This window comes from Oncorhynchus mykiss, chromosome 9 (assembly GCF_057628025.1).
Source record: "Oncorhynchus mykiss isolate SJ-2025 chromosome 9, ASM5762802v1, whole genome shotgun sequence".
Taxonomy (NCBI): Eukaryota; Metazoa; Chordata; class Actinopteri; order Salmoniformes; family Salmonidae; genus Oncorhynchus; species Oncorhynchus mykiss.
The window spans coordinates 59,087,453-59,159,541 of record NC_143030.1 but is presented as its reverse complement, the minus strand read 5'-3'; the positions used below and the strand labels follow the sequence as shown (position 1 = coordinate 59,159,541).

At 43.4% G+C, this 72,089-nt stretch overlaps 1 protein-coding gene across 2 annotated transcripts; it reads left to right on the top strand.

Annotated features, from left to right (window-relative positions):
* The first annotated feature begins 36,834 nt into the window (after window positions 1-36,834).
* LOC110531203 (nephrocystin-4) lies at window positions 36,835-56,967 on the top strand. Of its 2 annotated transcripts, XM_036989284.2 has the most exons (4): window positions 36,835-38,228; window positions 38,537-38,613; window positions 41,912-42,056; window positions 43,844-56,967. In XM_036989284.2, exons 1-4 carry the CDS (start codon window positions 38,132-38,134, stop codon window positions 43,849-43,851), a joined length of 327 nt encoding a protein of 108 aa, XP_036845179.2. In that variant the 5' UTR covers window positions 36,835-38,131; the 3' UTR covers window positions 43,852-56,967. The 2 variants fall into 2 exon arrangements, 1 of the variants encoding a protein (XP_036845179.2); XR_016483525.1 differs by lacking the exons at window positions 36,835-38,228; window positions 38,537-38,613 and adding an exon at window positions 40,877-41,232.
* Window positions 56,968-72,089: the final 15,122 nt, after the last annotated feature.

Here is a 72,089-nt window from a genome sequence, read left to right as displayed (position 1 = left end):
GACATTGCATTATCTGTGGATGTGTTGGGCAGTATGCGAATTGGCGTTTGTTCAAGGTGTCTGGGATGATTGTGAATGTGTGCCATGACCAGCCTCTCAAAGCATTTCATGGCTACAGATGTGAGTGCTATGGGGCGATAGTCATTTAGACAGGTTACCTTGGCATACTTGGGCACATGGTGGTCTGCTTAAAACCTCTTACAGCTACCTCCCTACTTTTTTCAATTTCTGCCTGAAGACATACCCCAAAAATATACATTTATAAAATAACACTTTCAATATTTCGAAGACCCTCAGTCCTCTACACAATATTGTGCTGCTGATGCCAGGTGCCATAGCAGTCTCTTTCTGCTGTAAAGCAGAGGGTCACCAAGCATGTGGTGCAGGTGATGGGGGACTTAATTTAGCAAAGAACACAGCGACGCCTCCATGCTGTGCCCTTTTGGCCCTGAGGCGCATCCATGCCTGCAGAAATACATTTGGGCAGATGAACACCACTTGTGGCAGGAGCAGAAGGGACAGAGGTAGAGGGGCCAGAACATGGTGGAGTGGTGCTGTAGCCAGCAAGCTCCTTGACGAGCAGCTCTCTGAAGGCTAGCTGTGAGATGGGGGGCTTTCCACAGCTCTTAGCCATTTCCTTGTGTAGGATGAATGCATTCACTACAGCAATATCGATGAAATGATTGAAGAAGGTCTTGTATCATTTCATCGTCTTAGGCTATTACAATGTTCTCCATATCAGCGCATCTAACAGGTCCACACCTCCCATGCTCTTGTTGTAGTCCTTTATTGCAGTTGGAATGGGGACATTTTTTGTGGTCCATGCCGCAGTAGCGCTGAGACAACAGGTGTCTGGCTGGATGAACCAGCTTCCGTGGGGGATGGACACCTTGGCACTGGGGGCTCCCATTCGGAGTCAGTGTCACTTTGAAAGAAAATGTTCAGTTAGAATAGTTTCACATATGAGCCCTGTATCAACAGGTATAATACACAGCTATATATATATATATATATATATATATATATATATATATATATATATATGAGAGAGTACAGGGAACATAAGGTTGAATATATTATTATAGACCTGCTAAATCTACTGTCTCCATTTCACTTTGGCCATTGTTGTGGGCCTTCCCTCCCCTCAACAGCCTCAAATAGGCTATTTCATGTGTGGGTGGGGTGGGCTGGAGCGGCAGACACACGCATCTCGGCCATGCTCCCTCTAATCCACAATATGTAAATAGACACACACAAACATAGGCTATGGGTCATACACATCCATATAGGCTATGGCTCATACACATACATACAAACCAACATACCCCCACCCACAATGTATAGCCAACGTGTACTTTACACATTTCATTACATTTTTAGATATTGCTACTAAAATTTTAATAAATCACAAATTAGATTTTATATTATTAATTTCAAACAACGGCATTAGCATGAGAAGAACTTACCAGTCCAAAATGTTGTCCTCTCCGTTCCAAAAATATTCCTTCATTTGGGAATCAAAGGTACGCTAGCTAAATGAATCGTACTCCAACAATCTCTGTCTCACTTTCCCGATCAATTTCTTCTAAGATTGTGTGTACATCTGTATATCTAGACTTAGATTTAGCTTTCCCTGACTTAGTCACCATACTGATTGATATATAAACAGCTGAAGATGCGCTTTACCAAAATAGTGCTTTGCGTAACATGTGTGGCTCCTTCCAGTATGAATCTTCAATGGCTAATGACCCTCTTTACGCCTGAGTTTACTACATGGGTTGGTCTTCCAATACATATTGCCGTTTACCTCAGCTCATTGGCTATCGACCAAGCTAGATTTCAAGAAGATCAGTGGTCATTTGGTTAAAATACAGTCAATCAACGAAACAGCGGTCATATCATTGGTGCACAATGATGTCATTACTTGTTGTCTTCAAATCGGTTTCTTTCAGTCAATACGTCCTGCGAAATGACCCATCACGTTTGGTTGTGTTACAAACAACCAGTTGATTGCAATGAAACCAAACATGACTGGAAAAGTCACGTTTAGTGTGTGTATTTACATCGAATGTGTCGTCGAAAGTTGAATGAGACGGAATTCACGATACAAGCGGTTCACAAAATGTTTCATGTTAGGCTATAAAAATGGATTTTATCAAACAAAAGACCATTCATTGTGTAACAATGAGCATTGGGATTGCAAACAGAGGAAGATCGTCAAAGGTAAACAATTTATTTTATTGCCATTTGTGATTTTGTTATGCCTGTGCTGGTTGAAATAGTTATTATTTATGGGGCTCTGTCCTCAGATAATCGCATCGTATTCTTTCGCAGTAAATCCTTTTTTAAATCTGACAACGCAGTTGGATTAGCAAGATTCTAGGCATTCGAAACATGTGAGACACTTGTATTTTCATGAATGTTTAATATGACTATTTACGTAGCGATCACCGTATGTTGTCGAATTTAATCCCGCTAACGGGTTCGGTGCGCAGAGAGGTTAAAACATGTAGGTATTACAGACTGGGTTAGGGAGAGGTTAAAAATGTCAGTGTAGACACTTGCCAGCTGGTCAGCGCATGCTCTGAGTACTAGTCCTGGTAATCTGTCATTGGTTACGGGCAGCAAGATCACACAGTCGTCCGGAACAACTGGTGCTCTCATGTATGGTTCAGGGTTGCTTGTATTGAAGTGAGCATAGAAGGCATTTCGCTCATCTGGTAGGTTTGCATTCATGGGCAGCTTGCAGCTGGGTTTCCATTTGTAATTTGTAATAGTTTGCAAGCCATGCCATATCCGATGAGCATCAGCGCCTGCGTAGTAGGATTCCATCATAGCCCTGTATTAACACTTTGCCTGTTTGATGGCTCGTCAGAGGTCATAGCGGAATTTATTTTTAGCGTCCCAATTCGTGTCACGATCCTTGAAAGCTCTAGCCTTTATCACACTGTGGATGTTGCCTGTAATCCATGGCTTCTGGTTAGGGTATGTACGTACGGTCACTGTGGGGATGATGTCATCAATGCACTTATTAATGAAGCCGATGATTGATCTGGTATACTCCTAAATGCCATCGGATGAATCCCGGAACACATTCCAGTCTGTGCTATCGAAACAGTCCTGTACTGTAGTTATGCATCCGCTTCAACGGACCACGTCCGTATTGAGCTTGTCACTGGTACTTCCTGTTTGAGTGTTTGCTTGTAAGCAGGAATCAGGAGGATAGAGTTATTTTCCAAATGGAGGGCGATGGAGAGCTTTGTATGCGTTTCTATGTGTGGAGTAAAGGTGATCTAGAGTTTTATCACCTCTAGTTGCACAGGTGGCATGCTGGAATAAATAATGTAAAACGGATTTCAGTTTCCCTGTATTAAAATCACTGGCTATTAGGAATGCCTTCCCTGGATGAGAATATTCTTGTTTGCTTATGGCTCAATACAGCTCGTTGAGTGCAGAATTAGTGCCAGCATTTGTTTGTGGTGGAAGACTCAGGCGAGCAGAACTCTCTTTCACCTTCAACACATGGTGTGCTGAGTTTTAGGAAGGGCACGCTGATAATGTGTACCAGGAAAATATTAGAAAGGGGAGAGCACACATACTGTAAGTCCAGACTTGAATGGGATCACACAGTAGTAAGGCTTGATTGGATTTCACATACTCTACATTACACTGTATGCTTAGTTGACATTGGGTCAGATGCACTCGACTTACACTGGTTTTGGGATGTGACATCCACGCGTCAAGTAGTTATCCAATTGGAGTGTTTTACCTCCGCCCCACGGTGTCATGGCAGCTGTTGCTACTTTTGCCGTTCCTCATCGGAATAAATAATACGCACTCATAAACAGTATATATCACCGTCGGGCTCAAAAAGCCAGATTTTCCAACAGAGAAAATGGTGGTACTAATTCGACTCGCTTCGTCCCTGCTTATCTCCTAAAGCAGGGTAAGAACGCAGTGAAAAATTGGAAACGTCTGGCATGTAAATTCCAATCAAGACTTAGATATCCATCAGGCCCGGCTCTGTCTCACAGCAGCCTACAGTTGGAATCAATTAACAGAAGAGGATGCCCATGAATCAGCCCAGTGCACACCGAGCACCTCCCTCTCTCTCTAGCTCCTTCTCTCTGATTCTCTTCCTCTCTCCCCATCTCTAAAGCTTAAAGCTCTCTCTCTCTTTAACTCTCTCACTCACTCTCGTCTTCTTCCTTTATCATAGCTCACTCCATCTCTCTCTCTAACTCTCTCTCTACCTCCTTCCCGCTGTTGGCTTTCAAAAAGACTTAATGAATCTCTCTTATTTGTTCCTCTGTGAGAGATGGTCATTAGCGTGTTTGAAGAAGAGCTGCTGGATTGTACCTAGTGCCAAGACAGATGGACGTGGTAGAGAGTGTTCTGTTTTGTAAGGGGCTCTAGTGGACTTCACTCTCTCTGCACAGTACCCTCTATGATGCGTGATTCTCTAAGTGGAAGAGAGAGAATAGAGAGACTAAAAAAGAGAGGCGCTGGAGAGAAAGCGAGGAAAAAAAGACAGAAGGAAAGAGAGACAAAGAAAGATAGAGGTGGCAAGAGCGAGAAGACCAAAAAGTTGAGAGAAGGGGGGGGGGGGGGGGGGGTGTCCGAAACAGTTATGGCTTTGCTTTTTAATATTTTTTTTAAATTTTAAATTCTTATTGCTTTGTTGGGGATGTGTTATCAGCAGCTGTATTGTTACATCATATGATGATTGGTAGTACCTGTGTTGTATGTAAGCCTGGTCCCAGATCCGTTTGCTATTGCTAACTCCATTGCTGTCATTGTCAAGCCAAACATGGCATGAAATTCCATAAGGAGTTAGCTAGAGAGCAGAAACAGCCTGACACCCATGTGTGTTGTGTGTCATCTGGATTTTGGTTAATCAAAATGTCTACATTGCTGTATGCTTCTGAAAGGCACTGTGTTCTAATTTTATGGCTTTCATTCATGCATGCAATTAATCATGTCTTTCCTACAGCTCGCTGGGAAGTCATCAGAATTGGCCTTTATTGGAAACAGGGTGACTGGCAGACTCATTCTTCAATGAAAATATATAAAATATAAAATTGTATTGCTTTTAATTATCGCGAGCATGGATTGTCATGTTATTAATTAAATAGTAATTATATATGCAATCAGGTCTACTCAATCATTCACAAAACTATTATTAGTTTACTGAAAGACCAAAGTTCTGATGGTATGTGGTCAAATTGGGAGAAAAGAGTTGCTAGGTCCATCTCCAGACCTTTTCAACACTCCTCATCTGCAGCAGACGGATAAGCCCTGGCAGGACTGCAGCATGAGAGAGTGAGAGAGGCCTCCTGAACTCCTCCCAAAACCAACATGTAGGAAATGTCTCTTCCCCCAAATATTTGTAAGGTTAAGGGCACAGATAAAAATGTTTCAGAGTAATGTAATTACGCTGGTACCACAAGTCTACCCTCTAAGGTTAAACATACCAAAACCACCCCTTACCCCCTTTAATATGAATGGAATGTTACCTGCCTGGAACCCCCGAATCTAGAGAATTTGAATAAGTAAACTTATACTTTTTTAATAAGTGAGAAATGGAATAGGGAAAGGGATACCTAGTCAGTTGAACAACTGAATGCATTCAACCAAAATGTGTCTTCTGCATTTAACGCAACCCCTCTGAATAAGAAAGGTGCAAGGTGCTGCCTTAATCGACGTCCACGTCATCGGCACCCGTTAACTGCCTTCTTCAAGGGCAGAATGCCAGATTTTTCCACCTGGCTGGCTCAGGGACCGTTTGACTTTCTAGACAATGCACTTAACTGCTAGGCTACTTGCTGCCCCAGAATAAGTAAACACAGACCTGCTGAAGGCCTAAAAAGAAGCACTTCTCTGTATAGAAACAGAGATACCCATATTGAGTGTACCCATAAGGGTGCATCAAATTGTTGTATCTGAGTGGCTTTGCCCTTTCAAGTGATTACATTTCTATACTTACACAGTGCCTATGGAGCAAAGAGTAGCGAGGGCCATTGTGATTGATCTCATCGTTGGACACACAACAATGAGATCAATTAATCCAGTAGAATTGAGCCCTCTGGCACTCTCTTTACAATTAGTCTCCTCTCCACAGACGGCTTATAGCAGCAGCAAAACACGAGACAGGCCTGGGCCTCCTCGAACTGCTCAATGTTACAGAACGTTCAGGTAGACATGTATTTGTGTAGAACAGATGATTCTCACGGCCGTCCTCCTCTTCATCTGAAGAGGAGAGGCGAGATGGATCTGAGGACCAATACGCGGCGTGATAAGTGTCCATGGTCAATCTTTAATAAAGAAAGCAAGTAGTGAACACTGAACACTATACAAAACCAGTAAACAAAATAACAACCGTGAAGCTAATCATATGGACTGTGCTGAAACAAGCCATCAACATAGACAATCACCCACAAACAAACAGTGCAACCCAGGCTACCTAAGTATGATTCTCAATCAGAGACAACTAATGACACCTGCCTCTGATTGAGAACCATACTAGGCCGAAAACATAGAAATGCCCCAAAACATAGAAAAACAAACAGACTGCCCACCCAACTCACGCCCTGACCATACTAAATAAATACAAAACAACGGAAATAGAGGTCAGAACGTGACAGTACCCCCCCCCCCCCCCCCCCAAAGGTGCGGACTCCGGCCACAAAACCTTGACCTATAGGGGAGGGTCTGGGTGGTCTTCTGTCCGCGGTGGCGGCTCTGGCGCGGGACGCGGACTCCACTTCATCATTGTCTTAGTCCGCCTTATTGTCCGCCTCCGTGGCTTTCTCACCATGGCCACCCTACTCAATGACCCCACGGGACAGAGGGGCTGCTTGGGACAGAGGGGCAGCTCGGGACAGAGGTGGGGCAGCTGCTCGGGACAGAGGGACAGCTCGGGACAGAGGGACAGCTGCTCGGGACAGAGGTGCGGCAGCGGCTCTGGGCAGAGGGGCTCCGGCGCCGGACAGGCGGGAGGCTCCGGCAGAGGCGCCGGACAGGCGGGAGGCTCCGGCAGAGGCGCCGGACAGGCGGGAGGCTCCGGCAGAGGCGCCGGACAGGCGGGAGGCTCCGGCAGCGGCGCCGGACAGGCGGGAGGCTCCGGCAGCGGCGCCGGACAGGCGGGAGGCTCCGGCAGCGGCGCCGGACAGGCGGGAGGCTCCGGCAGCGGCGCCGGACAGGCGGGAGACTCCGGCAGCGGCGCCGGACAGGCGGGAGACTCCGGCAGCGGCGCCGGACAGGCGGGAGACTCCGGCAGGGAGGAGACAGAGAGACAGCCTGGTGCGTGGGGCTGCCACAGGAACCACCAGGCTGGGGAGACCTTCAGGAGGCTTGGGGTTAGGAAGAGGCACCTGAAGGACCGGGCTGTGGGGGAGCACTGGAGCTCTGGTGCGCAACCTTGGCCCCACTTCCCCAGGCTGGATAACCACTCTAGCCCGGACCCTCCAGAGTGCAGGCACAGGTTGAACCGGGCTGTGGGTAAGCACGGGAGATCTAGTGCTTACTACACGCACCTCTCCCTTAGGCTCCATTCCCACATTCGCCCGGCAAGAGCGGAGCGCAGGCAGAGGACGCACTGCACCCTCCCAGCGCCCCGGAGACACAGCACGCAGAGCCGGCGCAGGATACCCTGGACCAAAACTGCGTACCGGCGACCAGACCCGCTGAGCAGGTACCATAATCCCGCACTCGCATGACACTCTCGGGGGGCTGTCCTATAGCGCACCGGGCTATAACCACCGTGCGCTTAACCGCATAACACGGTGCCTGCCCAGTATCGCGCTGCTTATAATAAGCACGAGGAGTGAGCGCAGGTCTGCTACCTGGCTTAGCTCCACCCCTCGTGTGCCCCCCCCAAAAATGTTTTTGGGGCTGTCTCTCATACCTGTCGCACTGCCGTGCTGCCTCCTCATATCGCCGCCGCTCAGCTTTTGCTGCCTCCAGCTCTGCTTTGGGGCGGCGATATTCCCCAGCCTGTGCCCAGGGTCCCTCTCCGTTCAGTATCTCCTCCCATGTCCAGGAGTCCTGTGATACCGGCCGCTGTTGTTGCTGCTGCTGCTGTCGTCGCTGTTTTCTACCACGCCGCTTGGTCCTTGGTAGGTGGGTGATTCTGTCACGGCCGTCCTCCTCTTCATCTGAAGAGGAGAGGCGAGATGGATCTGAGGACCAATACGCGGCGTGGTAAGTGTCCATGGTCAATCTTTAATAAAGAAAGTAGTGAACACTGAACACTATACAAAACCAGTAAACAAAATAACAACCGTGAAGCTAATCATATGGACTGTGCTGAAACAAGCCATCAACATAGACAATCACCCACAAACAAACAGTGCAACCCAAGCTACCTAAGTATGATTCTCAATCAGAGACAACTAATGACACCTGCCTCTGATTGAGAACCATACTAGGCCGAAAACATAGAAATGCCCCAAAACATAGAAAAACAAACAGACTGCCCACCCAACTCACGCCCTGACCATACTAAATAAATACAAAACAATGGAAATAGAGGTCAGAACGTGACAGTCATGTAGAATAGGAAATCATCTTTTTCATATTTCAATGTTCAGGTTTCACATTGCTGAATACACCCCTGCTTCCATTTCACAGGGAGGATGGTTCATCTAGATCCAACACCAGGGTGATTCAATTGCGTGGAATTAAATATGACTCAGAAGGGTGAAAAGAGCTGTTGTCGATGTCACTTCAAATTACTATAACACTGGTCATAATCAGATTGTCCTAATTATAATTATAGTACATTAATATATATGATTAAGCTATTTACCGTCGTAGTTAACCGCCGGGTCGTTTGTTGTGACTGTCGTTACTCGTCATATCATGTAGCCTTAACCTACATCTCAGGCCCTAGTGAGGGACCATTATCAATCATAGAAGAATTGGCTGGCGGGAACATACTGAAAGAGAGTAACGAAAGATTCACAGAAAGGCCATCCGGATAGCCTTTGTTATCGATCCCAGATGTTTACTTAATACATAGGCCATTCCATTCAATCTGAATGTCTTCACTATATAATATTGTAGATGTCACGCTCGTCGAAATGATTGGACCAAGGCGCAGCGTGCATAGAGTTCAACATATTTTAATTAATAGAAACTCACCAACCGAAACGTGAATCTACTGGTGTGCACACAGGCAACTATCCATAGACAAGATCCCACAAAGCACAATGAGGAAATGGCTGCCTAAATATGATCCCCAATCAGAGAGAACGATAAACAGCTGTCTCTGATTAGGAACCAGGCCAACATAAATCATTAATCACCTAGATGACCCACCCTAGTCACTATCACGCCCCAACCAACATAGAGAATATACAGCTCTCTATGGTCAGGGCATGACAGTACCCCCCCCCCCCCCCCCCAAAGGTGAGGACTCCGACCGCAAAACCTGACTCAATAGGAGAGGGTCCGGGTGGGCATCTACCGTCGGGGGGCAGTTCCGATGCCGGACTGTAGATTGTCGCAGGTGGCTCTGGACTGAGAACCCCTGCTGAAGGCTCCGGACCACCGACCGTCGCTGGAGGACCCGGACCGCCGACCGTCTCAGGAGGTTCCGGACTGCCGACCGTCTCAGGAGGTTCCGGACTGTAGACCGTCTCAGGAGGTTCCGGACTGTAGACCGTCTCAGGAGGTTCCGGACTGTAGACCGTCTCAGGAGGTTCCGGACTGTAGACCGTCGCCGGAAGCTCTGGACTGGGAACCGTTGCTGGAAGCTCTGGATCGGGAACCGTTGCCGGAAGCTCTGGACTGGGAACTGTCACCGGAAGCTCTGGACTGTGGAGGCTCACTGGAGGCCTGATGCGTGGGACCGGTACACGTGTCACCGGGCTGATGACATGCACCTCAGGGCAAGTGCAGGGAAGAGGCACAGGACTTACTGGACTGTGGAGGCGCACTGGAGGCCTGATGTGTGGGACCAGTACAAGTGGCACCGGGCTGGTGACATGCACCTCAGGGCGAGTGCGAGGAACAGGAACAGGACACACCTGACTGGGAAAGCGCACAGGACACACTGGGTTGTGAAGGTGCACTGGAGACCTGGTGTGTATAGCCGGCATCAATTGTTCCGGAACTTTAACACACTTCTCAGGACGAGTACAGGGAGCTGACTCAGGTGGTACCAAACTGACAACACGTTTCTTTATTCCAAATCCGTGCACCCTCCACCAACTCAACAACTCTCCCCTCCAAATTCTCCTTCTTCTCCCGGACTGGCTCTGGTTCACTCCTCAGGTCCGCCGACTGCTCCATGTGCCCCACCTCCCCAACATTGTCGCTGTCCCTCCTTCACTGCTTCCACATGCCTCCATGGCAGGCAATTCTCTCCTGCTATTATGTCTTCCCAAAACCAGGATGTTCTCTCCCTAATCTCCTCCACAGACCAGGATGCCATTATCTCCCGGGCACGCTGCTTGATCAGTTGTTGGTGGGATCTTCTGTCACGCTCGTCGAAATGATTGGACCAAGGCGCAGCGTGCATAGAGTTCAACATATTTTAATTAATAGAAACTCACCAACCAAAACAAACAAGCACACAGGCAACTATCCGTAGACAAGATCCCACAAAGCACAATGAGGAAATGGCTGCCTAAATATGATCCCCAATCAGAGACAACGATAAACAGCTGTCTCTGAATCATACCAGGCCAACATAAATCATTAATCACCTAGTTGACCCACCCTAGTCACTATCACACCCCAACCAACATAGATAATAAACAGCTCTCTATGGTCAGGGCGTGACAGTAGATTAGTGAAAATCCACTTCAACTGGGGATGAGTAAGTCTAGAATAAGTGTAGAAGGAATTTGACCATAATCTTCAATCTGACTCCATTATCATGTGGATGCTATAGGCCCATAGGCAAATCCAATGGGTCTAGTCAAGGTAGCAAGCCTCGCATCACCACTCGGAATACTATAAATTGCACGTGTCTAGATTTACCTTTGTGCAATTATTAAGAGGCTGAAAGACAAAGAGCTAATGTCTCGAGATCCATGTCCCGGCATTAAATGATTGATTTAACCTTAGCTCAGAACTGCACAGTTAAGAGGCCAAGCATATATGCTATGTGAATAACATTTACCATCAAACCATTCACCAAATATTAATTCAAGAAATATTACTCTGAAATATTAGGACTACCATTTGTATACATTTAAAATAATCTGATTTATTAGAATGAGAATACAACTATCAAATACATGGTCTTCACAGTAAAGTCTTAATAGCATAGAACATACCTCTATGACATACAAACATACATCAGGAGATCTGTTTACCAATGACTCCATGAACAAAGTTTCCAAACAGCTTTTTTTCTTTCAAGTGGCCCAAATAATTAAAACAAAAGGCATAAAACTTCACGTGCATTCTCTAAACTAATCACCACACCTCAAAACTGTATGATAGGAGCATAGCGGCGGGAAGTAGGGCTGCTGAGGGTGCTGCAGCACCCCTTCAAAAGAATTTCAAAAAAGTAGTAACTGGGCCATTACTAGTCCTGTAGTATGGACATTGTTTTTTTGCTGCTGCGCAGTACCCCTACCCCCAGGCATCTTCTTGCACCCCTGTCACTCCTCCTTGAACAGATCAAACTTACAGTATAAAAAAAAAACATTTCATAATTCATAGCTCTTTATTAACTCTAGAATCAACCCAAACATGACAATTTAATTCACACATTAACATTACTTATATCGATTATCGTTTTCATCAGTCTCACAGCCTTTATTAATTGGAGCTGATAAGGCACGAGAGGAGGAAGAGAGAAGTGCCACTCTAGAAGGCCGGTGAGGGATCGAACTGTGAGCAGGTGACACGGGAACACGGAGGGAAGAGATGAGAGACAGCATCCAACCAAAAAGCTGATTCGCACTATAGTAGACTAATAGATGCCATAACTATGTTATTTATCATCAAATATGCTTATGTAGTTCCTAACTAGCTATTTAAGCTAGTTAGATAACGTTAGCTAGCTAGGCTAATTTAGACTGCAGTGCATGAGCTTTCTCATCCTACAGTTACAAATAACAACAACTCCATTCAGAATATTAAGTAGCAGCCTGCCTGTTGGCTCTTGGTCGTTGCAGCCTATCTTTCTCCTTTAACTTTTAATTTCGTCATTTTAATTCCATCTTCCATTGATTAGATATCTCCTAATTTTTGCCACACACGGAGGCTCTACGACTGTAGCCTATCGCCGATTTGATGACTTATGATTGGCCAATAACAAAAAGCTACACACCGCCACACTCCACTCATGAAAGCAAGAGCAGCAGCTTGAATTATTCAATGTCTCTCTCTCTATCTACTGAAGCAGTCGCGTTCGGATCTGTACAAGCCCTTATGGACAAATTTGTTAAAATTGCACATACGAGACCCTTGACAATATTAGAATTCTGGATCCGGACCCGCTTGGGTCCCAGATCAGTTCTTGAGTATTCCGTGGGGCTCTCTCCTGTGAGATGAAATCAAATCAGATCAAATTGTATTTGTCACATACACATGGTTAGCAGATATTAATGCGAGTATAGCGAAATGCTTGTGCTTCTAGTTCAGACAATGCAGTAATAACCAACAAGTAATCTAACCTAACAATACCACAACTACTACCTTACACACACACAAGTGTAAAGGGATAAAGAATATGTACATAAAGATATATGAATGAGTGATGGTACAGAACGGCATAGGCAAGATGCAGGAGATGGTACAGAGTACAGTATATACATATACATATGAAATGAGTAATGTAGGGTATATAAACATAAAGTGGCATAGTTTAAAGTGGCTAGTGATACATGTATTACATAAAGATGGCAAGATGCAGTAGATGATATAGAGTACAGTATATACATATACATATGAGATGAGTAATGTAGGGTATGTAAACATTATAATAAGTGGCATTGTTTAAAGTGGCTAGTGAGACATGTATTACATAAAGATGGCAAGATGCAGTGGATGATATAGAGTACAGTATATACATATACATATGAGATGAGTAATGTAGGGTATGTAAACATTATATTAAGTGGCATTGTTTAAAGTGGCTAGTGATAAAAAAAAACTTATATCAATTATCATTATTAAAGTGGCTGGAGTTGAGTCAGTATGTTGGCAGCAGCCACTCAATGTTAGTTGAGGCTGTTTAACAGTCTGATGGCCTTGAAATAGAAGCTGTTTTTCAGTCTCTCGGTCCCTGCTTTGATGTACTGACCTTGTCTTCTGGATGATAGCAGGGTGGTTGTTGTCCTTGATGATCTTTATGGCCTTCCTGTGACATCGGGTGGTGTAGGTGTCCTGAAGGGCAGGTATTTTGCCCCCGGTGATGCATTGAGCAGACCTCGCTACCCTCTGGAGAGCCTTACGGTTGTGGGTGGAGCAGTTCCCGTACCAGGCAGTGATACAGCCCGACAGGATGCTCTCGATTGTGCATCTGTAGAAGTTTGTGAGTGCTTTTGGTGACAAGCCAAATTTCTTCAGCCTCCTGAGGTTGAAGAGGCGCTGCTGCGCCTTCTTCACAACGCTGTCTGTGTGGGTGGACCAATTCAGTTTGTCCGTGATGTGTACGCCGAGGAACTTACTACCCTCTCCACTACTGTCACGTTGATGTGGATAGGGGGGTTCTCCCTCTGCTGTTTCCTGACGTCCACAATCATCTCCTTTGTTTTGTTGAAGTTGAGTGTGAGGTTATTTTCCTGACACCACACTCCGAGGGCCCTCACCTCCTCCCTGTAGGCCGTCTCGTCGTTGTCAAGTCTACCACTGTAGTGTCGTCCGCAAACTTGATGATTGAGTTGGAGGCGTGGATGGCCACGCAGTCGTGGGTGAACAGGGAGTACAGGAGAGGGCTCAGAACGCACCCTTGTGGGGCCCCAGTGTTGAGGATCAGCAGGGTGGAAATGTTGTTACCTACCCTCACCACCTGGGGGTGGCCCGTCAGGAAGTCCAGTACCCAGTTGCACAGGGCGGGGTCGAGACCCAGGGTCTTGAGCTTGATGATGAGTTTGGAGGGTACTATGGTGTTAAATGCTGAGCTGTAGTCGATGAACAGCATTCTCACATAGGTATTCCTCTTGTCCAGATGGGTTAGGGCAGTGTCCAGTGTGGTTGCGATTGCGGCGTCTGTGGACCTACTGGGGCGGTAAGCAAATTGGAGTGGGTCTAGGGTGTCAGGTAGGGTGGAGGTGATATGGTCCTTGTTTCTCAAAGCACTTCATGATGACGGAAGTGAGTGCTACGGGGCGGTAGTCGTTTAGCTCAGTTACCTTAGCTTTCTTGGGAACAGGAACAATGGTGGCCCTCTTGAAGCATGTGGGAACAGCAGACTGGGATAAGGATTGATTGAATATGTCCGTAAACACACCAGCCAGCTGGTCTGCGCATGCTCTGAGGACGCGGCTGGGGATGCCATCTAGGCCTGCAGCCTTGCGAGGGTTAACACGTTTAAACGTTTTACTCACGTCGGCTGCAGTGCCGTCAGAAAGTATTCACAGCCATTGACTACTTCTTCCACATTTTGTTGTGTTAAAGCCTGGATTTAAAATGCATAAAATGAAGAGTTGTTGTTACTGGCCTACACACAATATCCCAAAGTGGAATTGACAAATTAATTAAAAAGGAAAAGCTGAAATGTTTTGAGTCTATAAGTATTCAACCCATTTTTTATGGCAGCCTAAACAAGTTCAGGATAAAAAATGTGCTTAAAAAGTCACATAATAAGTTGCGTCCATAATAGTTTAACATTATTTTTTAATGACTACCTCATATCTACCCCACACATGCAATAATCTGTAAGGTCCCTCAGTCGAGCAGTGACTCTCAAACACAGATTCAATCACAAAGACCAGAATACTAGTAAAAAGAAAAAAGCCTGTATAGAATAAAATATATTCCAAAACATGGATGCTGTTTTTTATTTTACCTTTATTTAACTAGGCAAGTCAGTTAAGAACAAGTTCTAATTTCAATGACGGCCTAGGAACAGTGGGTTAACTGCCTTGTTCAGGGGCAGAATGACAGATTTGTACCTTGTCGGTTCAGGGAGTTGAACTTTCAGTTGCTAGTCCAACACTCTAACCACTAGGCTACACTGCCGTCCCAGCTTGCAACAAGGTAAAGTAATACTGCAAAATAAAATGTGACGCAACGTTTGGGACAAATCCAATATATATAACCCATCACTGAGTACAAAGGATATATTTTTTTATATACCCATTTTTCTCCCCAGTGGGATCCAATTGGTAGTTAGAGTCTTGTTCCATTGCTGCAACTCCCGTACGGACTCGGGAGAGGCGAAGGTTGAGAGCCGTGCGTTCTCTGAAACACAACCCAGCCATGCCGCACTGCTTCTTGACACAACGCCCGCTTAACCCGGAAGCCAGCTGTACCAATGTATTGGAAGAAACACTGTACATCTGGCGACTGTGTCAGCGTGCATTGCGACCGGCCCGCCACAGGAGTGGGACAGGAACATCCCTGCCAGCCAACCCTCTCCTAACCCGGACGACGCTGGGCCAATTGTGCACCGCCCCATGGGTCTGGTCTCCCTGTTGCAGCCGGCTGGAGCCTGGACTCGAATCAGGATCTCTAGTGGCACAGCTATCACTGCGAAGCAATACCCTCGACCACTGAGCTACTCGGGAGACCTACAATATTTTCAAGCATAGTTTGTTATGATGGCTGCATCATGTTATGGGTATGCTTGTCATTGTTGAGGACTGGGGAGTTTTTCAGGATAAAACATTTACTGAATGGAGCTAAGCACAGGCAAAATCCTAGAGGAAAACTTTCTTATCTGCTTTCCACCAGACACTGGGAGATTAACTCAACTTTCAGCGGAACAATAACCTAAAACTAAAGGCCAAATCTACACTGGAGTTGCTTACCAAGAAGACAGTGAATGTTCCTAAGTGGCCGAGTTACAGTTTTACTTAAATAGACTTGAAAATGGTTGTCTAACAGTGATCAACAACCGATTTGATAGAGCTTGGAGAATTTTGAAAAGAATAATGGGTCAATTTTGCACAATCCAGTGGTGGAAAACTCTTCTACAAAGTACTGACTCAGGGGGTGTGAATACTTACGAAAATTTGATATTTCTGTATTTTATTTTCAATTAATGTACCAAAATAAACATGTTTTCACTTTATCATTATGGGGTATTGTGTGTTGATATGTCAGTTTTGAATTCAGGAATTCCACAACAAAATGTGGAGTAAGTCATATATGGCAATCCATCCAGACAATGTATTGAGCCTTCACGCTGGGCTTCGGCGTCAGCAAGTCTCTAGATGCATCTTCATCACTGGCCTTCATTATCGTTCACATTTGTTTCAGTCTCTATCTTTTAACTACAGTGGAATTATAACTCAGACAACATGTGACACTTAAATGTATCATTTGGTCGGATTCCGTCATGGCGGAGGTGACACAACAAGATGGATGGCAGAAGATTTGCGTTGGGGAAGGGAGAGACACCTCGGCCATTAATCTATGCAACTGCGTCTGTCGTTGTCTGTTTGCATGGCAACCCTATCTCATCGGGTAGGGTTGCTATTATCAGCTGTTGATGAAAGAGTTGGAGCTCTGAAGGATGCAGAGTAGCAGAAAGTGGTTTCAATTCCCACTAAAATCTCAGAGCCCACAGAGATGTCACACTGTGAAAAAGCAGCTTAATTGCCAATCTCACACTTTCTGAAGTACGCTACGACCGCTCTACTCTGCAACGCATAATTTCCGAGCTTCACAGTAAAAGGGTGTCTGTGAAATTTCGACATTAGAAAGTAAACTTTCCCTGAAGCGGATGTTGCCAAACATGAGTGAAATGCTCCAAATTGTAGCAAAGAAGACTGAGAGCAACAATTTAATTCATTCTAACGGTTTGTTTTAATTAGAGCCTCAATCATCTGCTTGCTGTGATTCTATCTGGAATCTGCCAGACCGCATAACCGCATATTATAAAACAATCTCTCTTTGAGGCCTTTGTTTTTTGGAAATACGATCTCTGCTATTGGCAGCGAATGCAAAGACCGGCAGACCGCTGCTTGGAATTGGCACTCACTCTACTCCTCACAGTGAGCAATTGCTTCTACCACTCTCCCATTACCATGTGTGAATCATTGTCGATGCCGCCATACACTACTACTGTAGTTGGGCACTAAATAAATGAATGTGTGCTCTCTGCCTGAGAAAACCTGGTATTGGTCAACGTTCACAGTTGAGCATGAGCGTACCCTCTAGGGGGGGAAGGGTGCAGTTACCTGGAGTTTACCTAGAGGTTACAGTCCATTGCAGATTACAAAGAAAGACCCAGCCGTGATCTTCCAGATGAACTCAATGCATTTCTGGGATGCTTTGACAATAACAACACTACACCTCAAGGTCTTTAATCAGGTCAACACTAGCAGCTTCCACTGCATTCAACATAGCCTAGATTTACGTTTTTATTACTTCAAAACATAACTTTTTGGGGCTTCTCATACGCTTACAATGTTTTGACGCTTGCTTGAAAAGTTGCTAAGATTACATTAGGTTATGATCTTTGCAAAATAACTATTTTGGATACAGCAGTTGTTAACGAGAATGCTAATGCTCATAGACATAGGCTGTAGCAAAAGGTAACCAAAGAGCCATTTTACTGGTTGAAGTGTTTTTTAAGTTTAATGCAGTTGATTTGCGATATTGACACACACATTATATTAAACAGGACATTCATACGAGCCTTAAAATCCAATTATAATCCAAAAGTAGTCTGAAAAGCACTCTTAAGCAACATGTAAATTGAGGCTTTTTTGCTGATGTTCAATAAGAACTCCCCTATGTTCTGCCACCAAATTGAGTGCATCAGCCTTGTGCAGAAATGTTTTCAAACACAGAAATGGGTCCATAGTGCCTCACAATCATCGCAGATAACATAGCCGGCACTGCTATCATCCTCTTTTACCACTTCACCAAATATTTTCCAAATATTACTTTTCTGGCTCTCCCTTCTCTTTATTTTCTCTCCATTCGCAGCTTTTGTCTTATTGAATTAAACTTCGATTTCCGTTCTTTTTCAGCATTATTTGGCGATTGGATGTGTAGGCTATTTGGCGCTCGTACAGTTAAGCCCTGAAGCCTAGGTTTTTTCACTAATACCAGATAGCCTAAAATAATGAAAGACAAACCTCAATGTACTGTAGCCTATTTAAATTGCACAATGATTATACATTTATGGATTTTAAGGTATTGTATCTCTTTATTTAACCCGCCCACCACCCTTCAGCCACACAACATTTAATGATCCTAAACCCATCATCCCCGCAGATATAACCACAGGGACAATGAGTCTACTCGTTCATCACAAGCCCCAACCCAACACACCCCACTCAGCTTTAGGATCTTAGTGAAACATTCATTATATTTTTCAGGTGTGTTAGGCCAAGGCCATAGCCATAAACAACAGGATGGCAGACCCCCAGTGTAGAGTCATTCATGGGTCCAAAAAGTTGGATCCGTGGCTTTCCAATATGCATAAATATGCTTTGAATGGAACCGAGGACAGTTGGACCCATTCCGAAAAGGAACAGACAGACCCAAACAGACCGGGGCTGGTTCGGATCCGAGAGACCCATTCAGAGCCGAGAGTAGAGAGAGAACGAAACCTCCAACTGTGCACTGCCAGTGCCATCAATAAACAAGCTATATTGGCCAAATGATCCACAGTTACGTGTCTTTAAAAACAAAATAAATAACAAAAAAAATATATATAGCTGTGTTTTGATGTGTAGCATATTAAAAACTTCAGTCTGTTTTATTGGTTTTTACTTTCCTAAAACAATAATTGTCTACTTCACGGCTCAGCTGTAGGAGAATATGCCTCCATAAGATGACTATGCCCCCATCCACAGGGCACGAGTGGTCACTGAATGGTTTGATGAGCATGAAAACAATGTAAACCATATGCCATGGCTGTCTCAGTCACCAGATCTCAACCCAATTAAACACTTATGAGATTCTGGAGTGGCGCCTGAGACAGCGTCTTCCATCAACAAACCACCAAATGACGGACTTTGTTGGTGACAAATGATGCCGCATCCCTCCAATCAGATATGTCTATGTCCTGGGATTTTTTTGTTTGTTACTTACAACCTCATGCTAATCACAATAGCCTACGTTAGCTCAACAGGGGGAGGGGGAGAGGGGGGGGGGGGGGGGGTGCACCAATCACGTAGAGGTTTACTCACTTTGTGTTTCCTTTATTTTAGCAGTTACCTGTAAATTGTCCCATTAACAATCACCCATATAAGCAGACTTATTTAATTTCAAACTTCACATTTCTCTAGCATGGCCTTCTTATCCCAATGAACAAATGTCTACGATAAATGGTTGGTTTGGTTGGTATCGATAATTTTCGGTGTATCGTCCCAGCTCTACCCTGTGTTATGAATCAGGCATCTGTGTCACGGAGCCTGTAGTGTTGATTGATATGTCACAGGTGGTGCATTGGAGCACTACTAATTAATTTACTGGATGGATTCATCTATATTTCAACGGCTGTTAGACAAGTTTGTCTCCAGAAGGAAGCGAGATCTGTCGTTCGCCCTTCTTTCTCCAAACAAAGACAGATGAGAGATCATGAACTGATATTACCTCACTCCAGAGTTGATTGTTTGAGAGAGAGGACAGAGAAAGGCAGGCACATGGCTTTGATGTTTGGTGCCGTGGGGAAGCCTTGTGGTTCTCTCTGTGGAGACTGAGAGAACACGTTATTTACCTGTTGCCATCCATTTTGCATGGCTCCGCTAGCTTGCTAGGCCTCACCGGGCCCAACCATCGCTGCAGGCAAGTAGAACAGAATGGGAGGTGATGCTGCTTAGAGCTCCCCAGGCATCTCGCTCTCTCTCTCGACACCCTTTCATCTCCTACTGAAGCATGCACAGTCACACCCACACACACACATTCTATTTACTGTATATTTCACCAAAAGGTTTGTGTGAAGTTTTGTCTCTCCAATTATCTACACACACTAGTCAAAAACAAAAGAGATGATCGTGGACTTCAGGAAACAGGAAAGGGAGCACACCTCTATCCACATCAACTGGAGGTTGGTGCACAATCGAGAGCATCCTGTCGGGCTGTATCACCACGCCTGGTACGGCAACTTTTTCACAATTCCTGACATTTAATCCAAGTAAAAATTCCCTGTCTTAGGTCAGTTAGGATCACCACTTTATTTTAAGCATCTGAAATGTCAGAATAATAGTAGAGAGAATGATTTATTTGAGATTTTATTTAATTCATCACATTCACATCATTCCTAGCATTGCCTTTAAATTGTTTAACTTGGGTCAAACGTTTCGGGTAGCCTTCCACAATATTCCCACAATAAGTTGTGTGAATTTTGGCCCATTCCTCCTGACAGAGCTGGTATAACTGAGTCAGGTTTGTATGCCTCCTTGCTCGCACACGCTTTTTCAGTTCTGCCCATACATTTTCTATAGGATTGAGGTCAGGGCTTTGTGATGGCCACTCCAATACCTTGACTTTGTTGTCCTTAAGCCATTTTGCAACAACTTTGGGGTCATTGTTCATTTGGAAGACCCATTTGCGACCAAGCTTTAACTTCCTGACTGATGTCTTGAGATGTTGCTTCAATATATCCACGTAATTTTCCTCCCTCATGATCCCATCTATTTTGTGATGTGCACCAGTCCCTCCTGCAGCAAAGCACCCCCACAACATGATGCTGCAACCCCCGTGTTTCACGGTTGGGATGGTGTTCTTCGGCTTGCAAGCCTCCCTCTTTTTCCTACAAACATAATGACGGTCATTATGGCACATTTTGGACATTTCTCCAAAAAGTACGATCTTTGTCCCGATGTGCTGTTGCAAATCATAGTCTGGCTTCTTTGATGGCGCAGTGGCATCTTCCTTGTTGAGCGGCCTTTCAGGTTATGTCGATATAGGACTCGTTTTACAGTGGATATAGATAGTTTTGTAACTGTTTCCTCCAGCATCTTCGCAAGGTCCTTTGCTGTTGTTCTGGGATTGATTTGCACTTTATGCACCAAAGTACCTTCATCTCTAGGAGACAGAACGCATCTCCTTCCTGAGCGGTATGACTGCTGCGTGGTCCCATGGTGTTTATACTTGCGTACTATTGTTTGTACAGATTAACGTAGTACCTTCAGGCATTTGGAAATTGCTCCCATGGATGAACCAGACTTGTGGAGGTCTACAATTATTTTTCTAAGGTCTTGGCTGATTTCATTTGATTTCCCCATGATGTCAAGCAAAGAGGCACTGAGTTTGAAGGTAGGCCTTGAAATTCATCCACAGGTACACCTCCAATTGACTAGAATGATGTCAATTAACCTATCAGAAGCTTCTAAAGCCATGCCATCATTTTCTGGAATTTTCCAAGCTGTTTAAAGACACAGTCAACTTAATGTATGTAAACTTCTGACCCACTGGAATTGCGATACAGTGAATTATAAGTGAAATAATCTGTCTGTAAACAATTGTTGGAAAAATGACTTCTGTCATGCACAAAGTAGATGTCCTAACCGACTTACCAAAACTATAGTTTGTTAACAAGAAATGTGTGGAGTGGTTGAAAAACAGGTTTTAATGACTCCAACCTAAGTATATGTAAACCTCCGAATTCAACTGCACATGAAATTTGTGCATTCAAAGAAAATAACTTCCCTATATCGTCAGTATGTGTCAACTTTTTTTACTCTCACCATGGGAATCCATTTCGCAAAGAGGGTTAAAGATTTACAATGATTTGTCTGCCGTTTACCAATCCTGCCGTGTGTAATTCAAAGAAATGCAGCACACCGATATGAGGTGGGCCTTTGAAAGTGTGATGACTGGATGCTCATCTCTCTCTCTATATATATATATATATCAATAACTCAAACTCTGTATCTCCCACACTTTTCCTACACACTTCTCTCCTCCTTCCCTATTCCCTTTATCTCTTAAAACACTCTCTCTCTCAACCCCCCTTCTCTTTGTTCAGTGTCATAACAGACTGCGACGAGTGGAAGCATATCAAGGTGCTGACTAAAGCCTTGACCCCCCCTCGAGGTCGATGTGTTCCACCTCAAAGTGGGCACGCTTGCCCCCATGTGTACCTGCGGCCGCAGGAGACCGTGCAATACCAGACCTTTTTCTCATACCACTCTGTGGCCCCCCAGGTAACCTAATGTATCGCCTTGACAAGCCTGACAGCCAGACGTTAGAACACAGGCTCTAGTTTATCAGTTCGCCCAGGGATATTAACCAGGGCCTGACTTCTATTACTAGGGTGAGAAATGCAAATAATGAGAGTAAAAATACGGTTAAAGGCATACTTTTGGGCTAATGTCATTGGGAGTGCAGGTGTAACTATACCCAGTTAGAGTTTCTCTTATCTGCAGATATTATCGGCGCTTTACGGTTTTATCATCTAATATACATTTCCAGATGTCTTGGTTGATTTATAAATGTATTCATGTTTTGTTTTTTTGTCTACTACTTGCATGGGTCATGTCTTATACCCAGTGTCAGAAGTTCTCAGGTGGCCAAGAAGCATCCTTCCAATACTGTGCTGGCCAAGTCACATCTTCTGCATGACCTTAATTCCTGCCTTCCTCAATTGAGTTTAGTTCCTCCTGGTTTTGTGTTTATCCCACAGCACCCATCAGATTGTGTGTGCGTTTGTGTTCTGTGTATTGTGTTTGATGGAATAGGTTAGGTAGTTTAGGTAACAGTAAACACTACTCTACCACTTCTATATTCCATCCCTAGGGGGCAGCAGCAACCTGGTCAGGGGTGTGGGCAATTAGAGATGATAGTCAATCTGTAAGAGCGAGGTGTCCAGAAACATCTCTGCCTGCCTTTGTTTTGTGTTGTCTATTTAATTCGGCCATGCCTGTTTGTGGTTTTTCTTTTTTGTATATTTACTTTCGTTACCATTTTGGGCTAATCATTTTCTTGGGCTGGCCGACACATCAGGTAAGGTTGCTACAACAGGTCAAAATACACTGATTTCTCACGTAGATACACACATTAAGTCAGTTTACAGACCATTTAGCTAGGCCTAGGACCCCTAGAAATTAGGAGTGTAGCAAAATCAGTACGCTAGTTAATCGGTTTCGTAACAGTGTGTTCGTGTGTCAGACCTGTGTTCAAATACATGTATATTTGATTATTTTTATTTAAATATTTTCTGTTCGGTTCTATTTTCTAGTGCTGAGTGATTATTGTTTTTTGAGGTCGGTTCAATTTCAGTAAAAAAAATTGTCTGGGTTTAAAATGTTGGTTTTAATCATTTTTGAATACATGAAATTATGACATTTAAATGGTTTTAGAACTTCCTTCAGTCATCACCAGACATTTCCCTGACACAGAGTGGGTTGAATGCTGTAACAATACAGAATAAAACAATTAATAAGAGCCCCATGATGGTAGTGATGTCCTTTACTGTGTATCACTTGTTAACCATCATTTATTCACATTAGTTACTTTACTTTCAGTTGTGTATGACTTAGTTTTTATTTGATGGCTATTTTTAATTCCTGAAACTCATCATCTCATCTCTGCTCAGGCAGTAACAATGAGCCAACCAGACAACAATGAACCATCTAACGTTACCTTTGTGCTCTCCATTGAATGACTCATCCTATTTAGCTAGGCAAGTAGTAGCTAGCTATCTGACAAAATAATTGTACTAGTTCTACAAAGTAGATAAGGCATACTTTCAAGACTGCTTCTTACCAACTACTAGAACTATAAATCAGGTAGAGCTACCTCACAAACACTAACTGTCTCTGTCCCTGTCATCATTGTGTTACCATTCCTCTCTCAAGCGGTTTCATATGGTTTGCGTGTATCTGCCCGTAGCCGAAAATAACAGAGTTTGGCCGTTTTAGTAAATTACCGCGTTTCTGCGCTGAACAAGGTTGAACATTTGCCTAATGAAAACTACAACTTCCAATCAGCCCATAGTCCCACATAGTTCTTGATTGGATTTCTCTCTAGAGAAACGGCGCGTTGAGCACCCCCAATTTTTTTTTAAAGTAGTTGAACCGACGTCGGTCAATTAGTTGTTCAAATATTGTGGCCCGAATCAATTACTTATTGCAAGTATTTCCTATACATTTTCTAATACATTGATTAAATACCTGAGAGTCTATTTGAATTAGTGTATTTTAGGATTTCCAAGCCATCCGTTCCAATATTCAACTACTAAAAATGTATGTAAAATTAATTGATATACACTGTATTTGAACACAGGTCTGGCATGTGTGTTTTTATTTATTTATTTATTATTTTAATAGGTGAGTTGACTGAGAATTTGTTCTCATTTACAGCAATGTTCTGGGGAAAGTTACAAAACATAGTACAAATAATATTGGATAACCTACAAAATACACTATACAGTACAGTGGCTTGCGAAATTATTCACCCCCTTGGCATTTTTCCTATTCTGTTGCCTTACAACCTGGAATTAAAATATATTTTTTGGGGGGGTTTGTATAATTTTATTTACACAACATGCCTACCACTTTGAAGATACAAAACATTTTAAATTGTGAAATAACACAAAAAAACAGAACTTGAGCGTGCATAACTATTAAACCCCCCAAAGTCAATACTTTGTAGAGCCACCTTTTGCAGCATGTCTCTATAAGCTTGGCACATCTAGCCATTCGGATATTTGCCCATTCTTCAAGGCAAAACTGCTCCAGCTCCTTCAAGGTGGATGGGTTCCGTTGGTGTTCAGCAATCTTTAAGTCATACCACAGATTCTCAATTGGATTGAGGTCTGGGCTTTTACTAGGCCTTTCCAAGACATTTAAATGTTTCCCCTTAACCTCTCTTTGACATTATGGGGTATTGTCTGTAGGCCAGTGACACAAAATCTCAATCAGTTTTAAATTCAGGCTATAACATAACAAAATGTGGAAAAGGTCAGGGGGTGTGAATAGTTTCTGAAGGCACTGTACATTACATTTCTATGCAAAGTTGTAATTAATGCATTACACCGAATAAGCCCCTGATCATGATCTGTGTGGGTCTGAGTTTCGAATGTCTCTGGGTTATGTGGGACGGTAGCATCCCATCTCGTCAACAGCCAGTGAAACTGCAGTGCGCCAAATTCAGAACAGAAATCCGATAATTAAAATTCCTCAAACATACAAGTATTTTACACCATTTTAAAGTTGCACTTGTTGTAAATCCAGCCACAGTGTCAAAAAGGCTTTATGATGAAAGCACACCAAACGGTTATGTTAGGTCAGAGCCAATTTTCCAGCCAAACAGAGGAGTCATTAAAAGCAGAAAGAGATAAAATTAAACTCTACCCTTTGATGATCTTCATCAGATGACACTCATAGGAGTTAATGTTACACAATACATGTATGGTTTGTTCGGTAAAGTTCATATTTATATCCAAAATGTGAGTTTATATTGGCGCGTTATGTTCAGTAGTTCCAAAACATCCGGTGATTTTGCAGAGAGCCACATCAATTTACAGAAATACTCATAATAAACATTGCTAAAAGATACAACTGCATGGAATTTTAGATCCACTTCTCCTTAATGCAACCGCTGTGTCAGATTTAAAAAAAACTTTACGGAAAAAAGAAATACCATGCAATAATCTGAGTACAGCGCTAAAACAACAAATCAAGTCAAACAGATATCCGCCATGTTGGAGTCAACAGAAGTCAGAAATAACATTATGAATATTCCCTTTTATGATCTTCATCAGAATGCACTCCCAGGAATCCAATTTCCACGATAATGTCCATAATTTATGTCCAAATAGCTCCTTTTTGTTTGCGCGTTTAGCCCAGTGATCCAAATTCATGATGCGCGATCACTAGGAGCAGAAAAGTTCCGTTACAGTCCGTAGAAACATGTCAAACGAAGTATAGAATCCATCTTTAGGATGTTAACATAAATCTTCAATAATGTTCCAACCGGAGAATTCCTTTGTCTGTAGAATTGCAAAGGAACGCAAGCTAACTATCACGTGAACGCACGTGGCCAGCTCGTGCCTCTCTGGCAGACCGCTGACTCATTCCCCTCTCATTCGCCCCCACTTCACAGTAGAAGCCTCAAACAAGGTTCTAAAGACTGTTGACATCTAGTGGAAGCGCGATATGACCCCATAGACACTGTGTATTTGATAGGCCAAGATATTGAAAAACTACAATCCTCAGATTTCCCACTTCCTGGTTGGATTTCTTCTCAGGTTTTTGCCTGCAATATGAGTTCTGTTCTACTCACAAACATCATTCAGAGTGTTTTCTGTCCAAATCTACTAATTCTATGCATATTCTAGCTTTTATGGCTGAGTAGGAGGCAGTTTAATTTGGGCAAGCTTTTCATCCAATATTCCCAATGCTGCCCCCTACCCTAGAGAATTTAAATAAACAGGTGTCCCTCAAGAATTTCCCTGTATGTAGCGCCATCCATCATTCCTTCAATTCTGACCAGTTTCCCAGTCAATGATGATGTAACACAACCCCACAGCATGATGCTGCCACCACTATGCTTCATGGATGGGGATGGTGTTCTCGTGGTGATGGGAGGTGTTGGGTTTGCGCCAGACATAGCAATTTCTTTGATGGCCAAAAAACTAAATTTTTGTCTCATCTGACCAGAGTACCTTCTTCCATATGTTTGGGGAGTCTCCCACATACCTTTTGGCAAACCCCAAACGTGTTTGCTTATTTTTTTCATTAAGCAATGGCTTTTTTTCTGGCCACTCTTCCGTAAAGCCCAGCTCTGTGGAGTATATAGCTTAAAGTGGTCCTATGGACAGATACTCCAATCTCCGCTGTGGAGCTTTGCAGTTCCTTCAGGGTTATCTTTGGTCTCTCTGTTGCCTCTCTGAAGAATACTGCCCCCTTTGGAGGAATTGCGTGCCCATAGTAAACTGAAAAAGAATCTGTCAAAATTTGCTAATATATGCATATAATAATTATTATTGGATAGAAAACACTCTAAAGCTTCTAAAACCGTTGGAATTATGTCTGTAAGTATAGCAGAACTCACAGGGCAGGCATTCTTCCAAACTAGTTTTGTGGTCATGAAAGTTGGGGCAACTTTGACGTGATCGCCCCACCCTTCCCAACCAGCTATGGATCTGGGGACACTTTCTATGTCTTCCACTAGATGTCCTCATTCAGTAGAGCGTTTAATCGTTCAAATCCCGCGAGAATTGGCCCTATGGGAGTGAATTGAGTGAGTGCCGCGAGAAAATACCTGTGCGTTGGGGCGCAAATTGGTCCCAGACATTCCTTTGTTCCAGCACTCCGGAGGAGAACTAACAATGACCGGTTGAATTGAAAATTGTTTTGTATGTTTACAACATCCTAAAGCTTGATTCTGCACTTAGTTTGACCTGTTTAGTCGACATATAATATGTAATTTTGACGTTTTGATGCGCAACTTTTCCGGACCAGAGGACATTTTGGGTGCATTTCAGCTGATATTGTTAGCAGATGCTAATATAAAGACACAAGACTTGAAACCAAACAATGTTTTGGGTAAGTATGAACCCTTCCAGTACATTCTGAACGAAGACCATCAAAGGTAAGGGAATATTTATGCTGAAATTGTGTGTTTCTGTTGACTCCAACATAGCGGAGAAATATAGCTTATATCTGAGCGCCGTCTCAGAATATTGAATAGTGAGCGATTTCTGTAACGTTAAAAAGAAATGTAACAAAGCGATTGCATTAAGAAGCAGTGTATCTTTCTAACTATATGTAGAACATGTATATTTAGTCAAAGTTTATGATGTCTATTTACGTTATCTTGCGGCGCTACCTATATTTTCTGCGGACATTTTTGAGTATTTTCTGAACATGAATTCAATGTAAATGGACATTTATGGATATAAATGGCATATTATTGAAGAAAAAAAAATGTACTGTGTAACATGTCCTATTACTGTCATCTGATGAAGATTTTCACAAGGTTAGTGAATGATTTATTTTTTAATCCTGCTTTTATAATTTTATATTTTCTGGGACAAAATGGCTGCCTCTTGTCTTCGTTTCGGTGGTGGTCTAATATAAATATGTGGTGTGTTTTCGCCGTAAAACATTTAAAAAATCTGACATGCTGGGTAGATGAACAAGGTGTTTATCTTTCATTTGAGCTATTGGACTTGTTAATGTGTGGAGGTTAAATATTTCTAAGAATATTTTTGCGTTCCATGCGCCACGTTCCAGCTGAACGTGGGAAGGGATGTTCCCAAAAGGGATCCCTAACCCGTCATCAGGTTAATGCCCTCCTTGCCTGGTCTGTGAGTTTTGATGGGCGGCATTCTTTTGGCAGGTTTGTTATGGTGCCATATTCTTTCCATTTTTTAATAATGGATTTAATGGTGCTCCGTGGGATGTTCAAAGTTTCGGTTATTGTTTTATAACCCAACCCTGATCTGTACTTCTCCACAACTTTGTCCCTGACCTGTTTGGAGAGCTCCTTGGTCTTCATGGTGCCGTTTGCTTGGTGGGGCCACTTGCTTAGTGATGTTGCAGACTCTTGTGCCTTTCGGAACAGGTGCATATATACTGAGATCATGTGACACTTAGATTGCACACAGGTGGACTTTATTTAACTATTTATGTAACATCTGAAGGTAATTGGTTGCACCAGATCTTTAGGGGCTTCATAGCGAAGGGAGTGAATACATATGCTGTCACGATCGTCGCTGGAATGAGGTGAGGACCAAAGCGTAGCGTCGTACGTGTTCATCATATATTTATTAAACCGAGAACACTAAACAAAATAACAAAGGAGAAACGACACTGAACAGTTCTGAAAGGTGACATACACATAACAGAAAATAATCACCCACGAAACACTAGTGGGAAAAGGCTACCTAAGTATGATTCTCAATCAGAGACAACTAACGACACCTGCCTCTGATTGAGAACCACACCAGGCCAAACGCAAAACACAACATAGAAAAAGGAACATAGACAACCCACCCAACTCACGCCCTGACCATATTAAAACAAAGACATAACAAAAGAACTAAGGTCAGAACGTGACATATGCACGCACCACTTTTACATTTTTAAACTTCACTTCACCAATTTGGACTATTTTGTGTATGTCCATTACATAAAATCCATTTAAATTACAGGTTGTAATGCAACAAAATAGGAAAAACACCAAGGGGGATGAATACTTTTGCAGGGCACTGTATATACAAATTAGTGGATTTGGCTATTTCAGTGACACCTGTTGCTGACAGGTGTCTAAAATCAAGCATACCGCCATGCAATCTCCATAGACAAAATTTTTCCAACAAGTCAGTTCGTCAAATTTCTGCCCTAATAGAGCTGCCCCGGTCAACTGTAAGTGCTGTTATTGTGAAGTGGAAATGTCTAGGAGCATCAACAGCTCAGCCGCGAAGTGGTAGGCCACACAAGCTTACAGAATGGGACAGCAGAGTGCTGAAGCGCATAACGTGTAAAAATCGTCTGTCCTCGGTTGCAACACTCACTGCCTCTTGAAGCATAGTCAGCACAAGAACTGTTTGTCAGGAGCTTCATGAAAGCCGCACACAAGTCTAAGATCACCATGCACAATGCCAAGCATCGGCAGGAGTGGTGTAAAGTTCTCCACCATTTGACTCTGGAGCAGTGGAATTACATTCTCTGGATTGATGAATCACGCTTTACCATCTGGCAGACCGATGAACTAATCTGGGTTTGGCGGATGCTAGGGGAGCGTTACCTGCCCCAATGCATAGTGCCAACTGTAAAGTTTGGTGGAGGTGGAACATTGGTCTGGGGCTATTTTTCATGGTTCAGGCTAGGCCTGATCAGTTCCAGTGAAGGGAAATCTTAACACTACTGCATACAATGACATTGTAGATGATTCTGTGCTTCCAACTTTGTGGCAACAGTTTGGGGAAGACCCTTTACTGTTTCAGCATGATAATGTCCCTCTGCACAAAGCGAGGTCCATACAGAAATGTTCTGTCGAGATCGGTCTGAAAGAACACAACTGGCCTGCAAAGAGCCCTGACCTCAATCCCATCGAACACCTTTGGGATGAATTGGAACACCGACTGCGAGCCAGGCCTAATCACCCAACATCAGCTTATCATGACTCAGGATATGACCCAGATGCAGACGCAGGAGGCAGATAGTACAATTCTCAGAATATTTATTGTAAACACGGGGCAGGCAAAGGGCAGTTCAAGGACAGGCAGGGGTCTGTGATCTGGTTAGAGTCAGGCAGGTACAGGCTGGCAAGCAGGCTCGGGGTCAGGGCAGTCAGAATAGTCAGAACCGGGAAAACTAGGAAAGTAGTGGAAAGCATTCCCAGAAGAGTGGAGGCTGTTATCAGCAAAGGGGTGATCAACTCCATATTAGTGCACATGATTTTTGGTCATGTAGTGTATTTAAGCAAGCAAAAAAAACACAAACACAATAAAAATTCAAATAAAAGCTTGTGTGTGTGCATGCGCTTGTGTGTTTAATTTACAGATAAATACTCAATCATGAGAGGTGCAGTCTTTGCACTCTGTAACAATGTGTGTCTACACCAGACTTGTGTTCAAATAGTATTTGTCTTAAGTATGTTGTATTTATTATGGACCGGATTTTGATTATTGTCATGCATTGCTTTACTTACACAAATCAAATTCTCTTTGTATTTGTATTTATTATTGATCCACATTACAGCTACTCTTCTTGGGATCCGGCAAAATGAAGGTAGTTATACAATTTTTAAAAGATTAACGAATTCACAACACACCAAGTGTGTTCCTAGTGTGTGTGTATGTGTCTGTGACTATGTTTGTGTTGCTTCACAGTCCCCGCTGTTCCATAAGATGTATTTTTATCTGTTTTTTAAATCTGATTCTGCTGCTTGCATCAGTTACCTGATGTGGAATAGAGTTCCATGTAGCTGTGTGCTACTCGTTTAAACAGAGAGCTCGTGCTTTCAACATTTCAATACCTCTCACAAATACAAATAGTGAGGAAGTCAATATCTCCTCTACTTTGAGCCAGGAGACATTGACATGCATATTATTAATGTTTGCTCTCTGTGTACATCCAAGGACCAGTCGTGCTGCCCTGTTCTGGCCCAATTGCAATTTTCCTAAGTCCCATCTTTGTGACACCTGACCACACGACTGAACAGTAGTCCATGTGCGACAAAACTAGAGCCTGTAGGACCTCCCTTGTTGACAGTGTTGTTAAAAAGGTAGAGAAACAATTTAATATGGACAGAATTCTCCCCATCTTAGCTACTGTTGTATCCATATGTTTTGAGCATAACAGTTTACAATAGAGGGTTATCTCAAGCAGTTTAGTCACCTCAACTTGATTAAATTCCACATGATTAATTTCAAGATTTAGTTGAGGTTTCAGGTTTAGTGAATGATTTGTACCAAATACAATGTTTTTAGTTTTTAAAATATTTAGTACTAACTTATTCCTTGCCACCCATTCTGAAACTAACTGCAGCTCTTTGCTAACTTCTTCTAGGTAGGGGGAAGTATTTGGAAGTTTGGATGACTGAGGTGCCCAAAGTAAACTGCCAGTGACTCAGGCCCAGAAGCTAGGATATGCATATAATTGGTAGTATTGGATAGAAAACACTAAAGTTTCCAAAACTGTTAAAATAATGTCTGTGAGTATAACATAAATGATATAGCAGGCGAAAACACGAGGAGAATCCATCCGGGAATTATTTTTTTTGAGCTAACCACTCATTATAATGGCTGTCTATGGGAATATCAAAGGAATACCTCCCAGATTGCAGTTCCTAGGGCTTCCAGTAGATGTCAATATTCTTTAGAAAGAGTTCGTTATTTATCTCCGGTAATGAACATACTATTCTCCGTCTTAAATTGTATTGTTTATTTACAGATTAGGGTACCTGAGGATTGATTAGAAACCTTGTTTGACTTGTTTGGATGAAGTTTATTGTCAACTTTTGGGATAAATTTGTATGCATTTTGAACGAGGGAAACCGGTGGATTACTGAATCAAGCACGCCAATTAAACTGACTTTTTTTTATATAAAGAAGGACTTTATCGAACAAAACAACCATTTGTGAGTAGCTGGGACCCTTTGGATTGCAACCAGAGGAAGATGTTCAAAAGGTAAGTGATTTATTTTATTGCTATTTCTGACTTTCGTGACGCCTCTGCTTGTTTGGAAAATGTTTGTAATGCTTTTGTATGCGAGGCGCTGTCCTCAGATAATCGCATGGTATGCTTTCGCTATAAAGATTTTTTGAAATCTGACAAAGCAGCTGGATAAACAAGAATTTTAAGCTTTAAACCTCTGACTCCCCAAGCTAGACAAGCATTTGTGTAAGTTTATCGATAGCCTAGCATAGCATTTTGTCCAGCTAGCAGCAGGTAACTTGGTCACGGAAATCAGAAAAGCAATCAAATTAAATTGTTTACCTTTGATGAGCTTCGGATGTTTTCACTCACGAGACTCCCAGTTAGATAGCCAATGTTCCTTTTTTCCAAAAATATTATTTTTGTAGGCGAAATAGCTCCGTTTGTTCTTCACGTTTGGCTGAGAAATCGCCCGGAATTTGCAGTCACGAAAACGCCGAAAAATATTCCAAATTAGCTCCATAATATCGACAGAAATATGGCAAATGTTGTTTATAATCAATCCTCAAGGTGTTTTTCAAATATCTATTCGATAATATTTATTTTTATTTCACCTTTATTTAACCAGGTAGGCAAGTTGAGAACAAGTTCTCATTTACAATTGCGACCTGGCCAAGATAAAGCAAAGCAGTTCGACACATACAACGACACAGAGTTACACATGGAGTAAAACAAACATACAGTCAATAATACAGTAGAAACAAGTCTATATACGATGTGAGCAAATGAGGTGAGATAAGGGAGGTAAAGGCAAAAAAGGCCATGGTGGCAAAGTAGATACAATATAGCAAGTAAAACACTGGAATGGTAGATTTGCAATGGAAGAATGTGCAAAGTAGAAATAAAAATAATGGGGGTGCAAAGGAGCAAAATGAATAAATAAATAAAATAAAATAAATACAGTAGGGAAAGAGGTAGTTGTTTGGGCTAAATTATAGGTGGGCTATGTACAGGTGCAGTAATCTGTGAGCTGCTCTGACAGTTGGTGCTTAAAGCTAGTGAGGGAGATAAGTGTTTCCAGTTTCAGAGATTTTTGTAGTTCGTTCCAGTCATTGGCAGCAGAGAACTGGAAGGAGAGGCGGCCAAAGAAAGAATTGGTTTTGGGGGTGACTAGAGAGATATACCTGCTGGAGCGTGTGCTACAGGTGGGAGATGCAATGGTGACCAGCGAGCTGGGATAAGGGGGGACTTTACCTAGCAGGGTCTTGTAGATGACATGGAGCCAGTGGGTTTGGCGACGAGTATGAAGCGAGGGCCAGCCAACGAGAGCGTACAGGTCGCAATGGTGGGTAGTATATGGGGCTTTGGTGACAAAACGGATTGCACTGTGATAGACTGCATCCAATTTGTTGAGTAGGGTATTGGAGGCTATTTTGTAAATGACATCGTCAAAGTTGAGGATTGGTAGGATGGGCAGTTTTACAAGGCTATGTTTGGCAGCATGAGTGAAGGATGCTTTGTTGCAAAATAGGAAGCCAATTCTAGATTTAACTTTGGATTGGAGATGTTTGATGTGGGTCTGGAAGGAGAGTTTAGAGTCTAACCAGACACCTAGGTATTTGTAGTTGTCCACGTAGTCTAAGTCAGAGCCGTCCAGAGTAGTGATGTTGGACAGGCGGGCAGGTGCAGGCAGCGATAGGTTGAAGAGATTTTACTTGTATTTAAGATCAATTGGAGGCCATGGAAGGAGAGTTGTATGGCATTGAAGCTTGCCTGGAGGGTTGGCCAGAAGTATACAGAATGGTGTCGTCTGCGTAGAGGTGGATCAGAGACTCACCAGCAGCAAGAGCGACCTCATTGATGTATACAGAGAAGAGAGTCGGTCCAAGAATTGAAAACTGTGGCACCCCCATAGAGACTGCCAGAGGTCCGGACAGCAGACCCTCCGATTTGACACCCTGAACTCTATCAGAGAAGTAGTTGGTGAACCAGGCGAGGCAATCATTTGAGAAAGCAAGGCTGTTGAGTCTGCCGATGAGGATGTGGTGATTGACAGAGTCGAAAGCCTTGGCCAGATCAATGAATACGGCTGCACAGTAATGTTTCTTATCGATGGCGGTTAAGATATCGTTTAGGACCTTGAGCGTGGCTGAGGTGCACCCATGACCAGCTCTGAAACCAGATTGCATAGCAGAGAAGGTATGGTGAGATTCGAAATGGTCGGTAATCTGTTTGTTGACTTGGCTTTCGAAGACCTTAGAAAGGCATGGTAGGATAGATATAGGTCTGTAGCAGTTTGGGTCAAGAGTGTCACCCCCTTTGAAGAGGGGGATGACTGCAGCTGCTTTCCAATCTTTGGGAATCTCAGACGACACGAAAGAGAGGTTGAACAGGCTAGTAATAGGGGTGGCAACAATTTCGGCAGATAATTTTAGAAAGAAAGGGTCCAGATTGTCTAGCCCGGCTGATTTGTAGGGGTCCAGATTTTGCAGCTCATTCAGAACATCAGCTGAGCAGATTTGGGAGAAGGAGAAATGGGGAAAGCTTGGGCGAGTTGTTGTGGGGGGTGCAGTGCTGTTGACCGGGGTAGGAGTAGCCAGGTGGAAAGCATGGCCAGCCGTAGAAAAATGCTTATTGAAATTCTCAATTATGGTGGATTTATCAGCGGTGACAGTGTTTCCTATCTTCAGTGCAGTGGGCAGCTGGGAGGAGGGGTTCTTATTCTCCATGGACTTTACAGTGTCCCAGAACTTTTTTGAGTTAGTGTTGCAGGAAGCAAATGTCTGCTTGAAAAAGCTAGCCTATTAATAATATAATTAATATATCCACCGGGACAATTAGTTTTTCAGTAGGACCGATTGGAATAATGCCTACCTCTGGATATTACGCGAGAATCTCTCTGGGAGCATCAGGTGACCACTTGCGCAATGTAGCCGCTTACGGGTATTCTTCAACATAAATGCGTAAAACTACGTCACAATGCTGTAGACCCCTTGGGGAATACGGAGAAAAAGTAATCTGGTTGATAGCCCATTCACTGCTCAATAGAGACGCATTGGAACGCAGCGCTTGCAAAACATGAGGCACTTCCGGATTGTATTTTTCTCAGGCTTTCGCCTGCAACATCAGTTCTGTTATACTCACAGACAATATTTTTACAGTTTTGGAAACTTTAGAGTGTTTTCTATCCTAAGCTGTCAATTATATGCATATTCTAGCATCTTATCCTGACAAAATATCCCGTTTACTACGGGGGGGAGGCAGGGTAGCCTAGTGTTTAGAGCGGTGGACTAGCAACCGGAATGTTGCAAGCTCAAACCCCCGAGCTGACAAGGTACAAATCTGTCGTTCTGCCCCTGAAAAGGAAGTTAACCCACTGTTCCTAGGCCATCATTGAAAATAATAATTTGTTCTTAACTGACTTGCCTAGTTAAATAAAGGTAAAACAAATGTTTTTTAAATGCAAATGGAAGCCATTTGATTAGCTGTTCAGGAGTCTTATGGCTTGGAGGTAGAAGCTGTTGAGAAGACTCTTGGACCTATACTTGGTGCTCCGGTACCGCTTGCCGTGCGGTAGCAGAGAGAACAGTCTATGATTAGGGTGGATAGAGTCTTTGACAATTTTTAGGGCCTTCCTCTGACACCGTTATAGTCAATGAATAGCATTCATTAGGGTTTATTTTGTGCAGGTGTGAAAGGGCAGTGTGGAGTGCAATAGAGATTGCATCATCTTTGGATCTGTTGGTGCGGTATGCAAATTGGAGTGGGTCTTGGGTTTCTGGGATAATGGTGTTGATGTGAGCCATGACCAGCCTTTCAAAACATTTCATGGCTACAGACGTGAGTGCTACGGGTCTGCAGTCATTTAGGCAAATTACCTTACCTTGTTCTTGGGCACAGGGACTATGGTGGTCTGTATTACAGACTCAGACAGGGACAGGTTGAAAATGTCAGTGAAGGCCTCCCGGGTGGCGCAGTGGTTAAGGGGTCTGTACTGCAGCGCCAGCTGTGCAACCAGAGACTCTGGGTTCGCGCCCAGACTCTGTCGTAACCGGGAGGTCCGTGGGGCGACGCACAATTGGCCTGGCAGTCTCCCGGGTGGCGCAGTGGTTAAGGGGTCTGTACTGCAGAACTGACTTTGACGATGTCATTTACAAAATAGCCTCCAATACCCTACTCAACAAATTGGATGCAGTCTATCAGCGTGCCATCCGTTTTGTCACCAAAGCCCCATATACTACCCACCATTGCGACCTGTACGCTCTCGTTGGCTGGCCCTCGCTTCATACTCGTCGCCAAACCCACTGGCTCCATGTCATCTACAAGACCCTGCTAGGTAAAGTCCCCCCTTATCCCAGCTCGCTGGTCATCATTGCATCTCCCACCTGTAGCACACGCTCCAGGAGGTATATCTCTCTAGTCACCCCCAAAACCAATTCTTTCTTTGGCCGCCTCTCCTTCCAGTTCTCTGCTGCCAATGACTGGAACGAACTACAAAAATCTCTGAAACTGGAAACACTTATCTCCCTCACTAGCTTTAAGCACCAACTGTCAGAGCAGCTCACAGATTACTGCACCTGTACATAGCCCACCTATAATTTAGCCCAAACAACTACCTCTTTCCCTACTGTATTTATTTTATTTTATTTATTTATTTATTTTGCTCCTTTGCACCCCATTATTTTTATTTCTACTTTGCATATTCTTCCACTGCAAATCTACCATTCCAGTGTTTTACTTGCTATATTGTATTTACTTTGCCACCATGGCCTTTTTTTTGCCTTTACCTCCCTTATCTCACCTCATTTGCTCACATCGTATATAGACTTGTTTCTACTGTATTATTGACTGTATGTGTAACTCTGTGTTGTTCTATGTGTCGAACTGCTTTGCTTTATCTTGGCCAGGTCGCAATTGTAAATAAGAACTTGTTCTCAACTTGCCGACCTGGTTAAATAAAGGTGAAATAAAAAAAAGGTCACGGTTGGGACGATGTCCTCGATGCACGTATTGATAAAGCCGGTAACTGATGTGGTCTACTCCTCAATGCCATCGGAGGAATCCCGGAACATATTCCAGTCCTGTAGTTTAGCATCTGCTTCTTTTGACCACTTTTTTTATAGGTAGTGTCACTTCCTGCTTTGATCGATGATTGATAATGTCAAAAGCCGCACTGAAGTCTAACAAAACAGCCCCCACAACCTTTCAGCCAATCATCAGTAATTTGTGTAAGTTCTTGTTGAATGTCCTTCCCTATAAGCATGCTGAAAATATGTTGTCAATTTGTTTACTGCACAATAGCTTTGTATCTGGTCAAACACAGTTTTTTCCAAAACTTTACTAAGGGTTGGTAACAGGCTGACTGGTCGGCTATTTGAGCCAGTAAAGGGGGCTTTACTATTATTAGGTAGCAGAATGACTTTTGCTTCCCTCCAGGACTGAGGGCACATCTTTCTTGTAGGCTTAATTTGAAGATTTGGCAAATAGGAGTGGCAATATCGTGCACTATTATCCAACAATAATTTTTTCACCTCTTCCACACTCACTTTACAGAATTCAAAATGACATTTCTTGTCTTTCATACTTTGGTCATATAAACTTGGATTTGTCAGCGTTTGTTGCTGGCATGTCTTGCCTAAGTTTGCTAATCTTGCCAATTAAAAAATAATTAAAGTAGTTGGCAATATCTAAGGGTACCCCAGTTTGTAAAGTACTAAGACTACATAAAGCATTCTCCTCTACCTTAAATTCCTCTTACCTTGAGTTGTCTATGTTGGCCAGTAGTGACAGTATCCAAGATAATTAATTGTTTACTTTTGCTACAGCTACAGTACTTAGCATTATTCTCCTCAAACTTGACCTTTTTCGATATAAAACCTCCACTTCCCTTTGTTGTCCACACTCCCCTCACTCCCCCCAACCAGCAGGTGAGATTCAGGACAGAGGACGACAAGCCGCTGGCCATCTTCCAGGTTAGATCGGAGCCCATGCCGCATGCTATCGACCAGAAGTTTCGCTTTTACAAGCCAGAGCTGTCCTTCCTGAAGAAGGCCCTGCGCCTAACCCCCTGGGAAAGAACACCAGGTGCCCACTGTTAGCCCCATTAGTCTAACCACACACACACACACACACAGAGAGAGAGACAGATAGACCAACACGCTAACACACACACACAGATGCAATAGCAGACACACACACACACACACACACATATGCTCGCTGTCAGGTGTGCACTAAATGTTCTGTTTGTTCTCTCTGTTCTCTTCATCTCTTTAATCCCCCTCGATCTCACTTTTTCTCTACCTCTCTCACTTGCTGTCTCTCTCTCTCTCTACCTCTACCTCTCTCTCTCTCTTTCTCCCTCTGTCTGGCATGCCAACTGGGGCCACCAGTTGGAGACACAGATGCTGGGTCTCAGTTCTTGGTGGGCTGCAGTGACACCAATGGCATCTTTGAAGCAACAATGTTGGTAAGAGAATGAATGGAATAATTGCAGAATCTTGGTGGGTGAGTTAATTACGACAGTGTTTCTCCCTCCATTTCCCAGGGTTACCCTCAGGGGGTGCACATTTTTGTTCTATCCCAAACTAATCATCTGTTCACTGAGCACTTGAGTAGTTGGATCTGATTTGTTATTGCGGGATAAAACAAAAAGCGCTCATAGAGGAATGGATACTGAATTATAGAACTAATTTGCTAACGAAAACTCAATTTAATTAATAAGTGGCTAACTGCTGTGTTTCGATAGGCATTTGTAATTCAACGGCATGGGTATCAGCCACGAAAAGAAAGTAGTACATTTCCGCGAAAATTATTCAATAAATCTCCTAGAAATGTCTCTTAAAAAGGCACCAGTGGAGTCAATATGTGTATTTGAAAGTGCCGGCCAGTCTGAGCCCGCACAAATCTGAAAGTTCTTAGTCACACGTTTGTATCCTGCATAAACACACACGCTTACCCACCCCCTCAAAGATCCTCTGATTAGATTGCTCATGCGGGGCCTTAATCTCATTGGCTTAATCAGTAAGGTGGATTCGTGGCAGAATCCATTTCCTGATCAAAATCTACTCTCTCCTCCCCAGCCCGAGGGATGACGAGGTGACATTTGACCTCCATAGCCACCGCTCATTCCGGAATCAACTGGAACTCGAACCAAGGAGAATGATTCCTATGATATCTCCTCGGCCAGGGCTTGCATCCCAAATGGAAACCTGTTCCCTATATGGGGCTCTAGTTAAAAGTACTGCACTACAGTGAGGCAAAAAAGTATTTAGTCAACCACCAATTGTGCAAGTTCTCCCACTTAAAAAGATGAGAGAGGCCTGTAATTTTCATCATAGGTACACTTCAACTATGACAGACAAAATGAGAAGTAAGTATTTGGTCAATAACAAAAGTTTATCTCAATACTTTGTTATATACCATTTGTTGGCAATGACAGAGGTCAAATGTTTTCTGTAAGTCTTCACAAGGTTTTCACACACTGTTGCTGGTATTTTAGCCCATTCCTACATGCAGATCTCCTCTAGAGCAGTGATGTTTTGGGGCTGTTGCTGGGATACACAGACTTTCAACTCCCTCCAAAGATTTTCTATGGGGTTGAGATCTGGAGGCTGGCTAGGCCACTCCAGGACCTTGAAATGCTTCTTACGAAGCCACTCTTTCGTTGCCCGGGCGATGTGTTTGGGATCATTGTCATGCTGAAAGACCCAGCCACGTTTCATCTTCAATGCCCTTGCTGATGGAAGGAGGTTTTCACTCAAAATCTCACGATACATGGTCCCATTCATTCTTTACTTTACACGGATCAGTCGTCCTGGTCCCTTTGCAGAAAAACAGCCCCAAAGCATGATGTTTCCACCCCATGCTTCACAGTAGGTATGGTGTTCTTTGGATGCAACCTAGCATTCTTTGTCCTCCAAACACAACGAGTTGAATTTTTACCAAAAAGTTATATTTTGGTTTCATCTGACCATATGACATCCAAATGCTCTCTAGCAAACTTCAGACGGGCCTGGACATGTACTGGCTTAAGCAGGGGGACACGTCTGGCACTGCAGGATTTGAGTCCCTGGCGGCGTAGTGTGTTACTGATGGTAGGCTTTGTTACTTTGGTCCCAGCTCTCTGCAGGTCATTCACTAGGTCCCCCCGTGTGGTTCTGGGATTTTTGACCCAATGGGGTGCAATCTTATGTGGAGCCCCAGATCGAGGGAGATTATCAGTGGTCTTGTATGTCTTCCATTTCCTAATAATTGCTCCCACAGTTGATTTCTTCAAACCAAGCTGCTTACCTATTGCAGATTCAGTCTTCCCAGCCTGGTGCAGGTCTACAATTTTGTTTCTGGTGTCCTTTGACAGCTCTTTGGTCTTGGCCATAGTGGAGTTTGGAGTGTGACTGTTTGAGGTTGTGGACAGGTGTCTTTTATACTGATAACAAGTTCAAACAGGTGCCATTAATACAGGTAACGAGTGGAGGACAGAGGAGCCTCTTAAAGAAGAAGTTACAGGTCTGTGAGAGCCAGAAATCTTGCTTGTTTGTAGGTGACCAAATACTTATTTTCCACCATCATTTGCAAATAAATTCATTAAAAAAGTCTACAATGTGATTTTCGGGATTATTTTTTCTCATTTTGTCTGTCATAGTTGAAGTGTACCTATGATGAAAATGACAGGCCTCTCTCATATTTTTAAGTGGGAGAACTTGCACAATTGGTGGCTGACTAAATACTTTTTTGCCCCACTGTATATAGAGAATAGGGTGCCATTTGGGACACAGCCAGAGCTATCAGAAGAGATGATAAAAAATGACTGAAACGCTGATGTCACAGCGATAAATCAACTGTTATTAGTCCCACCCCTCCCTCTCTCGTTGCGAGTCGATTTGCTCTGAGACATAATTGCTTTCTCACTTGATGTCTCCATAGCGATAAGTGGCTGGCGGTCCCCGCCCATATCTGGCAGGTGTATGTACACTTCCTGCAGTGGGTGGATATCAGCTGTTTGACAGGCCAGCGGCCCTGTCAATCACTGCTGCTGCGGGGCACCCAGGCCATCTGGTGTTACTCCTCGCACCCACAGGAGCTCAAGGTACAACTGGCTGTACTGTGCCTCTCTGCCACCATGGTTGATAGAGTTAAGCTCTGGGTTCGAAATGGAACCCTATTTGCTATATAGTGCCCTACTTTTGACCAGAGCTTTATTGGCCCTTGTCAAAAGTAGTGCACTATATAGGTCCCATAGGGCTGTGGTCAAAAGTGGGGCAATAGATAGGGAATAAGGTGCTATTTCAGACACAACCTTAGTCAATATTGACTTTAGACTTGATGACATACTGTCCTGTCCTTCATTTTGAAATGTTGCTGCTCATGTTTATCTTGTATATATTGTATAATATCTGTATGACTTGTGAATGTTGCTGTTATATGTTTATTATCTAATTTGACTGCCACAACTGAACTTCTTTCTGTTAACAAAGTGATTATATTCACTGTGGAATAAAGTCATGCTTACTGTAGCGAAGGATATATGTTTTATATATTACAAAGGCTGTTGAACCTATTGAGCAGGTTCTGTGTCTTGAGCAGGTTGAATGAGAACTGTATTTATGTATTTGATTATTTAAATGTTTAAATTTGAAATGTATTTAAACAGGGAGTCCCTTTGAGACCATGTCTCTTTTTACAAGGGAACTCTGTAGCAATGTTATTCTCTCTCCCTTCTCTCTCCCCCTTCTCCCCCATTCATTTCTCTCCCTCCCTTCACCCAGGTGGACCCAACCTGTAGGTGCGTGTGTGTGTCCATTCTAGGCAGGCAGCCACTTCTGCTACCTCACCATGGTGGACATGGAGCAACAAACGCTGGTGGCCTCCTGGCTTCTCAGCTTCACTTGTCGTCTTCCCTTCCTGTCCAAGGTGAAACCCCCCCTCAAACCTCTGTCTCTCTCGCTGCCTGTCTCTCTCATGCTCTCGCTCCTTCTCTTGGTATCTATCCATCTGTCACACACTGATCTGTTTCACCTGTCTTTGTGCTTTTTCAAACCCCTTCCAGGTGTTGCCCATCTTCCACATTATCCCCAGTGTACTTATACCTCTGTTTTCTGTTTGTCTGTTGCCAGTTAGTTTTGTTCGCCAAGCCTACCAGCGTTTTCCCCCTTGCTACTTTCTGTTTCTAGTTCCTGTTTTCTAGTTTTCCCAGTTTTGACCATGACCCTGACCCTTGCCTTCCCTGACCCTGAGCCTGCCTGCCATTCTGTACCTTGTTATACCACACTGGATTATTGACCTCTGCCTGCCCTGACCCTGAGACTGCCTGCCGTTCTGCACCTTTTGGACTCTGATCTGGATTACTGACCTCTGCCTGCCCTTGACCTGTTGTTTTGCCTGCCCCCTGTTCTAGTAATACACTTTTGTTACTTCGACACTGTCTGCATCTGGGTCTTCCCTAAAACGTGATTACCATCTTTCTTTTGCTCTCCTTGTCTTTCATTCTCTCTCTCTCAGATAGACACTTATTCACACTGGCACACACAGACATATAGAGCTATTACACACTCACACTCAGAAACTTGCACAGCGGCTCAATACAGGATAATGTGTCCTATTTGTCTGAATGGGGGAACAAACCCATAAAGGACACCTGCAGTTAAAGGAGGGAGAAGGAGAGAGAGTGATTCCTGGCAGCGGAGATGGCTGGATCCTAAATGGCACCCTATTCCCTACACTACTTTTGCACTACTTTTAACCAGAGCCCTATAGATTGGCTGTTATAACCTTAGCCCACAGTATCTCTTAGATGGGTAGTGAAACAGTCTGAATGACTGTATGTGCTTATTAAATCCACAAAGAGTTGTGCAATGCAGTGGAACCCTTATTCCCCTTATGATGTCACAATGACAAGAAACGTACCCGTAATAACATAATTTGTTTCTCTCCACTGTTATGATCCTCTGCTAAATTATGAATGAAGATGAGATGTGTGATCTTTGTGGATTTCTCAATGACAGCGTTATATATTTTTGGTACATCTGTGAGATTGAGATTTAATAAGCACATAATAGTATGTGACTTTAATCTTTAATGGCTCTGACTCTGTGTAATCTCTCCATAACCTAATCTGGGCCCCTTCTTCTAAGCATTAAGATAATCTCCAAAGTGATTTCAGATACACAATCTGATTGGGCGAACGATGAACAGCCCCTACAAGATCAGGGTCATATTCATTAGTGAACAGCGTAACAAAACAATGGAAAATAAAAAGGAGCATGTCTTATTGGTTAAATTCAGGTAGTAGTCCCTCCCTGTTTCAGTCTATTTTCTTCCGTTTGGTGCCTAATTAATATGACTCAGTTTCATCCTGACCAGCTATTTGCTCCGAATGTTTCTTTCTGTTGCATTTTGCACTGATATTAATTCTACTGCACCATTTGCATTCGTATCACCTGTTTCACATAATTTAGGCCAGTAGGATGACATTGCCCCTAGACACTGATGTAAGGTCATTAACCCCCTAATGATTGAGGCCATGAACAGATCTAAAGTGATCCTAGACCTTATTCTAATGGCTACTACCCGGAACACTGTGTGTTTCTAGTGTTGTGTTTCTCCCCTAGACACTGCTCTAAGGTCAGCCCCCCAATGGTTAAGGATAGAATTCTAAGGGAGTCTTAACTGATCCTAGACCTGTGTCTCTCTTCTGTCAGGCCTTTGAAGTGTACGCCCTGGTGGAAGGGGGCAGGGAAGATCACCTACACCTACAACAACCCCTACCCCACCAGCCATGTCCTCCAGCTGTTTTCCTCGCAAGGTGCCAAATAAATGTCACTTAAGGGCCCCAAAAGGCTAGGGCCGGCTCAGACTGCACTTGTGGATATGGATGTGGGTATGCAGACCCGGCCCTTCATGATGAGTTCTGTTTTTTTGTGGGCCCCACCTCCATCAAAGTTGCCTATCCCTGCAGTAAAAAATAGGAAAAATCCGGACTGACACAGGAAGGGACTACCTTTACTTTGTCCAATAAGAAGAGCTCATTTTAATTTACTGTTGCAAAGTTTAAAAACGGTTTCCATTCCGTGCCCTAATAAATACAATTTGCTAACCACACTCAATCTCTTGCTGGGAGAGACCAGTGAGGGACACTAACACGTTGTTTGTTTTGTATGACGTAATATGAATAATTTAACACGTCCACTATACTGTAGCTGTTCATTTATTTTTCTGTTCCGCCATTAGCCCCTGTGTCTAGTAGGAGATTCATTGACTCCATAAACAGGTCATAAACATCTCAACATAAACAAGTTGTCTCGAAATCATTAGCAATCAACGGTGTAAATGGAAATAGAATCAGTCCGTTTCAATGAACAAGCTGTCTATATAAAATGAACTCCTAAAAAACTGTTTATGTTTCAATCACTTGCCTGCACAGGATACTTAACCAAATAGAGAGGGAAAGAGGGAGAGACGGGTGCGAGAAAAATAACCAACTGTGTTTTCCTTTTAGCCAGCATAGCTTCAGGTGCAATTCTTCTAAACAGTTTATGGGGTCTATATCTTTAAAAAATGTAATAGAGTCGTTTGCCCTCCCCCAAGAAGTAACTACCCTGCCACAATAAAAACAAAAAAACAGAGCAAGGATCGATATATAGTTTTCTGGAAATTACAAAACAAAGGCCTTGTCTTTTCAAGAGTTTAAATAAGGTGGGAACACCAGGAGCTTTTGTTGAAAACAATTTCCCTTTTTTACATAATTATATCATTTCCTATAATTAGTCATTTACAACGGCATATTTATTGTTGTTGCATTGCACACATCCCTAATAGATGTTGTGTGTTGTAATTTCAGTCAAACGTCATGGTGTGAATATTGCCTGAGGACTGTAAATGCAGTACTAGTACACTGGTGAAATACACCTAAAAACACATCACATATATTATGGGATATTAGGCTAATAACAGAAGAGCTGTGTCCATGGTCTGTTCAGTAGGACACTACGTCGCAAAACATTTTGCAATGGAACACAAAAGCCTGTGATCTCATTGGACAAGTTCAGGTCGAACCTTCCCGACTGAACAGACTGCAACAGTGGGCCTGTGGGTTGAACCTGGGTGGTATTCCTTATGTCACCTGACAAGTTCAGGTAATCCCTCCCGATTTCTGTCTGTTTAACTTCTGTTTGGTACCTAATGAAATGCACCTGAAAGCACAGCAAACTCAACTCAACTGGACACATTAGCTACTACTACAACTACAGAACAAAATGGTTTGCTAAGAATGTCAGCTCAACGAAGTACACTTCTACTATTGTATAAAATTCAACACTTTGCTACTTATGACAGAAAGCTCAATGCAGTACTCATTACAGACATGATGGCTTGATACATAAACTCAGTTTATTAGGTACACCCATCTTGTTCCAGGTCAGACCCCTTTTGCCTCCAGAACAGACTGAATTCTTTGGGGCATGGAAACGTTGCTCAATTGGTTTCAAGGGCAATGTTCCCTCAAGCCTATATTAGCCGGTGGTGTTCAATGCAGGTGACTTTTTACATTATGAAGGGCTCAACATTAACTGATGATTAACATTGTTTTGGTCTGTAACACCATGGGCCAAATAAGGGACTGTAAATTGCATTGTATTGTATTTTATGATGCAAGAAACCACCTTGCAAAATAAATGTTATTATTATTACCAGAGACAATTAAACAATGTAGGCTACCCTTCTGCCCATTGGCTTATTTGCATGTTCTTGCATGTTTGAAAATACAACACTGCCCCTTTAATTAAGACTTACCTGACTGTCTTTTCAAAGACAGCTTAAAATGTAGCCTACACATTTTGTGCTCTTGTAGGACGTAGTAACTCACCGTTGCTGACCTATACTTATCTATAACTGGGCTAATAACTCGCTAAATAGCAAAAAGTGTCAACAAGGGCATTGTGTCAAGAAGCAGTGCGGCTTGGTTGGTTGTGTTTGGGAGGATGCATGGTTCTTGTCCATTGCCTATCCCGAGGCAGTACGGGGAGTTGCAACGATGAGACAAGACTGTATCTATTGCATACCACGAAATTGGGTAAAAAAATATATATAAATGTGCACACGCTCGACGCTCTGAACGGATCTGAAAAGCACATTCACTCTGGGTGATTTAAAAACCGTGAGAGGGCTACTCAAGCAAATAGAATTATACTCGGTTGTGCTCTGGCTCTACCTACAACAAAATCAGACTCAATCTTGCAGAGTTAGATTTGTTTTGGTTTGTTTCATTGAAAAGGGGCTGATATAATGTTGATTCAATCACAGAAAAAAACGTTGACCTATATAGTGTAAACTAATGTGGCGAACTAAGTGAAGTTCAATCTCTTGCATCTCCATGTGGTCTGGCATTTCTTCAGCGAGGCAGTCCTGGAGGAGGTGCGCAGCTTAGAGGGAACATTGATTATGGGACCTAACGTGTGCCAGGAAAACATTCCCCACACCATTACACCACCACTGTACAGCCTGTACCGTTGACACCAGGCAGGATGGGGCCATGGACTCATGCTGCTTACGCCAAATCCTTACTCTGCAATCAGCATGACGCAACAGGAACCGGGATTCGTTTGACCAGGTGATGTTTTTCCCCTGCTCAATTGTCTAGTGTTCATGGCATGCCCACTGGAGACCCTTCTTGTTTTTAGCTTATAGGAGTGGAACCGTGTGGCCGCCTGCTGCAATAGCTCATCCATGACAAGGACTGATGAGTTGTGCATAGGTCTGATGAGATGACCGTATTACTGTCACGAGTCATGAAGGCAGTCAAATTCCACGTGACCGTTTCGCCACGGAAATTAGGCTTCTCCAAGCTCTGATGCTGCAGGTCATTATTAGCCCACCAAACTTGCTAAATGCCTGGTACTCAGCATTCTATTGTCCCTCTAATCATTCTGACATCAATGCAAATGTAATCGAAAATCGAATCAAACACTTAATGAGAGCTCATGCTGCGCAACATAAACAACCCCAGAGTGATCGGCTCTACTAAAAAGAGGAGGATCCCATCATCTTTCTAAAGGCTAGGCCTACTATATTTATTTCCCTACTTTCCTAATATTAAGCGCATTGCTTTTATTTCCAACAGGAGTATTGCCTACCAGGTGGCATGAAAATCAACCATGGGAAAAGCACCTAGGCGCACTAGGCATTATCAAGTTCTTGTCAAATTGTGAATGAGTGACAAAGCAGAGCTCATGCCTTTCAAGTGACTGGACACATTAAAAAAAATAATTTGAGTCGCATCATGGGTAAAAGAAATAGGCTGCATCATGCAGCCTTACAATGTATTAAAAATCAAAACACATAGTCCAACATTTGTAGAACAACTAAAGTTACGTGAATATCTCTAAATTAAGCATATAGGAATACCTATTTCTTTGTTAACTGCTCAACACATCAATAGCTGCATGTGCACTAAATGAACGAGTGTAGCCCACAGCCATTTGGCATAGCCAGATCAGGACCTAACAACTCAGAGTATGCTATTCTGATCTTCTGAAAAATACTAAATTTTCTTCATATCATGCTTCTTTAGACCTGTCCAAAATAAGTAATGGATTTATTGTGAAGGTATTGGCTATATTACATGGATTTTTTTTTAAATGTAGAAGCTCCAAAGGCCTGCATCAGTGGCTTGTAAGCTATTTGTGTGGAAGCCAGGAGATGCCAAATGTATTTATGTAGATTAACGGTCAATTAACTTGAGACTGACACTTAATTGCTTGACAATCACGGTCTGACGTGATTGTTTCTTTTTTTTTTGTGACTTCCACAGCCCTAGTTGTGTGTTCCGAGATGCAGTTCTGCACACCACTTTTGAAATGTGCTGTTATTTCTCCTTCGACCTCTCATCAACAAGGTGTTTTCGCCCACATGACTGCCGCTGAATGGATGTTTTTTTGTCGCACGATTCTCTGACGTGTGTGAAAAGCCCAGGAGGCCGGATGTTTCTGAGATACTGAAACCAGTGCACCTGGCATCGATGATCATACCACTTTCAAAGTCGCTTGGGTCAGTATTTTTGCCCGTTCTAACGTTCAATCAAAATATAACTAGATACTGTACCTGTCTGCCTGCTTTTTATAGAAAGGCATGGCTACGTGACTCACTGTAGGAGCGAACCGTTTTGTGAACAGGGTAAACTGGACACTTAAAGTACATATGACAGTGGAATGTTGACTGTAGAATGTTCACTACGGAGGAACTACTCTATAACTGAAAGGTTCAGTATATATGACTGTAGGCTATAATAAATATTTATTACAGATGAACTACTAAAAAAGATGCTTACATATGAACAACTGTATAATTCAATGCAGTCTAGATTAAGGGCCCTCGGAGTGTGGTGTCAGGAAAATAACCTCACACTCAATGCCAACAAAACAAAGGAGATGATCGTGGAATACAGGAAACAGCAGAGGGAGCAGTCCCCGATCCACAGCAAAGGGACAGTAGTGGAGAGGGTGGAAAGTTTTAAGTTCCTCGGCGTACACATCACGGACAAACTGAAATGGTCCACCCACACAGACAGCGTGGTGAAGAAGGCGCAGCAGCACCTCTTCAACCTCAGGAGGCTGAAGAAATTCGGCTTGTCACCAAAAACACTCACAAACTTTTACAGATGCACAATCGAGAGCATCCTGTCGGGCTGTATCACCGCCTGGTACGGCAACTGCTCCGCCCATAACCGTAAGGCTCTCCAAAGGGTAGTGAGGTCTGCACAATGCATCACCGGGGGCAAAATACCTGCCCTCTAGGACACCTACACCACCCGATGTCACAGGAAGGCCAAAAAGATCATCAAGGACAACAACCACCCGAGCCACTGCCTGTTCACCCTGCTATCATCCAGAAGTCGAGGTCAGTACAGGTGCATCAAAGCGGGGACGTGAGACTGAAAAACAGCTTCTATCTCAAGGTCATCAGACTGTTAAACAGCCATCACTGACATTGAGCGGCTGCTGCCAACATACATACTGACTCAACTCTAGCCACTTTAATAATTGATACATTTATTAGATCAATTTATCACTAGCCACTTTAAACAATGCCACTTTATATAATGTTTACATACCCTACATTACTCATCTCATATGCATATACTGTACTCTATACCATCTACTGCATCTTGCCTATGCCATTCGGCCATCACTCATTCATATATTTTTATGTACATATTCTTATGTATTCCTTTACACTTCTGTTCATAAGGCAGTTGTTGTGAAATTGTTAGGTTAGATTACTTGTTAGATATTACTGCATGGTCGGAACTACAAGCACAAGCATTTCGCTACACTCGCATTAGCATCTGCTAACCATGTGTATGTGACAAATAACATTTGATTTGATTTTCCCAGTGTTTGTTAAGTTGAAGTTATGCTTCAGTGCGATTTGGTTAATTGATTTGTTATCTGTAAGATTTTTGTGTCTAGGAATACATGTACGAGGAAGAAGAACTATCATGCACAGTGTGTTTGGGAAACTGTTGTGTTTGCATAGCATTCCACCTAAATAGGTCACGTTTTCTAAACCTAATGTAAATACAGTATAGGATGCCAAAACAAAATACCCGGAAGAGAGAGCCGGTTATCTCAACACTGAGCAGAGGTACACACACGCCCGCACAAACACATAATTTTTTGATGATGGGCTACCCCGGCCAAACCATCCCCTAACCCGGACAACGCTGGGTCAATTGTACGCCGCCCTATGGGACTCCCGAACCAGGGTCTGTAGTGACACCTCTCAGTGCCTTGGACTGCTGTGCCACTCAGGAGCCATCATATTATCATACTCAGGGTCAGATATGTGTCTTTAATTGATTGGGGGGGTACTATACTTATTCTTCACTAACTTCAAAAGACTCCCAGACATCCAACAGGTCTGTGCTTGAATCCCTGCATTGTGAATTGCCCTGTCTTCCTACTGTTTGCATATAATCATTCTTTAATTCATAATGTACTTGAGTATAATGATTCAAAGTGACGTTTTTGTAATTGGACGCAAGTTAGGGTCCAGACTTTAAGGACGACCCCACCCCCCTTTTTGTGGTGAGGTGTAATTAGCTGTTCCGTAACGAGTTATGATTTTCTGATGAGGCTTGCGTCTTTCCATTCGATAGCTCTCATTAGCATCGGCCGCACCCCTTCAAAAATCCCATGCCTCCCTTTCCCTATCGGAACCCGGGTCCTGCACATTCTATCAACAACCCCCGTCTTATATAAGCACACCACCGCGTTACACAATCTCCCTCTCTCTTCCTCATTAGAATGCAGGCTTCAAAAAGCCTGTAATGCTCATACTAAGAAGAGGAGGTGGAAGAAGAAAAATAGACACTGTAATATAAGACACAGCTTCCTTCCTTAGGCTTAGGACACTTTATTACCTCTATCCTTTAAGTAAATCTTCTAATTTTCCACAATCTAAGGCTGTAACTTCCAGAGAGGTCCAGAGAGGACATATTAATTAAAAAAACGTATTCCCTTGTTATGTCGAGATCATTACTTATTTATGTCATGATCAGTTTTCTCGAGACCACAATATCATTTTCTGGTGATCACGACATAAGAAAAGTTGTTTTGTCGAGATCACAAGATAAACTCTATAAATAGAAGTGGACGTATTAGTGGTAGATTGACAGTACGGCTGAGGTGGCAGAGCTCACAGTAGTTCTGCAAATCCGTTTTTATTTTGATCAGGGATTAACCCAGGCAGAAAGTACATTATGTCTGTCAGTTATAGATGTCTTCCAAATCAAAAGATGCTGTATGTTAACAGCACGGGACCACACACACACACACACACACACAAAATGGTGGAAGCAGCATAGGGAGCGGCCCTGGAGCAGTTTAGAGTGTTTTGCTCAAGGGCATAACAGTAGTGGATGTTAATAATTATCAGTAGCCATTTTACTCCCAATTCAGAACATGGATTACGTACCGTAAAATATAAATATGACAAAAACTAAATGTGACCCAGAGGCCTCAAATCTATGCGACGTTACTTATTGCCACTTTTTAAAGACATACTTTGACATCTAAGATTAAACATATGCAATATGTTTATGTTCATCTCGTGATCTCGGCAAGATAACTTTTGCTATGTCGTGATTTCGACAAAACAAGATATTTGTTTTATTAATATGTCCTCTCTGGACTTCTGTAGTAACTGGCACCCTATTCCTTATATAGTGTAATCTTAGTACACGACTTAGCACAAGCTATTTGGGAAAAGAGTGGCATTTTGGATAGAGCCTAACATTTTCATGCTTTCTATTGAAATGAAATCATACGAGTATCAATATCACTGTGTTTCTCTTCCATGAGGGCAATGCTATACAGAACCTCAGTAGCTTCTGGTCCAGTTGTTGTCTGGTCCTCTTGGCGGAGCACTGACACTTGCAAGCAGCACAGTCAGCGCACAACAGACACACACACACACTAACTACATGTGTGGAGCCTGGATCACCTCAGCACAGCAGAAATTGTAATGTGCTCCTGTCGGTATATTGTTTACGACTGGGGAGGGGGTAGAGACTGTGCAGGATCAGGTACACTGCTGAGCTCTAACTAGCAACGTGATGCCAGTGAAGTGTGGAGGGAAGTGTGAGTGTGTGTCAGAGGGAAAGGTAGTGTGAAAGAGATTATGTACTTTCTATCTGTCTGCAAGAGCGAGGACGGGAGAGAAAAATACAGAGAGCAACAAAAGAGAGGTTAGAGGAGGAGAGCGAAAGTGAAAACAGACGCAGAATGAAAGCAGCAGTAACAGCACTTTTATTTCATCAAAGAGGACTGGCAGATTGCACTAGCAGGCCAAAGGGACTCTCGACAAACAAACAGGTTTTCAATTACCTGTGTGGGAATTAATGCATTAGCCATTCGCTAATAAGCTCTAGCCTCAACCACGACCAAGCACAAAGGGATAATGCTGGGCTCAAGGAACCTTCTTTGTCCCCTTTTCACAAGCATGCTCAAATTCTAAGCAGAGACTCTTCTCAGTAGATGGCAGCCTTACACACTCGAAAATAGTTATCTCTCTCTGCCTCTGTCCCTCTCTGTCCCTCCCCTATCCACCTCCCCCTCTCTTATCTGAATGAGGTTTGAGCTTTCACTTCAAATTGAGGAAGTCTTCTATACCTGGTGCTTCAATGGAGATTGAATGCATGCTTGACTGCTTTCTGTACCTCAGATTGATCTACATTTATGTGCCCATGATTTTAGTATTTTGGTTGATATATTTATACTTTTTATAATAAAAATGTTCTGTTGATATCCACGCATGGTATGCCAGTAGCTTGCATTCAGTTGGATGTTAAATACAGTCATCCATTATCCACCACTGTAATTTGCCGTGAGGATAGGACCAAAGAAATATAGATGTGACATATGAAGACTGATTGGAGTTCTATGGGCTATATTTTATTTGTATCTGTATCTCAATTCAGAAAGTGTACCATGCACACACACACACACACACACACACACACACACACACACACACACACACACTGTAAGCAGTGTCAAACCAGGTAGCAAACTATCACTGTGTTACTTTCAAAGAACACATTAGATGTTGATTGAACAACCCATATAATACAATTCAATGCAACACATTTTTCTTGCTTTTCATTTCATGGACTGTTTAATGGCCTTTTATTTGTGGGGTGAACTAATTTGTCAAAGAAAAGTTGTTCAGTAGTCTTTCTCCAGAGAAAATTGCATATGTAAGGACACATAAGGAATGCATACTACTGACTTACGCTGATTCAATTTAATGGAAGGACAATTTGATTGGCTCTAGCATGGCCCCTATTCAATCATGTGGTTGTTGAAATTCAAATACTTATTGAGCTGTTCTTATCTTGGCTTCAGTCAGCTTGGATTTGTGTCCATTCTATTCACCATATTTTCTTTCAGAGGATACAGCACATGTACTGGACTGTACAGGGCATTCAGAAAGTATTCAGACCTGTTGACTTTTTTAAATAGTTTTTTCCCACATCAATCTATACACAAAACCCCATAATGATAAAGCAAAAACAGGTTTTTGGAAATGTTTGTAAATGTAAACATTTTTTTTTTTTTATGAAATATCACATATTCATAAGTATTTAGACCCTTTACTCAGTACTTTGTTGAAGCACCTTAGGCAGCGATTACAGCCTTGAGTCTTCTTGGGAATGAGGTTACAAGCTTGGCACACCTACATTTGGGGAGTTTCTCCCATCCTTCTTTGCAGATCCTCTCAAGCTCTGTCGGGTTTGATGGGGAGAGTCACTGCACAGCTATTTTCAGGTCTCTCCAGGGATGTTCGATTGGGCTGGGCCACTCAAGGACATTCAGAGACCTGCCCGGAAGCCACTTCTGCGTTGTCTTAGCTGTGTGCTTAGGGTCATTGTCCTTTTGGAAGGTGAACCTTCGCCTCAGTCTGAGGTCCTGAGTGCTCTGGAGCAGGTATTCATCAAGGATCTCTCTGTACTTTGCTCTGTTCATCTTTCCCTCGATCCTGACTAGTCTCCCAGTCTGTACCGCTGAAAAACATTCGCACAGCATGATGCCGCCACCACCATGCTTCACCGTAAGGATGGTGCCAGACCTGACGCTTGGCGTTCAGGCCAAAGAGTTCAATCTTGGTTTCATCAGACTAGTGAATTTTGTTTCTCATGGTCTGAGAGTCCTTTAGGTGCCTTATGGTAAACTCCACGTGGGCTGTCATGTGCCTTTTTACTGAGGAGTTGCTTCCGTCTGGCCACTCTACCATGAATGCCTTATTGTTGGAGTGTTGCAGAGATGGTTGTCCTTCTGGAATGTTCTCCCATCTCCACAGAGGAGCTCTGTCAGAGTGACCATTGGGTTCTTGGTCACCTCCCAGACCAAGGCCCTTCTCCCCTGACTGCTCAGTTTGGCCGGGCGGCCAGCTCGAGGACGAGTCTTGGTGGTTCAAAACTTCTTCCATTTAAGAATGATGGCCACTGTGTTCTTGGGGACCTTGATATGGTGCAGAAATATGTTGGTACCCTTCCCCAGATCTGTGCCTCGACACAATCCTGTATCGGAGCTCTACGGACAAATCCTTTGACCTCATGGCTTGATTTTTGCTCTGACATGCCCTGTCAACTGTGGAACCTTAGACAGGTGTGTGCCTTTCCAAATAATGTCTGATCAATTCAATTTAGAGACATCTCAAGGATGATCAATGGAAACAGAATGCACATGAGCTCAATTTCGAGCCTCATATCAAAGGATCTGAATACTTATGTAAATAAGGTATTTCTGTTTTCTATTTTTAATACATTTGCAAACCTTTCAAAATAACTGTTTTTCTTTGTCATTCTGGGGTATTGTGTGTAGATTGATGAGGAACAAAATGTATTCCATCCATTTTAGAATAAGGCTGTAATGTAACAAAATGTGGGATAAGGGAATGTTCCACATAAGTAGAGCGCTTTACTGAGTAGGTTAGCTTCAGGTTCGTGGAAGGAAATATGTATGGAACTGCAACATGAAGGCTTGTCTCTGATTGTGCCCAGAAGATTGAGGATGTGATTAAGGTTGCATGGACAGACAGGCACAATAGGCTCAGTACATTATTAGCAGTAATGGAAAAGGGGTATGCACATAAGCAGCCCCCCAATTAATTTATTCTGCATTTTATTCAAATCAACGCAAATGGGAAAGGCCACATCATTTGAATTATACACAGACTACTATAAATTGTGGCAGTGTGATTGTATTTTGATTGGCAAACCTTTTAAAAAGAAAAAATACTGAATATACCTCTATATGAAATGAGGTTATCGGGTGATCTACTTGAAAGACTGTAGCAAAATTGAATGGAATGTTAAAAAACTAAATTATTCAATCTGTTGTAGATATCAGCGGCTCAAACGGTGGAAGGGGATTTAAATGACAGTGCAGTCAAAAATGTGATTTTCCTGTGTTTTATATATAGTTCCACACTATAAGGTTGGAATAATGCTGTGAAATGTTGAATATGACGATAATGCCCCTTTAGTGTAAGAGTTGTTTAAAAAGACCACCTGATATGTAAGCCTGTCTTGGTGGGATGGAGTTTTGACCTGCCTGGTGAATTAGTTAACAGACCAATAAGAAAGAGAGTGTCACGGTCTGACCTTAGTTGTTTTGTTATGTCTTTGTTTTAGTATGGTCAGGGCGTGAGTTGGATGGGTTGTCTATGTTCTTTTTTCTATGATTTGGGATGTCTGTGTTTGGCCTGGTATGGTTCTCAATTAGAGGCAGCTGTCAATCATTGTCCCTGATTGAGAACCATACTTAGGTAGCCTGGTTTCACTTTTCAGTTGTGGGTGCTTATTTCCTGTTTAGCGTTTTTGTCTTTCACCTTACGAGACTGTTTGTTTGTTATTTATTGTTTTGTTCAGTGTTCTAGTACGTCATTAAAAGCTATGAACACTTACCACGCTGCACATTGGTCCTCCTCTCTTTCTTCCAACGACGAACTTTACAGAGAGTTCCGAACCTCTATGCCAATAACAGCTAGTTTTCAGTTTTGCCCTCCCCACTCAAATCACTCCTAGACAGTCCTAGCTAATTTCCTGCTTGAGAAATTGCTCTTTGATAAGAAGCTAATTTAGTTTATTGTTGACAATTTTAACATAAAACATTCACAGTAAGGTACTCAATTGTTAACCATACATTTTTTGATATTGAGATAAAAAACACTGCATTGGACCTTTAAGTTTTTTCCCTTATGAATTTTAAATGGGAAAATAATGTATTATGATCAAGGAGGGCTTTGAAAACTGGTCACAGGAGATGTGTTTTAATATACGGCTAGTCCGAACGGTAGCGAATGGAAAGGAGATATGAAGTCTTGATTGGGGCATAGTGGTCGACCGTACACTTTCTGTCAGCAGAATGTTTGGGCATAATTAGGAAAGTGTGCACAATAGCTCCCCGTGTTCAAAGTGAAAGGTCCTTTAATGTTGCTTCAGCTTGTATGCAGCTCGCAGCGCTCCACCTTGCTCTGTTGGAGGACTGTTGAGGATCCCTCAAGTGACCCCCTGCCAACAGGCGCTACTGCAGCTACAGTGTCTGGGGCACCATCCGGTAAGAATACAAGGCTTCCCAAATGGCACCATATTTACTATATTTAGTGCACTACATTTGACCAGGGACAATAGGGGTCTGGTCAAAATCAAATCAGAGTTTATTTGCATCAAACACAGTTTGTGTGATAGTGGCAAAGTTGGTTTGACATTGGATGGCTGGCGCTGTCAATAAATAACACAGTGTTGCACATCTTTTAGTTGTCTCATGAAATGCTTTCAATATTTCAGATGAATTTATAGAATTTATAGTTGGTTTGATGTTAAGTCATTGACATTTGGAGCTACTAACATTGTAAAATATTGTCCGATATACATTGTATAATTTACTGATGGTCCCTAATTAGCCCCAGAGGAACATCAAACCAGTGGAAGAAGTGAGTGGGATAACTGAGCCCAAAATCTATCTTCTCCAGCAGGTGGCATTTAAAAATTATTATCTCACCAATCGAGGATGTTTGTATTGAAGACAATAAGAGAGTGTCAAATTTTGTTAACAAAAAATGTAATGGCTTATTTGCTACATGTGGCTGATTTGATCGAATAGCAGTTTCATAATGATGAGGTTGTTAACGAGTGTACTGATATAAGTAGGACACATGACATCCTGGAAGAAAAAACACTTTATATCTGGGTTGTTCCTGGTCGTCACTAATTCCCACAGCCACAAAGTTATAAACCCCAGCTATTTCTACTATTTTAAACCTAACCACACTGCTAACCTTAAATTAATGAATGACCAAAAGGCACATTTTTGTTTTCCTGAATTTTTCAGATTTAGCCAATTTTGAATTTGTGACTGTTGTTCACAAGTGTATCTTCCCTCTCATTGGCTAGAATGGTCCCGACTGCCTTCCTTTTTTGAAGACATTTATTTTAATTGTTAGAGCGGCTACTAGAGGGTCAATATAATGGATAATCTGTGGTCAAACTAAATTGACCGTGGGCTTCACGATCTGGTTGTGTGCAGCTGCACTCCGAATTGATGATTACTTGGGTGATGCCAGCTGTGGGCATGTAGGCAGGATTAAAATAAACCCAACCCAAGGAAAACTGTTATGTCAGTGATGTGTATGCCAAAGAACTTGAAGCTTTTCACCTTCTCCACTGCTGCCCTGTCGGTGTGGATGGGGGCATGGTCCCTGTGTCTCCTGAAGTCCATGATCAGCTCATTCGTTTTGTTGACGTTAAGGGAGAGGTTACTTCATTCCGTGACATACAATTCTTTCCTATCGTCCTGTCACCAAAATGACCGTACAGAATTTAAACTTTGTTGTCAATTTTGACACTAGGATAAATGTTTCCGACTCATATCTATGCCACATATGCCATTTTTCAAAACAAGGCCTCTAACCAGGAAGTGACTTAACCCACTACATGACAGTTGTCACTCGCTTCCATAGCCACAAATCCATAAACCCGCCCATTTCTACAATTTACCTCCTTAAAATTGCATTTTAAACCTAACCATAATCACACTGCTAACCTTATGCCTAACCTTAAATTAAAAAAGCACATTTTTGTAGACACTTTTGACTTTATGGCTGTGGAATCTGACTTTGTGGCTTTGGAAACTAGTGAAAACCCTAGATCCTTCAAACTCAACTCTGGACCTAGAAGCCAGTTCCACTACGTCATTGTTGCCCTCTAATCAGGGAATGATATCAGGGAATGATTTAGAACTGGGACACCAGGTGGGTGAAATTAATTATCAGGTAGAACAGAAAACCAGCAGGCTCCGGACCTCGTAGGGTAAGAGTTGATTACCCCTGTCCTAGATGATAGGTTAACAGGAGGGACTATACTTTTATTATTTATTCTATTGCACTCTTGCACTTATTCTATCAGCCTGCTAAACATCGGTTCAAAGATATACGTAGTTAAATATCCTGACTTCTGCTCCTTATGAATATTATAAATATTCACAAATGAGAGAGCACTCCTATGGCCCTCAGAGATAATGTGGCCCTCTGATCTCTCCCTTCCTCCGTGTCACATCCCATAAGGCTTGGGGTCAAAGATCAGCTAATTTTGTGGTCACGGCACGGTCTTTCAGTTTGAGACGTTTTCAAGGGTAATCGAATGCTTCTGCTTTACATCTATAACATCTGCAAGTCTGTGTACATGACCAATACACTTTGATTTGATTTTGATTTGACAAACACACACGTTACCATCATCATGTTAGTTCTTCTGATGTACAGTAGCGGCGCGTCATTCAGGGCAGGTGAGCCGCACCACTATCTAGGACATGGCCCTGATTTGCGTGTAATTCTATCAATCATTGATGTCAAAACTTTATATTATAGCTGTTGGCAAACACATTTTTTTTAAATCACTTGAGCTAATAAAGCATTCATGGTCGCTTCTCTGTTGTAATGTAATTTTGATTGGTTTTCTTTGAGTAAGGAAGCTCCCTAAAGGTGTTTCCAATTACTTCAAACTGGAAGGCATTAAGCTACCCTTAAGAAAAATAGTTTACAACAACATATAAACTACTTCAGGAAACATTAACAAATGTAAATCTGAAATGTCATAGCCTACAAACTGCAAGAACAGTTCCCTTTAGTATCATATTGTGGTAAACCGTGGGGTGTTGGGTTGAGCTTGCAGAGATTGGCACAGAGACAGAGAGGCTTTAGTCTGCAAAAACAACTTTACTAAGACAGAAAATAGACATAACAAGGAAAATCACTTAGGTTTGGCTTGGTCCTTCTTCTCTACTTTGCCTGGTGTCGGTCTCTCCCCATTCTATCTTGCAGTGTGCCACCATGCTCCTTTTATTTGGCCTCCACGGCTGTGACAGGGTGCCCAGCGTTGCCTCACGTACCTCCCCTCCATTACCATCCCCCGGGGTAGACCTCCTGGAATACCCCCCCCCCCCCCCTTAGCCCTGACTTGGAGGGAGGGATGTTTAGGGCTAGGATGTCCACATTGCCGTGCTGGGCCCTCGACCTGTGGATGATAGAAAGATAATTGCTGTAAGGACAGGAACCAGCAGGTGACGGTCATTTTGTGTCCTTACCTCTTGCCATCCACACAAGGGGGCATGATCAGTGATCAGGGTGAACTTCCTCCCGAGGTGGTAATACTTGAGGGTGTCCAGTGCCCACTTCACCGCGAGCCACTCCTTCTTGATAATCAAGTATTTCTTCACCCTCGGGAGGAGCTTCCTGCTGACATACATGACGGGGTGCTCCTTGCCTTCCTGCGCTTAGGACAAAATGGCCCCTATCCCTTTGTCAGACGCGTCTGTTTGGACCAGGAGGATTTTTGAGAAGTCCGGGGTGACGAGTACCGGGTGCGAACATAGCGCATCCTTCAGGGCCTAGAACGCCGCCACTGTGTCCTCTGTCCTTCGCACCGTCTGGGGTACTCGTGTCTTTGTTAAGTCGGTGAGAGGAGAAGCTATTGCAGCAAAGTTAGGTACAAATCTACTGTAGTACCCTGCTAACCCCAGGAATGACTTCACCTGCCTCTTGGTTCAGGGGACCGGCCATCCCCAAATGGCAGCGATTTGTCTTGGGGTTTCACATTTCCCCTCCTGATCTGATAGCCCAAGTACTCCACCTCGGCGTAGCTCAGCTTGCACTTGTGGGGATTCGCGGTCAGACCTGCATCCCTTACCCCATAAACCACGGCCTGTAACCTACAAAGATGTGACTCCCAACTGTCACTGTGCACAATTATGCCATCCAGATAAGCAGCTGCGTACTCACTGTGCGGCCGCAGGACGCGGAGTTGCTGAAAGGTCGCAGGTACCCTGTGGAGCCTGAAAGGCAGAACCCAGTAGAGGTATAGCCCCCTCGGGGTGGAGAAGGCAGTCTTCTCCCGGGAGGCCGCTGCCAGTGGCACCTGCCAGTACCCCTTCATCAGATCCAAGGTGCTGACGTATCTCGCCATCCCCAAGCGGTCAATCAGTTCGTCCACCCGGGGCATGGGGTAGGCACCGAACGTACTGACCTCGTTCAGGCCCCGGAAGTCATTATAGAAGCAGACAGTTCCGTCCAGTTTCGGAACCAGTACTATGGGGCTAGACGACTCGCTGTGTGACTCCTCCAGTACCCCCATTTCAAGCATTGTCATTGTCACTTCTTGCTGGACCGCCACCCTCCTGGCTTCTGGTATCCGATGTTTACGCACTTTTTCACCCGGACAGGTGTGGATATGAAGTTCCACGATATCCATGTCCCCCGGCACCTCGGAGAACAGGGCCGTATTCTGCTGGACCAACTCTCTGAACTCTTGTCGTTGGGTCGGGCTGAGGTCTTTCCCCGTTGCAACTTCGACCAAGGGCGGGCCCTGCTGTGGCCGGGTCCACGTTACGTATTGCGCCTCACATTCATGCCACATTTCTTCAGTTAGTTCACACAGTAAAGCTGTAGGGGTTCTCTCCGCCCCGGTTGGCAGACCTTATAGTTGACGTCACCTAACTGCTCACCGACGTCATAGGGCCCATGCCACGTAGCCAGGAATTTACTCTCCGTTGTAGGGATCAGCACCAAGACCTTCTCACCTGGTTGGAACTCTTGTGGTTGGGCTCCCCGGTTGTAGACACGCTCCTGGGCACGTTGCGCCTGGGCCATGTGCTCTCTCACCACTAGCCAAATCGCCGTCATCCTCTCCCTCATCTCCTCCACATGTTTGACTACGCTGTGAAGGGGGGGTCGGCTGCTCTTCCCAGACCTCCTTGGTTAGGTCCAGCAGCCCGCAGGGCCGACGGCCATACAGGAGCTCAAAGGGGGAGAACCCCATGTATGCTTGGGGTACCTCGCGCACTGAAAACATCAGGTGGGCAGCAGCTGGTCCCAGTTCCTCCCGTCTCTCTCGATGACCATCTTCAGCATCTGTTTTAGGGTCTTACTGAAGCGTTCCACCAGACTGTCCATTTGTGGATGGTACACACTGGTCCTAACCCTAACAGCTTGCAGACATCTTTCATCACACGAGACATGAAAGCTGTGCCCTGGTCCATCAGGATTTCCGTGGAATACCCACCCGGCTAAATAAATGGAAGAGCTCCTGTGCGATACCCTTTGCTGCTGCCGTGCGTAGCGGGATTGTCACAGGATACCGGGTGGCGTAATCCACGATTAGCAGGATGTATTGGTGTCCCCTCGCGGTCTTCACCAACGGACCCACCAGATCCATTGCCACCCGCTCGAATGGCACTTCTATAATGGGAAAGGGAACCGAAGGGTTTTGATAATGCACCCTCGGAGCTGTGATCTGGCACTCTGGGCCACTACGGCACTACTTGACGGTTCCCAATCCGCTCCCTGGTTTTCTCCATCCCCAGGTGTGCCCCAAGCAGGTGGGTGTGGGCCAGCTGCAACATAGTCCTAACATACTGGCTGGGTATGAGTAACAAGTATTTTGTCTCCCATTATGCTTTACTACCTGATAAAATACATTTTGCTTGATTGCAAAGTGGGGGTAGCGCCAATCACTTATCCCAGGTAACAGTACGCCATCCACCGCTATCACCTGGCCCCTAGCATTCTGGAGATTGGGGTCTTCTAACTGGGCAGTCCCGAACTGACCCGTGAGGATTCCCATTTCGGGAGGTCCGTCCAGGGCCTCCACCTCCATAAAGGGGAGCCTGAGGTCTTCCTCGCACTGTGGCTCGCTTGCCAGAGCGGGGTCATCTCCCCGCTGGCCCAACTCGGGCCCAGTGGACACCTCTCGTGGCAGGGGTTGGGTTACACAGGCCACCGTCCTTTTTCTTTTCTTCATATCTCCCGTGCTTGCCTCCCCAGGTCCCTGCTCCACGAAGCAGTCTCGACCGAGGAGAATTGACACTGGTAGGTTAGGAACAGCTCCCATGCACATCTGGCTCCTTCCCCTCTAGTGTGAACCACTGCGGGTGGGCCAGGGTCACATCGATTCGTACAGGAACCATCGGGGGGCCGTCTCGGGTGTCCCCCTCGCCGCTTCTCCTTTCTCTGCCCGGGCCCCTCTCAGCAGGTCTTGGGTGTTTTTGTGAATTTCCACCGCGGTCAGCAATTCCTCCAGTCTCTGGGCGTTCTGCATGCTCGCCGATTTCTTCATCTCGTATGGCAGGGCCCAAAGGTATTTATCCAGGACGAGCTTGTCGAGCATCGGTAGGGACGGTACTTCCGTCAGTAGGCAGCCCTTGGTCAGGCGCACCAGGTCGCTCATCTGAGCATGGGGGGGGGGGGGGGGGTCTCCCAATTGAGTCCCTCATAATTCACTGCATAGTCAGTGTTCAAATCAGAGTAGGCCTTCTGGGTCTTCCCAGAGAGATAGGGTGCCAACAGGCTGGCCCACTTGGGCTTGGGCCATCCTTCCCTCTGTGCCATCCTCTTGAAGGTGGACAAATACGACTCCACTTCATCTTCCTCCCTTAACTGAACCAGGAACTGATTTGGGCCAGACTCCTGAGCCCTCCCAACCTTCAACTGGGCTACCTTCGCTACCAGTCTGTGGTTTTGTTGGTGCTGCGCCTCCAGTGCTTGCTCCTGGAGAGCATGTTGCATCTGCTGGCTGAGTATTAACTGAGCCACAACTCTTCCATGGTAATCTCCATACGCTCGACCCCACGGCACCCAAAGCTACTGAGTTGCCCGCATTCTCCAACATACAGTATGTGGTAAACCGTGGGGTGTTGGGTTGAGCGTGCAGAGATTGACAGAAAGAAAGGACATTTTTACCTACTTCACCCATATATTATACAGTTGAAGTCGGAGGTTTACATACACCTTTGCCAAACACATTTAAACTCCTGACAATTCCTGATATTTAATCCTTGTAAAAAGTCCCTGTTTTAGGCCACTTTATTTTAAGAATGTGAAATGTCAGAATAATAGTAGAGATAATGATTTATTTCAGCTTTTATTTTTTTCATCACATTCCCAGTGGGTCAGAAGTTTACGTGCACTCAATTAGTATTTGGTAGCATTGCCTTTAAAATGTTTAAATTGGGTCAGGCTTTTCAGGTAGCCTTCCACAAGCATCCCACTATAAGTTGGGTGAATTTTGGCCCACTTCCCACAATAAGTTGGCAGAGCTGGTGTAACTGAGTCAGGTTTGTAGGCCACCTTGCTCGTACATGCTTTTTCAGTTCTGCCCATAGCTTTTCTATTGGATTGAGGTCAGGGCTTTGTGATGGCCACTCCAATACCTTGACTTTGTGGTCCTTAAGCCATTTTTCCACAACTTGGAAGTATGCTTGGGGTCATTGTCCATTTGGAAGACCCATTTGCGACCAAGCTTTAACTTCCTAACTGATGTCTTGAGACGTTGCTTCAATGTATCCACATAATTTTCTGTCCTCATGATGCCATCTATTTTGTGAAGTGCACCAGTCCCTCCTGCAGCAAGGCACCCCCACAACATGATGCGGCCACCCACGTGCTTCACGGTTGGGATGGTGTTCTTCGGCTTGCAAACCTCCCCCTTTTTCCTCCAAACATAATGATGGTCATTATGACCAAACAGTTATATTTGTGTTTCATCAGACCAGAGGACATTTCTCCAAAAAGTACGATCTTTGTCCCCATGTGCAGTTGCAAACTGTAGTCTGGCTTTTTTTATGGTGGTTTTGGAGCAGTGGCTTCTTCCTTGCTGAGCAGCCTTTCAGGTTATGTTGATATAGGACTCGTTTTACTGTGGATATAGATACTTCTGTACCTGTTTCCTCCAGCATCTTCACAAGGTCCTTTGCTGTTGTTCTGCGATTGATTTTCACTTTTTGCACCAAAGTACGTTCAGCTCTAGGAACACGTCTTCTTCCTGAGTGGTATGACGGCTGCATGGTCCCATGGTGTTTATACGTGCATACTATTGTTTGTACAGATGAACGTGGTACCTTCAGGAATTTGGAAATTGCTCCCAAGGATTAACCAGACTTGTGGAGGTCTCCAATTTGTTTTCTGATGTCTTGGCTGATTTATTTAGATTTTGAAGGTAGGCCTTGAAATACATCCACAGGTACACATCCAATTGACTCAAATTATGTCAATTAGCCTATCAGAAGCTTCTAAAGCCATTACATCATTATCTGGAATTTTCTAAGCTGTTTAAAGGCACAGTCAACTTAGTGTATGTAAACGTCTGACCCACTGGAATTGTGATACAGTGAATTATAAGTGAAATAATCTGTCTGTAAACAATTGTTGGAAAAATGACTTCTGTCATGCACAAAGTAGATATCCTAACTGACTTGTCAAAACTATAGTTTAACAAAAATTTGTAGTGGTTGAAAAACAAGTTTTAATGACTCCAACCTAAGTGTATGTAAACTTCCAACTTCAAATGTATATAGAGTTAGCCTATTGCTGATTGTAACCCACATTTTATAATGTATGTACACTCATTTCTGGGATTGTTCATTGTGGTGCATGCTATTTGTAGTCTGTGGTGTAGTGGTTTCAATGCATATTAGGGCAATTCCAGTGTTATGGACTTTACATTTGCATGCAGAATCACAAATTGAATGTCTCACAGAATGGTCAAACAAAATATAAATTAGTTTTCTGATGTGTGTGTCTATAGTACCCCTTGGGGAAGTGTGTGCCCTAGGATGCAGATTTCTAAATATTGGTCAGCAGAAGGCATAGGATGTCAGTATCTTAGGATGTCATTGATAGTCTGTATACAAATCCAGGCACCGCACCCTGGTATTTTTCTCACTTTATATATATCAAAATTAACCTTTACCAGTTGAAAGTAGACTCAAATATGCAAATAAGACAATATACATGTGCCAATACGCCTTTCTGGACACTGGATGAAATCGGTATATTTTGGGGGTCTTTCATTTGAAAAAGACACTTGAAGACTATTCATAGATTATTTAAAAACACTCTTCTAATCTTTCTATCTAAAAAACAGTACTGCCATGTGTGAGAAATGATTTCAGCATATATTTTCCAAAATAATCTTCGCTAGAACAAGATATCAACCATTTATTCTGCAAAAGTCTGGAGACTTCTGTACATCCCAGAACAAGCACACAAATGGGAGTGAAGCTAACATATGATACATCCATCACATCCACAACCGTTATGGATGTAATGGATATCATAATGCTAAATTAAAGGATACTGACAATGAATAAAGAGAATGAAAGTTAGCTTTACAGAAAAGTTTCAAGATGATCCGATGTAACTCTTTCTAAAACGTATGTTTTTGCGCCTCCACTTTTTTCCCCCCAGCAAACTATCATAAACCATTGGATAATTAATCAAGTTTCACTCATTTTTGAGCAAGTCTGTATAACAATAAAATATATGACCATTTTATAAAATGGTAGAATTACATGTGATATGATTGCATGAATGGTTTTGACCATGCTCCACTGCTTTGATTGGTGCAACTAGAAATCACAAGTGTCTAACCTAAAATGAAAAGGCAGCCACGAAAGAAAATTCCACAAACTTGTTAATCTATTTTGTGCTGCTGTTATATTTGTATTGCTGTTTCATTTCGTATCCTATGCGCTCAGGGTGTCATTACATATAATTTGTGGCGTGCATCATGAGTCATTGTTGGCTATTATTTCACTTCCCCTTACTGTGAGGACCATTGCATGAGCACGGGCTGACTTGGCATTACTGTAGCACATCCTAACAGCAGCCTACCAAAGGATGCACCGTGTTCATTACAATAGTTAGAATAAGATGGATAGCCTTTCTATTTCTATGATAGAGTTGCGGCCGCAATTTATGGAACATGCCAAAACTTTGGAAATAATAATAGATGGCAGTCAAATATACTGGTTTTCCCTATCCATCTCTGGCAAAAATGTTCCCTAAATGCTCATGACACATCCAGCTCCAGAACCAACCATAAACCTAGCCAGCTGGCTAATCTATTGAATACGATGTAACTAGATAAGGTTAGCTTGCTAGTTAGCTACACTGACAGCTGTCAGTGCCCTACTTGTTGTTATTTCTCCACTCCACGTGGTAATCGACAAAACGTTCCCACCCCCAATTTGTGAATATGCATTAGCAGCCTGCATCATTCTTCAGAGGTGAAACTTATATGAAATTCTGCTATATGACATCATTTACATTAAAATAGGGGCCCTCTGATGGGGACCTTTAAAGCTAAATTCCTACAATTCTACACATTTTTCCTTGACTTATGCAATGTTAAAATGATATAAACTCAGCAAAAAAAGAAACGGCCCTTTTCAGGACCCTGTTTTTCAAAGATAATTCGTAAAAATCAAAATAACTTCACAGTTCTTCATTGTATAGGGTTTAAACACTGCTTCCCATGCTTGTTCAATGAACCATAAACAATTAATAAACATGCACCTGTGGAACGGTCGTTAATGGCTAGACATTCTCAACTTCTGTCGGAGATGCTGACTTCCATAAAGCAGATATCTGATTGACTTCCCTCGGCAACCGCTCCCTGGGATCTGGACTTGTCACTCGCGTCACTATCCCCTTGTAACTTTCAGTTTCCCAACACCAGGAAGTGATGAACTTTCATCTGATCCCCTGTTCCGAGTTCCCTCTCGTCCTTGGCTACCCCTGGCTTCACAGCCATAACCCTCACATCGACTGGTCTGTGGGCACTGTCAAGCAGTGGGGTCTTACGTGCCAAGCCACTTGTATCTCCCCGAGTTCTCCTCCCGAGTCTCTAGAATCCATCAACCTGTCCCGAGTTCCTGATTGTTACCATGACCTCAAACCGGTATTTAGCAAACAGAGGGCCACCATGCTACCACCCCATAGACCTTATGATTGCCCCATCGACCTGTTTGCGGGCACCTGCCCCCCCCCAGGGTTCGGATCTTTTCCCTATCTCCTCCCGAACGAGCTGCTATGGATACCTACATCAAGGACGCTCTGGCAGCAGGCCTCATTCGTCCGTCCACCTCGCCCGCGGGAGCATGGTTTTTCTTTGTGGCCAAAAAATATGGTGGATTACGTCCTTGCATCGACTACCGGGGACTCAATGCCAAAACCGCCCGTACCCGCTACCCCTTATGGCCACAGCATTTCAGCTGCTCCAGGAAGCAGTTGTCTTCACCAAGCTTGACCTGACGAGTGGAAGACCGCTTTCAACACGCCTACTGGTCACTACGAATACTTGGTGATGCCCTCCGGCCTGACCAACTCCCCGGCTGTGTTCCAAGCGCTCATAAACAATGTGCTTAGGGATATGCATAACATCTTCGTGTTCGTTTACTTTGATGACATCCTCATCTTTTCGAGCTCCCTTCAAGAACACACAAAGCATGTCAGACAAGTACTCAAACGCCTCCTTGACAGCCATTTGTGCGTTAAGCCGGAAAAATGTGAATTCCATTCAATTCCAGTACAATTCCTGGGATTTGTAGTGGAACCCGATTGAGTCCAAATGGACTCTAGGAAGGTAGGGGCGGTAGCGGATTGGCCCACCCCCAAGTCCGTTAAGGAAGTTCAGCGTTTCCTGGGCTTCACAAACTTTTACCGCAAGTTCATCAAGACCTTCAGCTTGGTGGCAGCCCCTCTCTCAGCTGCAGGTGCCTTGGTGGAAGAGTGGGGTAACATCTCACAGCAAGAACTGGCAAATCTGGTGCAGTCCATGAGAAGGAGATGCACTGCAGTACTTAATGCAGCTCATGGCCACACCAGACTGTTACTTTTTTGATCCCCCCCTTTGTTCAGGGACACATTATTCCATTTCTGTTAGTAACATGTCTGTGAAACTTGTTCTGTTTATGTCTCAGTTGTTAAATCTTGTTATGTTCATACAACTATTTACACATGTTAAGTTTGCTGAAAATAAATGCAGTTGACAGTGAGAGGACGTTTCTTTTTTTGCTGAGTTCATGAGTGAGAATGATGAACAAAATTAATAGGGGCCCCCTGGGCATGTACCCTGCATGCCCGGTCAGTATTCGGCCATGATTACTGTAAGTTTAGAAGGCTTGCTTAACTATCTGCTAATACAAATATTGACATAACAAAATAAACTGCTGATGCACAACCAAATTTCAAAATTGTGCCTGGTGTATTTGACTATTCTTACTCTCAATATTAAGAATTTATTTTTTGGGTTGGGGCTGGGGGCCCAAAATGACCGCTTATGTCTTATTTCTGGAGCCGGCCCTGGCTAACAGTTAGAAGGCCAAACATCACAAAACACATAGGGTCGGTGGATTTGGCCCTGAGGTCCCTGTCCACTCCGGCCATCTTATGATCAGATGTGTATACCCAATTAGGAAAACACAGCATATTAATGTTGTCCTTACCAGAAAATTAGGCTTGACTTAAAACATGGGAGAGGTTGTTTTTATTCATTTTTTTATACATTTTATTGAACCTTTATTTAACCAGGTAGGCCAGTTGAGAACAAGTTCTCATTTACAACTGCGACCTGGCCAAGATAAAGCAAAGCAATGTGACAAAAACAACAACACAGAGTTACGCATAAACAAACGTACAGTCAATAACACAGTATAAAAATCTATGTACAATGTGTGCAAATGTAGAAGAGTTGGGAGGTAAAGGCAGTAAATAGGCTATAGAGGTGAAATAATTACAATATAAGATTAACACTGGAGTGATAGATGTGCACGTAGAGATATTGGGGTGCAAAGGAGCAAGAGGATAAGTAACAATATGGGGATGAGGTAGTTGGGTGTGCTATTTATAGATTGGCTGTGTACAGTTACAGTGATCGGTAAGCTGCTCTGACAGCTGATGCTTAAAGTTAGAGTGGGAGATATAAGACTCCAGCTTCAGTGATTTTTGCAATTTGTTCTAGTCATTGGCAGCAGAAAACTGGAAGGAAAGGTGGCCAAAGGAAGTGTTGGCTTTGGGGATGACCAGTGAAATATACCTACTGGAGTTTGTTTTGTTACGTTCTGTTAGGATGGACATAGAGCTCCAAAGTGGAGGTGTCATAATACCCAATAAACCTAGAGGTCAAACAGGGAAATGGTTCCAATCATGTTTCCACCATTCATTTTTACCATATGGGATTTTAGAAAAACTTAAAATAATGGCTGTGTTTCATGTAAGCTTACCCTAGCTTACACCTTTTTCTAACAGGATTTATGTAAATGTAAAACTTGCATAAGACAACTTACAGAATCAAATCAACATAGACGGTACAGTGAAACGCTTACTTACAAAACCTTAACCAACAATGCAGTTAAAAAAATATATATATAACAAATAATTAAGGAGCAACAATAAAATAACAGTAGCTAGGCTGTATACAGGGGGTTCCGGTACAGTCAATGTGCGGGGGCACTGGTTAGTCGAGGTAATTGAGGCAATAATGTGCATGTACAGTGGGGAGAACAAGTATTTGATACACTGCTGATTTTGCAGGTTTTCCTACTTACAAAGCATGTAGAGGTCTGTAATTTTTTATCATAGGTACACTTCAACTGTGAGAGACGGAATCTAAAACAAAAATCCAGAAAATCACATTGTATGATTTTAAAGTAATTAATTTGCATTTTCTTATCCTGGCACCACACTGCCAGGTCTCTCACCTCCTCCCTATAGGCTGTCTCGTTGTTCTCAGTGATCAGGCCTATCACTGTTGTGTCATCGGCAAACTTAATGATGGTGTTGGAGTCGTGCTTGGCCATGCAGTCATGGGTGTACAGGGAGTACAGGAGGGGACTTTGCAAGCACCCCTGAGGGGCCACCGTGTTGAGGATCAGCGTGGCAGATGTGTTGTTACCTTCCCTTACCACCTAGGGGCGGCCCAACAGGAAGTCCAGGATCCAGTTGCAGAGGGAGCTGTTTAATCCCAGGGTCCTTAGGTTAGTGATGAGCTTTGAGGGCGCTATGGTGTTGAACGCTGAGCTGTAGTCAATAAATAACATTCTCACGTAGTTGTTCCTTTTGTCCAGGTGTGAAAGGGAAGTGTGGAGAGCAATAGAGATTGCATCATCTGTGGATCTGTTGGGGAGGTATGCAAATTTGAGTGGGTCTAGGGTTTCAGGGATGATGGTGTTGATGTTAGTCTTGACCAGCCTTTCAAAGCACTTCATGGCTACAGACATGAGATCTACGGTTGGGAGCTATAGACATGAGAGTTACGGGCACAGGGACTATGGTGGTCTGCTTGAAACATGTTGGTATTACAGACTCGGTCAGTGACAGGTTGAAAATGTCAGTGAAGACACTTGCCAGTTAGTCAGTGCATGCTTGGAGTACACGTCATAGTAATCCGTCTGGCCCTGCGGCCTTGTGAATTTTGACCTGTTTAAAGGTCTTACTCATATCGTCTATGGAGAGCATGATCACACAGTCGTCCGGAATGGCTGATGCTCTCATGCATGCTTCAGTGTTGCTTGCCTCGAATCGAGCATATAAGTAATTTAGCTTGTCTGGTACGCTTGTGTCACTGGGCAGCTCGTGGCTGTGCTTCCCTTTTTAGTCCGTAATAGTTTGCAAGCCCTGTGACATCCTACGAGCGTCAGAGCCGGTGTAGTACGATTCAATCTTAATCCTGTATTGATGCTTTGAGGAGTATTAGCATCCGGGTTAGAGTCCCGCTCCTTGAAAGCGGCAGCTCTACCCTTTGCTTCTGGTTGGGGTATGCTCTAACGGCCACTGTTGGGATGACATCATTGATGAAGCCAGTGCCCGATGTGGTGTACTCCTCAATGCCATTGGAAGAGTTCCGGAACACATTCCAATCTGCGCTAGCAAAACAGTCCTGTAGTTTAGCATCTGCGTCCTCTAACAACTTCCTTATTGAGCGAGCCACTGGTACTTCCTGCTTCAGTTTTTGCTTGTAAGCAGGAATCAGGAGGATAGAGTTATGGTCATATTTGCCACATGGAGGGAAAGGGAGAGCTTTGTACGTGTCTCTGTGTGTGCAGTAAAGGTGGTCTAGAGTTCTTTTTCCTCTAGTTGCACATTTAACATGCTGGTAGAAATGAGGTAAAACGGATTTTAGGTACCCTGCATTAAAGTCCCCGGCAAATAGGAGCGCCGCATCAGGATGAGCATTTTCTTGTTTGCTTATGGCTCTATACCGCTCGTTGAGAGCTGTCTTAGTGCCAGCATCGATTTGTGTTGATAAATAGACAGCTACAAAAAAATACAGATGAAACCTCTCTTGGTCTACAGCTTATCATGAGATACTCTACCTCAGGCGAGCAAAACCTAGAGACTTCCTTAATATTAGGTTTCATGCACCTGCTGTTGTTTTGCAAATAGACACAGACTACCACCCCTTGTCTTCCTGGAGGCAGCTGTTCCATCTTCCGATGGACCGTAAAACATGGCAGCTGTATGTTATCCATGTCGTCGTTCAGCCACAACTCGTGAAACATAAGATATTTTAGTTTTTAATGTTCCGTTGGTAGGATATCTTTGATCGGAGCTCATCTATTTTGTTATCCAATGATTGCACGTTGGCTATAAGGACTGATGGTAGTCTTCACGCAATTGATGGGGATTTGGGCCCGTTCCCAAGAAAGCAGTATATCCTTCGCGTCGGACTTGTTAACCTTTCTGATCTCCCCATCCCGGATCCGGGATCGTGAATACAGACTCAAGCTCATTACCATAACGCAACGTTAACTATTCATGAAAATCGCAAATGAAATGAAATATATATGCTAGCTCTCAAGCTTAGCCTTTTGTTAACAACACTGTCATCTCAGATTTTAAAAATATGCTTCTCAACCATTGCAAAACAAGCATTTGTGTAACAGTATTGATGGCTAACATAGCATTTAGCATTAGCATTCAGCTGGCAACATTTACACAAAAAAACAGAAAAGCATTCAAAAAAATCATTTACCTTTGAAGAACTTCAGATGTTTTCAATGAGGAGACTCTCAGATAGCAAATGTTCAGTTTTTCCTGAAAGATTATTTGTTTAGG

Coding starts and splice junctions, on each gene's coding strand:
- LOC110531203 (XM_036989284.2), top strand. CDS start 38,132: ATGCCGCATGCTATCGACCAGAAGTTTCGCTTTTACAAGCCAGAGCTG. Junction 38,229..38,536: donor CCCCTGGGAAAGAACACCAG/GTGCCCACTGTT, acceptor TGGGGCCACCAG/TTGGAGACACAGATGCTGGG. Junction 38,614..41,911: donor TCTTTGAAGCAACAATGTTG/GTAAGAGAATGA, acceptor CCCTTCACCCAG/GTGGACCCAACCTGTAGGTG.